Source organism: Bidens hawaiensis, unplaced genomic scaffold (assembly GCF_021521415.1).
Source record: "Bidens hawaiensis isolate Kalapana, Puna unplaced genomic scaffold, B.hawaiensis_p1.1 tig00003781_1, whole genome shotgun sequence".
Taxonomy (NCBI): Eukaryota; Viridiplantae; Streptophyta; class Magnoliopsida; order Asterales; family Asteraceae; genus Bidens; species Bidens hawaiensis.
In genome coordinates, this window is record NW_027491218.1 from 541,279 (window position 1) to 613,367 (window position 72,089).

The 72,089-nt window shown below is 36.4% G+C and overlaps 2 protein-coding genes and 1 long non-coding RNA gene across 3 annotated transcripts; 2 read left to right on the forward strand and 1 right to left on the reverse strand.

Moving 5' to 3' along the window:
• The first annotated feature begins 19,964 nt into the window (after positions 1-19,964).
• LOC143624429 (disease resistance protein RPV1-like) lies at positions 19,965-22,234 on the forward strand. Its single transcript, XM_077095089.1, has 2 exons — positions 19,965-20,476; positions 21,496-22,234. The coding sequence occupies exons 1-2, from the start codon at positions 19,965-19,967 to the stop codon at positions 22,232-22,234; spliced, it is 1,251 nt and encodes a 416-aa protein (XP_076951204.1).
• Positions 22,235-24,960: 2,726 nt separating this feature from the next.
• Positions 24,961-25,452, forward strand: LOC143624396 (uncharacterized). The gene is made up of 3 exons (XR_013152105.1): positions 24,961-25,126; positions 25,232-25,272; positions 25,355-25,452. It is a non-coding gene; the product is annotated as an uncharacterized LOC143624396 (long non-coding RNA).
• A 1,025-nt stretch (positions 25,453-26,477) lies between these two features.
• On the reverse strand, positions 26,478-30,075 carry LOC143624397 (uncharacterized). The gene is made up of 8 exons (XM_077095067.1): positions 29,633-30,075; positions 29,363-29,447; positions 28,509-28,634; positions 27,401-27,559; positions 27,206-27,324; positions 26,921-27,112; positions 26,732-26,822; positions 26,478-26,629 (listed from the first exon to the last, which is right to left on the reverse strand). The coding sequence occupies exons 1-8, from the start codon at positions 29,794-29,796 to the stop codon at positions 26,555-26,557; spliced, it is 1,011 nt and encodes a 336-aa protein (XP_076951182.1). The 5' UTR covers positions 29,797-30,075; the 3' UTR covers positions 26,478-26,554.
• Positions 30,076-72,089: the final 42,014 nt, after the last annotated feature.

Consider the following 72,089-nt stretch of genomic DNA (forward strand, 5'->3'; position numbering starts at 1 on the left):
AAATAATACGAAATGTATGACGAAGAATCTTTAAAATTGAACAATTACTTTTGCAGGAAGCGTGAAAAGTGTTTCAACATTTAATCCATCAATCTATCACTGATATTTATGTGTAATCGATTCTTTGACCATATTGTAAGACGAATATTAGGTATAAAAAGAATCTCTCAACCATATAAATTGTGTGATCTCATAGGGTTTTTTTACCCACTTATTTCTTTGAACGAGATAAATCTAACAATGAAGTTTGTGTATATTTTACTCACTTATTTCTCCCCCTTCATCCATTCCAAATGTTGTTAAAAATATTACTAGCTTAAATTTATTTTTCCAACAACATTGATAAATTTCGTTGATGAAAGAGCAATGTTAAAATAAGAAGACATGATTTCCTAAAAAGTGTAGGAAGAGATATTAACCATAGAATTTATAATAACATATAAGCGGTATGATGGTCTTAATTGAAATTCTTTAATTTTGGAATTAAAATATGTATTAATGTTCACTTATATTTTTATTCCTCATTTAATTACAATATCAAAACTGATTACATTTGATCTCATTTTTTTTTGTTATAAATCGATACACAACCTGTAACACTATAATCTTTATCAATACATACCAATTATCAATCCATTCTAACAAATCAACAGACATGAATTTATCGTAATTAAGATTACTATGGTTTTCCCCCCATGGTGTTGTGTTATTCAGTTAATATTAAAATAATATAACACTAAACTTGCACAATAACTTGATTACTTTTAAGGTTTTCCTACAGATAAGTTTGCATTGAACATGTCTCTCCCAATTCTTGTTTTCCTTTTGTTTTTGCAATGAAGATAGGTCTTGAAAAAGTTAGTGAATTCTCAGAGTTTTCAGGTTCTGTTTCCCACATCCATCATTTATCAAGCGTGTATTATGGGCAATTCTCGGGCTTTTTCAAACTATATAAATCAACACAAATTGTTACTAACATCAAACACACTAAGTTAAAACACAATATATGAGAAAATAACACACCATTCGAATGATTAGTGTGTTTCTGTTACAACACACCATTCACTTGATTATTGTTCTGTTACACCCGCTAGACCAAATAACTTTAACAACCACTTAATGTGTTTCTGTTACTACTCACAGACAAAATACCTTAAAGCAATCTACCAATATAGTTAAACACACAACAAAACAAAAAAAAAACACAAAATAGTAAATACGCCTTGATCCTTCATCAGCAGGCTGAAAGCATTTGTAGGGGACTTATTCTCCATTATCTATATTAAAAGAAATAAGTATTTTCCAAATTAAACAAACTATCCGAAGCTTTATCAAATCACAAAGTCTTTAACACCATCAACCCGCTAATCACAAAGTCTTTATCAATAACCCACTATCGTTATCAAAAAACACTCTAGAACATTGACGAGGTGTTCGGAATTGAAACACACCCACCTTCTACTGCTTCGATTTCTTGTTTATGGTCGCCAATAATTGAGACACTTTTGGGGGATTGAAAATTTTTTACGTGTGTTTTCAATTATGACGACGACAGAGTTAATAGATTCTCACTTATTTGGCGTGTGATTTAGGTTAATAATTAAAAGATTTTAGGTAGTTGAGCATATTTTGGAAGTTCAAGAGAAAATTGCATAAAAATAGGAGCTTCCAAGATTATCACGTTGACAATCTGCATGTTACCAAATATTGTATGACAAAAATACCCTTTAACACATCACTTTTAGCCTTTAAAATAAAACACTCCTCTAATTCCTCCCACATTCAATCTTAGCCATTGATTACCAAGATCCTACCACTCAGATTTCTTCCTACACTTTTTAGGCACACTCATCTTTTTACAATAACCCCTCCCGTTAATGAAATACATAATTTTGAAGAAAGTTTTGTGGAATCCGATTAATCTTTCACCACCGTTTTTGTGGAATTTGGTCATTTTTTCGCAACCAAACAGGTATAGGTTTTTTATTCATGTTTGTATTACGTTATCCCGTTATCAACAAAAATGAATCTTATTTTAGGTGTTTATGTGTTTCGATGAGTTGAAGCAATGGGCGTACAACACCGGACTTAACAATGGCTACGTGACAGTGACACAAAGGTCTAAGACAAATGTTGCTGGCGACAAGAACCATGTGTTTCTTAGATGTGATCGTGGTGGTGTATACAAGGGGAAGGCAACTGCCAGACTCGCTGGTACCAAGAAAAACAACTGTCCATTTCAGTTGATTGCAAAGTACCACAAAGAGGAGGATGGTTGGAAACTAAAAGTTGTGTGTGGTACACATAATCATCCGGCTGCTATATATATGGAAGGTCATGAATTTGCAAAGAGGTTGAACCCTGCGCAAAAAGTTTTGGTTAAGGGTATGACAAACCAGAACGTGGATCCCCAAAACCTTATATCAATAATAAGAAAGCAGGACCCTCGTCGTGCGTCTACGGTAAAAAACGTATACAACGAACAATAAAGGACTTTTTTTGGTTTCTGGGACAGATGCTATAGGTGGAGGAGCGGGATATAATAATTGCAGAGCTGTTTGCGGCTCAAAATCAGGGGTTGGGGAGCGGTCAGGTATATCATGAGGCAGTATTTAATTATATTTTAATACTAACGGTTGAAAATAAACCTTTTTTATGTACAGGCTCATGGGTCAAATGCCGATCAGGAGTAGTCGCTTGTGCAAGGGCATATGCATGGACATGGACAGGTATATGATCAAATATAAATTGTTAAAATTTAGATGCAAACCAAATAAAACCAAACTAAGTTACTATTTAAGGTTTACTTTAAATGTTATAAATCTAATTTATAATATTGTTCAAGTTGTTGTTCAAAACTTTCTTACATTTAAATAAAAAAGGTTATTTATCTGTTTTACATTTAAATATGTATGTGATATAATATTGTTCAAAGGTTATTTGTCGGGTTTCGGGTTTTCCCATCGGCTTCAAGTTTCAATGTCATTCCTACTTACATTTCCATCCTAACATTTACGTACTTGTTCAGGGGCCACGTGTCGATGAGGGGCAGTCACATGGCAATGCCAGGACGGTGAATCAGGATATGCGATTAATTAATTTGGAGCAGCGTATGACAAGGATGGAGAGGATGATAGAGTGGTTGGTTAGAGACAAGAAAGGTCCGACTGATGATGTGCCATTACGTGATACCCCGACTCCGCCAAAGGATTCGCGGCCGTAGGAGGAGTCGGGCTTTCATGATGTTGGTGATGACACTAGTGATGACGGTAGTGATGATGTAGGTGATGATGATGCTAGTGGTGTTGGTGTTGGTGATGATGATGATGATGATGATGATTTTGGTTATGAAGATAGTTTTGGTGATGGTAGTGACGAGGATCATGATTTATGATGATGCCTAGTATGATAAATGCACAATTTAGCTATTATGGTTTATATTTTAAAGTTGACGCACGTAAACGTTATCTTTTTTTGTTGTATGTGTGGATTATAGTAATTTGGATGTATATAGTAATATTTTCCTTTTCCAACTATGTTGGGGTTTGATGAATGTCAATGTTTATATTTTTATGTATTTGTTATACAACTATGTAAGTTTAGTACTTAGAAATGTTCATGGTTTCGTCTTTTTTAGGTCAAACCCAAAACCGACACAAAGTCTTCACAAATCCTAAAAAATGGGTGTAGTTAAAGTTTACTGATGCATATAAAAAGTTTTCGATATTATAAACATTAAACAACAACGTTGTCAACCAGTTAACGTACCCTAATATATACTTTGACGATAAATAATATTATTTGACGTTTTTCTTAAAGAATCTGTTACAATAAATGTACTAGACTTTTATATCTTTATTATTGTGTTTGTTTTAGACGGTTGTTATAAGGAAAACTTATTTTGTTACACATTCAAATACGAACTATATACATTTTAGATGATTCGTATTTAAGCTATACGAAATGTATCTTTTTTATACGAAGCATTTATTAATTTACTTAAAAGTTGTTCATATGAATCGTATGTTTTTCATATTATTCGTATTGTTTATACAAAAGCCATATGAACCGTATAACATTACATATGAAGCGTATGACGTCTGAAAAAGTATTTCAGCATACGGGTCGTATGCTGAGGATACGAAACGTATACTGAATGGTGTGTAAATACAGCCTAGTTAATACACTAGATGGCATGTGAATAAAATTTGTCTTGCAAAAATGTTTGTGGGATAAGGTACCCACAATTTCGAATAGGCCATAGAAAACAACTCCATTTGATAAAAGACTTAAAGCGAATTTTTTGATATCGGTTTGGTTTCTCTGGTGTTTCTGGAATGACAAAACATTTATAAATCGATCAAAGTCGTTAGTGAGAGTCATGAAAGAAATCAAGGCGGATACGTTTATTTTGATTAAAAACAAGACAAACAACATTCGTTGAATGAAAATCAAGGTGTAGTTTTAATTTCTTATTGTAATGTATTATGTATTATATTTACCATGATTCGCTTCTTGCTAGTAGTTTTTTAATATTTACCTATCACATGAAAGTTCGAGGATTTTAGTATGGATGAGTAAGTGATTGTGTAAGGATTTATGATTTTTTTTACTGAAAGATTTAAAAAGATGTTCAGTCTTTTGATATCACCTAAATGTTAGATACATAAAATAATTCTTATATTAAAGTCCACAAATATTTGTGTATGGTTTAGACTTGATCAGGAATGTTGTAAGCACTAAATAATTGCTAAATTAGCAAGAAGTCTAAACGATTAAGAAACTCTGAACCAGAAGTGTTGAATTAATGTTGAGTACGCCGATGTGATGGTGATTGATGGTAGAGGAGGTGGTGCGTGAGTGATAGACTGAGACATCTGAACACATGTGAAAGAAAGAGTGGTAAAATATTCATTCAATATCGTTTTGAAAGAAGTAAGAAGTTTGTTGACCAATTCAAACATATATTTTGGTGAACCAAACACACTTAATGCTGACTGTTTTAGAGATATTAAAAAGCCACCAAACAATCGCTAAAAGATCAAAATCAAAATTACCTTTACATCTAAGATTTATTATACAAAAAACGTCGTATCCTTTTGTAAACTTTTCTAATTTTTAAAAGCAAAATGAGTATATACTTAATTAATAATTCTTCTTTTAGACTTGGAAAATTATGAAAATTCTTATTTTAAAACCAATAGAACATGTTTTCTTAAAGTTATAAGCGTAAATGTGTTTCTTATGTTCACATTTTCTTCAAGGATTACTTAATAGAATAGTAACTAAATTTTAAAACTGTTTCAATCAGGTCATTCTTAAAAAGTTTTGTTTCAATTAGGTCATCAAATTTTCTTTTCTGTTCTAATCCAATATAATTTCTCTGGATAGCAGGTTTTGTGGGTTTTTTTTATTTCTAAACAATTTGATATTGCAAAAAAAAAAAAAAAAAAAAAAAAGCTGGAGAAAAGAAAAATGAAATATAGAAAAAAAATGATTTTTTTGCAATTTTTTAGATTTTATTTTTTTACTTTTTTTTGTAATTTTTCGCAATTAAACTTTTTTTTTTCTCATTTTTACTAATTTTGTAAATTTTTTCTAAATAGTTTTTAAAAATTGAGAAAAATATTTTTTAAATTGCAAAACAAACAACAAAAACTAGAGAAAAGAAAAATAAAATATTGCAAAAAAAAAATCTGATTTTTTTTTTTTTGAAATTTTTCAGATTTTATTTTTTTACTTTTTTTTGTAATTTTTCACAATTTTTCATATATATTCTTTTTTTGCAATTTAAAATTATTTTTATCAATTATTTAAAAAATATTTTGTAATATCAAACTAATTAGAAATAAAAAAAACTACAAAACCTGTTATCCAGGTAAAATATCTAAGATTAGAACAAAAAAGAAAACTTTAGTGACCTGATTGGAACAAAACTTTTTATGAGTGACTTGATTGGAACAATTTCAAATATTAGTTAATATTCTATAGAGTAATCCTTTTTCTACAAGTAAACAATGTGGAAACCATGTATTTTATTTTGATAACATAAAAGTAAATGTCATTTTCGTTCTTGTGGTTTGACAAATAATGTGAATTTAGTCTAAAAGGTTTATTTTTTTCATATGGACCATCCAAGTTTCCCAATTATTTCCAATTACATCCAAATCATTAACTCCGTTAAATTTAATAGTTAAGTCAGGTGTACACATGTATTTTCGCTCTTTCTTTATTATAATACTTATTTCAGTGAACTGCGGTTTTCGTCCTTGTGGTTTAGCCAAATCTACGGTTTTAGTCAAATAGGTTCAAGTTTGCAATTTTCGTCATTGTAGTTTCATTTAACTTTCAATTAAACATGGATTTTTTTTAACCTCGTTAAGTCTGGTCGTTTACTCGTCTACATGCCCCTCACGTGACGACTAGTTTATTCGTTTTTCTCCCCAAATAAACCTTAGTCCTAAATTGCAAACCCCTTCACGTTAGGGGCTAAGGTGTATTTGAGGAAAAAGGAAAAAAAAAAGAAGGAACAAAATTGCCCCTCACGTAAATGGCACACTAATGGGTTTAACGACCAGACTTAACGCGATTAGTGAATTCGGGTTTAATTACAAGTGAAATGAAACAATAGGGAAGAAAATTGCAAATTTGAAACTACTAGACTAAACCGTAGATTTGGACAAACCACATGGATGAAAACCGCAGTTCACTAAATTAAGTATTATTATAAAGAAAGAGTAAAAAGACATGTCTACCCCTGACTAACGATTAAATTTAACAGGATTAGTGATTTAGATGTAACTGATAAGAACTGTAAAACGTGGATAATTCATATGCAAAAAGTAAAGCTTTTAGACTAAATTCACATTATCTACCAAACCACAATAACAAAAATGGCACTTTACTTTAGTATAAAAGTAATACAAACTTACTATATATTATGTAAGAGCATTTTACATGTATATTTTGATATTTGTATTGTATAATCATACCAGATTACCAGCTATGAATTCAAAAATGTCATATTTGACTTTAAAAATTCTAACTTTTGTTTTTATTATTTGATTCATTTCCTGTATTACTGGGTTCTAAAACTATTAATTAACATAGCACAATAACATAAGGACACAATACATCATGCTAGTTTTTTTTTCTTTTGCCATTTTTTCCAAACGGTACTTTATACTAGCGTGTTCAACAATATATTCAGCTAGAAGAATAGAGAAGCTAAGATATATTGAAGTATGTATTAAATACACTTTCCTTATCACGACTTTTCGCTCTCACATAACCATTTGTCAAGGTATAATAGGTTGAATAGTAGTTACATTGTCCGAGATGGGCACACATGTACACGGTAGCACCGGTATTTATTGTTTTTAATGCTAGGAAAAATGTAGAATGACTAGCAGAGACCTAGATCCTTTGATTTCATTGAATGAAATATATTGAAAATTAATCGTTCAAACTTAAGAGGCTGGAAGTTGAAGAGTCAAAGTGAAAGATTAATTTAAAAATAACCTATTAACCGTTCAAACTTAAGAGGCTACCTTTTAATGTTTCATAACCTTTTAATAGTTAAAAGGTAGCATTAAATATAAATGGTTAAGAGAAAACTTTTAAAAAATAGTATTTTAATCATTCATACAGATACATCATAACCATTACTCTTAATTATTCATTACTTTTAATTGTATTGATGATAGGATATTAAGAGACATTGAGGGACATCATTGTCAAAATGAGTTATATTTTAAAATATTAGTTTTGATATTTAATTTGTAAATTAAAATTTTGTATTACGTTTTTAATAAATATTAGTAGTAAGTTTGATTACAAAAATATTTGGGACCATATCAAATAATCATATCAAGTTTTCGTAAGTGGGCAGATATCAGAATATTCTGAGGTCATTTGGATAAATAATTAGTCATTGAGTATATTCCTCATTTTTTTAAATTATCATATTAGATTCCATTCATTTTTTTTAATATTCATGCATCTCCTATTTGGCTATTTGTGCCTTGGACTGTCCGCTCTGGCCTCGCCACCACCGCCGCGAGCCACGTTGGCCACAAACACCACAACGCACCGGCACGACCACCCCTGAGACCTAGCGGTCGCAAGCTGGGGCGAGTCTGGTAGCGTGGGGTGAAGCCAGGGGAATGCTGCTGCTCTTTTTTTTGTGTGTGTGCGCGTGTTAAATTGGTGAAGAAGAAGAAGAAGAAAAGAGAGAGAATGAGACTTTTATTTATTTAACCTAATTTATAATGTGTTTGTTAGGAAATGTATTAGATTTCGGCCAATTTCATTTTTTTCCATTTTAATTTGGACAAATTTTATTATAATTTACAATGTTTGGGTTGTTATTTTACAAAACTTGAGCTTTTTTTATATAGTCTATAATTTATATAAGTTTGGGTGTTTTTTTCTAGTACTAGTATATAATTTTTATCTCTTAGTATACAAATATATCTTTTAATTTATATTCTTGTTTTAAATTTCCAAAAAAAAAAGTTTTAAAATCAGATAATACGCTGAAGCCACCACTCGCCTGGACCATAATAGGCTCAGGCGGCTTTAGCAGTGGTTTTAACGAGTGTTCAGTCAGCACTGCATGACACAATATTATTGGATTAATTCAGAGCTAAACCTCAGCGACAACACACAGTCTTATATAATTAGTTGTATTGTTTTGAACTAAGACACTTGTTTCCATCATTATTTTAAAACAAAATACACCCACAATCTATCTCAAATGGTATGATATTGATTCTTTCTAAATAGTAATGATGAGCTTAAATACTTACCCATGTAAAATTAGATAAATTGAAGTAGTAATAAAATTGCTTTTAAAAAATAATAGAAAAAGCAAAGCAAAACAAAAATAAAATTTAAAACAAAATACAATAAATTAATAATTACATTTATTTTAAGTAACTCGCATAAATATTTCGATGCAGAGTTGTTTATTTTTCAAAACAAAATATGATGAAATAATAAATTTATTTATTTTAAGTAACCTGCATAAATATTTCAACGCAAAATCTCTCATTTGTGGCCTAGTAGTAGAAATGTTTGTGTTCTTTATTGCAGACTTAAGTTTTATCTTCATTTACGTTACTTAGGGTGGATATTGAGAATGAAGAATTTGAGATAAGCCTTGCGAGGTTGTCAGTTCGGATCCCGGGCCCATCTGGGTTTCGGTCCACTATGTGTTACGCTATGCTCTTGTGGCGGCACAACGATTGTCAAGTGACAGACAGAGGTATGGTTTCTCGGGGGGAATGCCTAAGCAAAACTCTGAAGTCAGCGTAAGCCCGGTTAAGACAACATAGTCACAAGACTCTCCAAATTAAAGATTGCGGTGACCTAAAACACAAACAGATAGTCACCATTCTAAAAAAATATTTCAATGCGGAGCTGTTTATTTCTTTGCTAGTTTGAGGCCCGTGTATTACACGAGTAATTGTTGAAAATTTTAAATTTTGACAATCAAGTGAAATACAGTTAACAAATTGATCATATATTGTTAATACAATTACAATTAAAATTACAGAAATTACATAACTAAAATTACACAAATATGTTACAAATAGGTAAAACTTCTTTATACACTACATTTGTGATTGTATTAGCCGGTATACATTTATTAAAAATCAAAATCTTTAGTCCATATCTGCTTGTAACTCTTAATAAAGTAACATATAGGCCTACTTATAACTCTTGATATAGCCATATATAGTTGTCCGTGTGACAAAAAAAGGTTCTCCAAATACATACCAACTCTAGATAAATGATAATATATATCCATGATACTAATAAAAAAATATTCATACACATAAAATATCATAGTTTTTAATCAATTAATATTATGTCATTTGAGAACATCTGCTCATGTTTATAAAAAAAACATGATTGTCCCAAAAACCATATACATGAACTTTGATGATATAATCATTCTTAGAATCTTTACAATTTGAAATTGATTGATCATGATAAATTTGTTGTCATTAATATTATGTGTGACAAATTTTTAATTAACTTTATATTTTACAATTAAAAATTGTATAATCAAGCAACATAAAAACCGAAAATTTAAATGTAACAAAATGATTAGTTTATTTCATATGAATGTAATTGTCAGGAAAATGGAAAATACATACTAACATTAAAACTATGTTCAAATAATAGTGATTATTCTGAGTTAGAAGAATATTAGAAGATTCAAAGTTGCATAAAGTGAATGTAGTGATTCTTATTTATAATTGTTGAAAGTAGGGTTGTCACTTTTACCCGTAACATGAAACCCAACCCAAGAAAACCCGTACCTGAACCCAAACTACCCGACCCGAGAAACTCGAACCCAAGAAAATACTAACCCGAAGCTGAACCGAAGTAATTCGGGTTGGTTCTTGGGTCCGAATTCTAGGTTTCGAGTCAACCCGGAAACTTTTAGTTTTAAAATCATATGTATTTTTATGTATTAAAGACTAAGCCTTAGCCGCTGACATTATTAGGATTTAGTCCAAGTCGATTGTTCTCATTCCACATATTATGAATCGAATGTTTATTGTTTTTAATTTTGAATATAAACCATAATAAACACTTCAAAATTCACTAACAGTCTCTTGTCAATCCGTATGGAGAATACTTATTATATGTAGTAATGGATTTAGTTGGAACAAATTTATAATTTTAATGTTATATATTGAAATGACTTGTAGTAATGAATATAGTTGGAACAAATCTATAATTTATTTAACTATATTTGATTAATATCCCTGTATTTATTTTTTATTTTTTTCTTCCAATTATCATATTTTTATTAGTATGACGTGTTACTTAGGGTGGTAATGGTGGGGTTGGGGGTTCTGGTACTTCGAATTGGTCGATAAACCGTCGTTAACCTTCACCACCCCCACCCTCCCACGAAGAATCTCCATAAGAAATCGGGCATGTGAAGTAGAATAGGGGATTATTTTACGAAGTAAACATTTCTTTTATTATTTATACTTCTAATTTTTATTTCTTTTCTTCGTAATCTCCATACACACCTAATAAATCTTCATAATCCCAATAGAGTTTTATAAATATAAGAACCTACATTAATTGATTTCATTCTCCATAATATCTATAAGGTAACAACCACTCATTGATTGATTTAAAATGAGTTGAAATGTAATATTGACATGTTTATATAATTTACAATCCTAAAAGTATATAAACACATCATAATTTTTTTCTTTGTTAGGCCAACTTTTTATTGAGTTGACTTTTATGCTTATATATTTAATTTTCATTATTTTTTTTGAATAACTAAAGTTTGTTTCCACCTATTTTACCTTATGTCTCAAATAAGAGTAGAGTTCATTATCTTTTTGGTTGTAAGCCACACACCTTTAAATTTTATTATTAACAAACCGTTACGGGTTTTCCAGAAACTCGTTATTGCTATGTTTGGTACTGATTTGATACGATCTCATCCCTTGTATAGATAGACGACATACTACATCTTACTCTAATTTAATGTTTTTGTTAAAAGTATCTAACATATAAAAAGAAATAAATACTTGGTCTTTTGAAGTATATGCTCAAACATTGAATACGTCCCTTGGGTGAATGAATGGTCATTTGTCTTTCAACAAGAAAACATCAAATAAGTTTGTAACAAAAGAATATTCAAACACAAGGTATAATCAACTTTCAATAGTCAGCATAGTATTATTATCTGGTTAATTAGGTTTATCGATATTTTGTCATATTACCCGAGAATCAAGAAACCCGTCCTTATTGATAATAAACTTTGTTTTATCTTACACAGACAAAACCTTTAAACACATTGGGTTGGATTTGAGAGAGTGCGGGAAGTCTTAGGTTTAATGCGTACAGACAATAAGAACTAAAAAGAAATTTGTCGTTCAAAAAGATTCTTATCGTGAGAGTTAAACCTTGTGTTTATGCTTTGACCGACGGAAATAAAAACTTTTACATATTTTTGTTTAGAGAAAGTGTTTGGTGTGTATAATATTATTAAACGTGTGAGGTTATGGCCTTCGATCACTGTAGCTAGACGTGCTAAACGGTCACATAAATATTTGCTTACCTGACACTCACGTCAACCATAGAGGGTGAATTAATGAGCTATCATCATTTAATTCTCATGTTGAAACCATGGATAGATCAAGATGTCATGTCCTCAAAATACTATTTTTTTATCGGCTAACTCATGCGTCTTGTAATCTTATATCCATTATAAATTAGGTCGGTATGTAATATGCTCTAAACTCTGTTGGTAAATCAAGAACGTACAATCATACCCACAATAGGATGGATAAGAGATGAAGAACAAGTTCTGAACTAAACTTTCTAATTGATGAATCGATCTGTTATGTTTACAATAGGACTGATGGGTTCTAACCCTAATAACTGTAAATTAAACAGTTTCTAACTTTCATATATAAATACTAGACCCTTCTACTTTATCAAATACATAAACATACTAAACATACTTTCTACTAATGACACATGAACCCTTTTATTTAGTTTAACTTTCAATAAACTCTAAATAGTCTGCCATTAGAGTTAAAGGGCGTAGCAATTAACTTGACGTTGTCTTTATGAAAAGTTATGCCGGTTCAAATTGTTTAGGCATTGTGCCGTTTTCTTTTAAATGACGCGACAATATGTATATGCATATGTATATGTATATGTAATGACGCAAAAGTGTGAAATGCATGCATCAACTCAAATAATCAGGTGCAATTTGTTTGGTCCTTGTTTTCAAATCTGTGCATTTCAGTTTGTCTGTTTGTATATGTTGAACGACTACCATTATGTACATATCTTAATACCGCTAGGTTACAAGCCCTTTGGTGTATACTAAATCATCTAAAGATTTCATTGTTGCATAATCTGGGGGTTAGATATTTCGGATCTCAACCACCTGGGCTAGCTCAAGTGGCCAGCCAAATGATGGGTAAGAACTTGATGCCGGTTGGCCTCTCAAGTTCGAATCTTGATGGCGACACGAGTTTTCTATTAGAGTGTCCCTTCCCAGAGAGCTTGCTCTTGTGGGCGGACAACTCCTGTCAAGTGGCAGGGGCTCGAAATTTTCTCGTGGAACGCCTAGCCAAACTCGGATGCCAAGCGTGGGCCCAGTTAAGACAACATAGTCTTGGCACGAGTGGGGCGGTTGGGGCTCTCTCTGAGAGCTGTGGCTAATTATTCAACCACTATGAAAGTCACCGTTCAAAAAAAAAAAGATATTTCGGATCTCGAGACCCATTTGTTCAATGCCATAAGAGCTAACCCTACATGTGATCAACACAACCAGAAAAGTGATGCAAAGTCTGATAATCAAAATCACAAACTGTTTAAACAATCAATTCATAATGTAAAACAAGATAAAAGACATTCAATCAAGTTCATATTCATTCAAAACATAGAATCTGATCAAAGTTAGTTTACACAAAACCCTAGCGTAAAGTGATACAATGGTTTTAGCCTGACATCGGCATCACGAAGGATTTGCTTATCTGATGAGAGGATGAAAGCATGCGATGAACGGACAAATCGGAGGCTTCGAGATGGTGCAAAATCGTCCTAGGGCTTGTACTTGGTTTCTGGAATGAATGATAGTTCGAAATAGGGGCTCAAAACTGATTATATCAAAGTTAGATTAATTTTTCCGTCAGGAGGGATGTTAGCGCGACACTAACATCTAGGGGTGAGCCTTTAGCGCCGCGCTAAGAACTCATTTATATGATTTTTAAATATGATCTTAGAGTATCTCTAAGATCACCACAGGACCCCTTAGCGCCGCGCTAAGGGTGTCTGACACATCCTCTTTATTTTCTTCTTTTATTTTGCATAGGAAAGCGTGTCAATCATTGATATGGGCTAAATTATATATAAATTCAATATGTATTTCTTACACTTTTGAGTTGGTTTTTATTGAATATATTTCTATATGGTTCATTTTAAGATTTTAATGGTTCCGAGAAACAACGAGGTAGAATAGAATACTTTTGCTAAACTTGAGATCAATGAATAATAATAATAATAATCTATTTAAGGCCATATAATTGTGAACAGGGAATGATTAATTTAGTCCTAATCAATCTGGCAGTTCACGTTTTCAAGACTTGCTAATTCTCATGGAATTCAAAGTTGGTGTTTTGGGACTTGGGTCGACGATTAAAATGAAAGACAATAAACAAGTTATGGTTTTGCAATCCATAAAAATATATTAACCAGCCCACTAAAACTTACGGCCCAAGTAAAATGGAATTAAAAGGAGGGCAAATAGAGAAGACTCAGGAGGGGAGCCGTCACATAATATTATTATTAGTCGAATTCAGGAGGCTACCCGGTGTAGGAGGGAGGCGCAAGAAAGAGAGGAAGAGAGAGAAGCAAGCATCTAGGTTCGAGCAGAGAGTGTCTGGGTTCAACACCTACTCAACCAAACATCATTATTATTGGTTTGAATTTATTATTATCTTTATGAATTCATTATTTGAGCCAATTCTTTAATATTAATTTAGTATTAGTTTTTAGTAAAACCCTCAAATAATAATAAATAAATAGTCGTGTCTGTAGTTGAGTCTAGTCTAGTTAATTTACGTAATTTAAAGAGTCTCGTGGGTTCGATATCCGGACTTACTTAGCTGTACTAGAGTCGACTGGTTCACTTGCCGGTTAGTAGTTTTAGTTAAGTTAAGAGTCTAGAATTATTACTTAGTGTCTAGATTAGCATAATTTTAGTTAATAACATTATAACTACTTTTAGCACATCAATCATCATGAGTCTTCTACATCTTCGTTCCAAGCCTGTAATTCATCTCGATAAACGTCCTTAACGTCAAGTATCCTAAAACACATAAACATGCGTGAAGTACCAAAGTTCACATAATATTTAAACTAAAAGTAAACAAATAATATAATAATATACATGACTTTTACCCGACCATCAAGTTTTCGGGCCCGAATGGATCGGGTCGATCATTGGGTCAGATAAACAAAATGCAATATCACTATCATAACAAAAATTTATCGTTAACATTCAATAAAGTGCAATGTCATGTTATATAAAAAGATATTACATATCATAATTGTTCCCTATGCGTTTTCATGTTTTGAAAACGATACCTTCAATCGCGACTTTCATAAGGACCTCATTTTTAATATAACAAATATAAACATTATTCATATGGTAAGTCCGTGCCATGGTTCTCGGTACAATAATGAGGGAATGGTAGTTAAAGGTCCTGCCCTCATCTGGTAAGTCCTTTCAAATAAATAGATAAATAAATAATTATGTGTAAGGATTTATATCAACGAGGTATATGTTTCTAATCAATGCAACATTTTGTGTTTAGTAGTCTTTAGAGCTGGCTAATGTGGATGTTGAAGATGACAAAGTGGTATTTGCTCCATGGACAGAAACCAATTTCAGAATAGGTGATGCTCCGTGGTGGTCTTAGAAACTACATTTATCGACTATAGCATGTTTTTGTTTTACGATTGGCTAGTGGCGGATCCAGAAAATTTTCTCATAGGGGTTGGAAATTTTTTGAGTCAATACTCATTTATATATATAAAAAATTTCGTTTCTAGTTCGGCTGTACGGGTTGGTTAAGTCGATTTATAACTTTTTTGGTCCAGTTCATTCATTCCGGTCGGTTCGTATCATATATAAAATATAATTCCTACTTAGATAAATGTATATAAAAGTTATATTTTTCTGTTTGATATACAGCCATTTGACCGATTTTAAGTTGTTAACTCCAGACACTGCTAAATATTCGTTTTAAGGTTCTTGTATGAAGGTAAGTTATGAAAAGTACATATAAATCTAAGACAGAATTACAAATTTTGTCCTTTAAAAAAAGCCAAAAATCGGTTCGTGTCCTTTTCTAAGTTTCCTTGCAGGCGGTGTACTTTAAACTTTTTTTTCCTTCAAGTTTTGTCCTTTACGCTAACTGGGTTAGAAAAACTCAGTTAAATGCCCTCACGTGAGACGCATGTGAGGGCATTTTTGTCTTTTCGTCTACTGGTAGTTATTTATAATTAAAAAATAAATTAATATATTATAATAATAATATATCATCAAATCCAGTATCCATCTTCTTCTTCACCATAATAACCCCCAGACCTAATTCTTCTTCAATTCTTTCTCCTGCTTCCGTCTTTAACATCCAGCCGCCGGTCAAATCCATCACCGCCGCCGTCCGACGCCGGAGATCACCGCCGGAAAACGACATGTCAGTCACTAAAAATGATCTTCCCGTCTTCTTTCTCTCTCTCTACTCTCTCCCTCCCTCTCACTACACCAACACCACCACTACCTAAGCCACCGACCCATCCTTTTCCAAAACTCCGGCCACCATGAACACAAAACCCACAGCTACCGCCACACACCAACCAACACTTGTAACTGCCACCACAAGACCATACTTTCTTAAATCGGCCACCGCCAGCCACCGTCACAAATTCCGGCCACCAGAAACAACCACACCACCATACCTGCAACCAGTCACCTACATCACCACCGCCGGAGAACCCATAAACCCAGATTCCGGTCAAACTCGCCGGAGAAGACACAAACCCAGATCCATCTCCACTCCCACCGGAAACCACCATGGTCAACCACCCTCTTCGATTGCAATCAAGTCCAGGGGTTTTTATATAGAGAGAACCGAATTATTCTATGCACTTGATTTTCTATATAAAAATCTACAAATGGTTTCACAATCAATTATTGACCATACTACAGGTCTACAACACAGGTTCACCGCCAAGATTGAAACCTGATCACATAATTGAATCTTTCCCATTTGCCCCAATCGAGCCCAAATTTACAACCACCACCAAACGAGCACTAATTTTGCAATCGATTCCTCAAATGCAACGGTGGAAAACCAATTTACAGATCTGGTTCTTTAACCGTAAATTTTTGACTTTAACCAACTTACCTTCGGCTACAAACATATTGAGCTAAGTCAACGTCTTCTTAAGATTCGCCGAAAGATTCTTGTTTTTCTCTTAAGCAGCATCTGAATTTGATTGGGAGTGGATGGCAGTGGTGGTGGGGGTGATGTCATATAGCAGGGGAGACAAGGAAGAAGATAGTGGTGGTGAGGGTTTGACCGGAATCTGGGTTTATGGGTTCTCCGGCGGTGGTGATGTAGGTGACTGGTTGCAGGTACAGGTGAAAAGACAAAAATGCCCTCACATGCGTCTCACGTGAGGGCATTTAACTGAGTTTTTCTAACCCAGTTAGCGTAAAGGACAAAACTTGAAGGAAAAAAAAGTTTAAAGTACACCGCCTGCAAGGAAACTTAGAAAAGGACACGAACCGGTTTTTGGCTTTTTTTAAAGGACAAAATTTGTAATTCTGTCTAAATCTAATAAATAGAATAGATGTTAATAAAATTAAAAAAAAAAACAAAAGAATTTATGTCCCTAGGTTAAATCGATCAGTATAATAAAGAATTTATATAGTTGGAGTTCCTTTTTTATTATTTAGTTTTGCACAATAAAGATCAAAATATATAATAAATTAAATGAAACTTTGTTAACTTCTTGACTGGGCCAAAACAAATTTTAAAAAGCTCACGTAACTCAAAATCAATTAGGGCACTGCAGGTCGTGTGTGTTTCACTCTCTACTTCCTTCCAAGTAACATAATGAAACCACCGTTGCACCAGCTGGTGAAAAATATTCTGGCTATTCTACCGTTTTTCTTCTACTTTTCTTTCATAACCCATCAGTTTTAAAATTTCATAGGGGTCGGTGACTAAATTTTACAGCGGTCGGTTCGAATTATAACACTATAACAGTGCTAATTATTATTTTTTCACAGGGGTCGGCCGACCCCATATGATATGGGTAGGTCCGCCCCTACTATTGGCGTTTTAGGTTGTGTTTTTAAGATTTAAAGTAGTTTTAGACTTTTAGAGACTGATCTACACATATATTTGGCATGACAATCAACACGATAGATCATAGATATGTGGCATTTTTATAAAACTTTAAACCACAAGAAGATCATAGATGATTCAAAAAACCGTACATATTTATGGATATAAAAAACCATAGCCCAAAACCTTAAGCAAACATGTTCCAAACAACGAGTCCAACACAACTGTTTACGCCTTTATGGTCAACAATTTTTAATTTACACCAACCTAAATAAAATAACAATAATATAAAAAACATAAAAATAACCGAAACCATATCAAAATGAAAGGAATATTAAACAACTTAGTGAAAACTTAACACCACTCGACATACGACGAAATAATAATAATAATAATAATAATAATAATAATAATAATAATTACTGGGTAATGTATCGATGATAGATCAACAAAAAAGTAAAAATAAAACTTATAAATTATAAGTCCGACAAACCTATAATCCTAAACCATATTTGTCTATATAACTATTGAAAAAAAAGAAATAACAAACAAACAAGAAAACAAATATTAAACGTGTTAAAAAGTATTACTTACTACGTAATTCTTAGATGATAACAACATATTTAATCTCCAACCCAACTATAAATCCATGTAAGTCCAAAACAAGCCCGCGACAACAAGCTTAAACAAATATACCCACAAACTAAACTATAAACCCATGTACATCCAAAACAAGCCCGCAACAACAAACTCATACAAACAATCCACAAATTGAACTCAAACTCCAACTATACTCATCTCAATCAAAGATCTCAGCTATAAACTTCAACTCTAACCAACTATATGTGAACATATTGATCTCAACTGAAACAACCCAAATAATGTTACTTATACATAATTACCGTAAAAAATGAATATATACATATTAAATAAAAACAAAAATTGGTTGAAAAATAAACATTTGATTAGAAAATAATAATTTCAAAACGATTAAAAATAAAAAACCTAAAAACCTCACATGACACACGGGCTAAAAACTAGTATATTTATATTTATATTAAGTAATAAAACGTTTAGGGTTGTAAGAGATCCATCCACCGGCTAATACCAACCGGATTTTCACGACTCTGTCACAAACATGAAAACTTAACTGATACCGATCAAGTTCACTTCATATTCCTGCCACACCATGCAGGACAGCAGGAGACTAGCCACTAGTTGTTATTTAATAAAGATTATTACCAACTGTGTTTTCATTAAAAATAAAAAACACGTCAATTACCTAACCCGTAGGCCCCATATCAAAAATAGACGTTGACTTATAAACCTTTACAAATTGAGGAATTACCACTAAGGCCAAGTGTAGTGGGGCTATAACTTGAGCGAGAAGGGGCGTGAAGGGGCGCGAACACCGCCCCCTCTGGGCGAAAAGGGGCGCGGGCGAGAAGAAGAAAATATTATTATTATATTAGTATGTGTGTTATATATATCAATGTTGTTGAAACCGGACCGGACCGGACGGTCGAACCGGTCGTCCGACCGGGATTCGGTCCATCGACCGGTCCGGTTCACATAGTTTGCTCGGCTGACAGGGAACCGGCCGGTCCGAACCGGTTCAGCCGGTTGAACCGGAAAACCGGACCGGTTGAACCGGTTTTTAAGAAAAAAAACCATTTTTTAAGCTTGATCCGTCATTTTTGACCAAACTTGTTCGGCCGGTCCGACCGGTTCGACCGGTTGAACCGGTGAACCCGTAGGCCATCCGGTTCGGTGTCCGGTCCAGTTATGAAAACATTGATATATACACACACACATATATATATATATATATATATATATATATATATATATATATATATATATTACTATTGTAGCCCCTACACCATTACACCCCAAAAACAAATTTTCACCCATTGCTGACTAAGCGCCACACGGCGCAAAACTCCCCAATTTGTAGCCCCTCCACTACGCATAGCGTAATAGGAATCTTCTTCATCATCTCACTCAGATCATTCATAGGTTTCAATAAGAGTCATAATAATGGTTGTTCTCACCGAGCTTTTACCAGGATCCACGTACAAATATGAGGTGTTTTTAAGTTTTAGAGGTGCTGACACTCGCTACGGTTTCACGGATCACCTCTACGACACTCTTTTGAATTCGGGTATCGTCACGTTTTTGGACGATGAAGAGATTGAAACCGGAGAACAATTGAAACCAGAACTGGAGGGTGCCATTAGATCATCTAGAGCTTCTGTTATCGTCTTGTCCGAGAATTACGTGTCTTCCACATGGTGCCTAGATGAACTGGCATTAATCCTTGAGCAAAGGAGAAACTTTAAACAACTTGTTATCCCAATCTTCTACAATGTCGAGCCCACGGATGTCAGGAAGCAACAAAACAGCTTCGGGGAAGCAATGGCGAAGCATAAACAGCGGATGGAGACCGAAACAAATGCAGAGAAAATAAATATGTGGGCTCAAAAGATAGAGCTATGGAAAGGGGCACTCACTGAAGTTGCTGGTTTAAAAGGGATGGATGCCAAAAACAAGTAAATGCACAACTATATCTCACTTGATTTTATTTTAAAAACTTTTGTAGATGTAAGAGCATTCGCATTCAAATCACCAAAGTTTTGGGTGATTAGATGAGAGGGAAAATAAAATGATTTTTTTTCTGATTTGAAAAGTTACTGTTCATCTCCTATAATTTTTTTAATATCTGTTGAACATGGTTGTGAGTGAAAGAGAGAGAAAAAGTAATGATAAAGATATAAAAAGTATTATTTAATTGGATTTATAGATGGTGGATATAATGCGAATGCTCTAAGCATCATTTAGCATTAGACATAACTAGACGGGTGTCCACGCCATGCAGCGGGAAACCCAGATATTGGTAATCATTTAATAAGTTTATGGGTATTCATTGTTCAATTTGAAGTCGTAAATCGTTAAAACCGGTCGGCAATTTGATTTCACGGTTGATTATTTTTTTTACTTTTGGCCGGTCGTTTTCAATTTTCGAAGATTGTGTTTTGGTTTTCAACGACAAAAAACAAAAAAACCGTTACTAACGGTTTGACTCACTGTTTAATTTAAAACCATCAAAACCAAACGGCAAACACCCCTACATATAATTTTTTTTTAACTGAAAAGAACTATAACAATATCATACTCAAATTAAAGATAAAAATATGCTTATTTTTATGGTGTAATTGTATATATATATATAAGTTTAGTTTGAAAAAGTTTGTAACTGTTCTTTAAATTTACAAATGTTGATTATATTTGAGGGGGTAATATTGTAACTATAATAAATAAAATTGAATATTACGTGAGTTTTAATATGACAATGACTTTTTTTTTGCCCCCATTCAAGATTGTACCATGTGCCATATTGCTTGTCAATCCCTTAACATGAAGTGTCTTAGTTTGTTCATATATGGTATATTATATATAGTATAGATTATTTTAAAAATGATATGTGTGGTTTATTGGTTTAAATCTTGAATTGTCATACCTTTGGATCAGGTTGTCTAGTTTCATAGTTCTGGTTGACATTAATTTTCAGGAAAGAGACCAAGTTAATTGAAGAAGTTGCTACTAACATCTATAGTGGATTAGGTGCACCCTTAAGTAATACATTGCCACCCCTTATTGGGATGGACTACGAGATTAGATTAATTAGCTCATGGTTAACAGATGGATCCAGCCATACGGCCAACATTCTTACACTTGTAGGCATAGGCGGGATTGGGAAGACATTCTTGGCAGAATATGTTTTCCGGTTACACTCTCGTAGATTCCTCAAAAGCAGCTTTATTAAAGATATCAATAGAGGAAGTGAAGAAAATTTTAATGGATTGCTTGATTTTCAAAAGAAACTCCACAGAGACGTTGCAAAGAAAACCCCGCCACGAAATGATGTCTCTGTGTACACATCTATGATTGAAACTGCACTAAAAACACAGAAGGTGTTTATAGTGCTTGATGATATTGGTAGTGTGGAGCAGTTGGATGCTTTACTTGGAAACAAAATGCTACACGAAAAAAGCAAAATCATTATTACAACAAGGGATGCATCTCTATCAGAAAGGTGTGCCTTATTTGACCAGGCAGTTCAACCCAATCATCAAGAGGTTTCACTTAATGGCTTATCGGAGTTTAAATCACTAGAGCTGTTATGCGTTAACGCATTCAAAAGTAATAGTCCCAAAGAAGGTTTTAGGAAGGTTTCAGAAAAGCTTGTGAAGTATTGTGAAGGACATCCATTGGCTCTTCAAGTTTTGTGCAAGTCACTACATAATTGAGATTGCATACTGGGAAGACACAATAAAAGAGCTAAAGGAAGAACCTCATTCCCACGTAAAAAAACGCATTGAAGATGAGCATTGACTCTTTGCCATCGAAAAACAATAAGGAGTTGTTTAAGCATATTGCTTGTTTTTTTGTGGGAACAGATAGAGATGTGACAGAAACAATATTGAATGCCTGTAATAAAAAAACAAGATCCGGGATCACGGATCTCATTGATAGGTGCCTTCTTTGTATTGGGTGGAACAACGAGTTGATGATGCATCAATTGGTTCAACAGATGGGAAGAGAGTTAGTACGTCAAGAATCACCTGAGAAACCATGGAAGCGTAGTCGATTATGGTGTCACGAAGAGTCATTCAAAGTGTTGAACCAAAAAAAAGTAAGACAAAATGTGTATTTTTAAGTAGTTATGCGTGCTCTAAGCTATTTCATATATCGTTCGTATATAATCTTTATACTTTTGTTTCTATTTTCTTTCTTCGTAGGGTAAGGGAAATCTCCTAGGCTTTTCCCTTGACATGAGAATGCTTGACAAAAAGAAGTTACATGGATCATGTGAGCTGAAAACAAAGTCATTCTGTCATACACTCATATGGATAAGCTGATGCTACTACAACTCAATTATGTTCAACTAAAAGGGTGTTTTGAGAATATTCCACAAGAATTAAGATGGTTGTGTAATGTGTATGCATGGGTCCCCTTTAAAGTCTATACCATTAGACTTACCAATGGAGAATCTGGTTGCTCTGGACTTATCTTATAGCAATATTGAAGTTTTTGACATTTCTAGTGGCAACCCACAACCACCTGCGAAGAGGCAGAAGGTAAAATTTTGGATATTAGACTATGAGATTGGTAATAATCGATAGCCCACTTGATTAACCTATTCAATCCTAATATTAGTACTTAACCTGAATGAAATCCTGCAGTCTCGAGTTATCTCAATGATTTCATATGAATGACTACACTTAAATCACCGCATACACAAGACAACTCTTGTTATTCTTTCATATTTAGTGAATGATTTTTTTTACTTATTTTAATTTGTGCATTTTAGCAGTTGGTTGAATCATGCTCAATACACACACACTTGCTTGGATCATTGAAGATGATCTGAGTTTCTGCGAGCAACTTCAAAGTATTGGTGGATTTTTGGAACTCCTTGCACTCGAGAGGTTAATAGTTAAAAATTGCATAAATTTGATTGAGGTGTGTGAATCAGTTGAGCAATGCGTTGAACTTGTCCACATTGATCTGAGTTATTGCTACAAGCTTAGAATGTTTCTGATGCAGGAGCATCTCGTAATTTAAAATCTGATTTATATTATCTTTTATTATTTTATGTTTATCTAGTTTCCATGTTTATCTCTTTTTCTTTTAGTAAATAGGGTTATGATTGTTTAGTTTTATTAGTTTTTGATTAAGTTTGATATTATAAGAACATTGTTCTTTGAACCTTTGGTTCGTTTATTCGTCTTTGTTAATCATGAGTGTCTTGAGCCATTGAATGCTTCCGAAACTGCATCAGTTTCCAACATCCATAGGCAAGTTAAAGAAGGTTAAAACACTTTTGTTAGATGGTTGTAGTTCTAGTGAATCTAGAATCAATACTATACAAAATGATTTGAAGCTCACCGAGCTTTCTTACCGAGCTCATTAAGAGTTTTGTCACTTGCAAATAATAACTTGTCTAGCGAATCCTTTCCTAGGGACTTTAGTTGCTTATCCATGTTAGAAGAATTGTGTTTAAACAGTAATCCAATCGTTTCATTACCTAATTGTGTGAGAAGCCTCCCTAGGCTTCAGAAACTTAGTATGAATCGCTGTGAAAAGGTAAAATCAATTGAGCATCTTCCACGTACGTTGAGGGAATTGTCAATCATTTCTTACAAATCTCATACGAGACCGCTAAGGAAAATTAAATTTGATCCAGAAATGTCCCCAATCACCTTATATGGAACTACAAACTTAATATCAGATTCTTCACTTGAAATTGATGGTATTGTGAAAATCCAAGCTATGACAGACGTTGAGGAAAAAGTTTTACATAGTTTGGGCTGGACAAATTTAGACTTTATTAACGAAAGGCTCTTGAGAACTTACATCTATGGATCGGGATCAACTAATTGTAAACCCCAGGTTTGTTCTAGTTAATTGCCTCTGGTTATGTGGAACACATACATATATGTGTGTGTTACGAATTTTTGATGACTATTTAATGTGGTGTTTATTTCGTAGATGTATTATGAATTTGGAATATTCAGCATTTTTTACTTGGGGGATGAGATTCCAAATTGGATTAGCTGTAGAAGCCAGGGTCGATCAATATCATTTATCATCCCGTCATCTCCTAGCAAGCTCCGAGGATTGAATTTATGCTTTACTTTTGAGACGTTTCCAAAACATGATTTTTGTGACGTGCCAATGATCAAAATCAGTAATATTAAGAAAAACCACACCTGGATTTATGATCATTTTATTGAAGAAGTCAGCATCGGTGAAAAGTGTTGTTTAAGTTATTTAAGCCATTGGATGTTTGGGCCGAATGAGATGAAAGCCGGTGACCACATTACTATTACTCTAGCACACAGATATAGTGACATGCAAGTTACAAAAGAGTGTGGGATTGGTCTTGTGTTTGATGAAAGAAGAAGAAGAAGAAGAAGAAGAAGAAGAAGAAGAAGAAGAAGAAGAAGAAGAAGAAGAAGAAGAAGAAGAAGTGTTGGGTTATTACAAGTCATGGAATCACATCATCGGTGGAGATCTCTCCGCTTTTCAAACAACAACAGGAGAATACATCCTAGATAACAACCAATTTAATCGGCGTTCCGATGGACCTCATGGATTTTATCCTTCTTTCATTGAATTAGGAACCAATTTTAAAGGTAGTTATTGTCATCTTTCTAGTAAAATTTAGTCTGGTAATATGTGAATAATATTTAATTAATGTATAATACTATAATGTTTTCTCTGCCTTTTATTTTCACCAGAAGAGAGACTGAGGTTTAAAGCCTTCTCAGAAAAGACTGAGGTATATTTCATTGTCTAATTACTTGATTAAAACCAACATATTACACTACAGAATATTTGTTCATCAAAGTTGTTGGTCACAGGACATGACGTGATAAAAAGAGTTACAGCCTAGGGTTATACGCAGGGAAATTGCAACTTCTCAAGTCCTTAATACATGAATCTTCAAAGAGTTTTCCCTGCTTGTTGTCTTTGAAACAATTTTAATTTAATGTTATTTGTATAATTGGATCACATAAAGCAAGATTATCAAGAACCTTAAGGGTGGTAAAGTCAGTCCAGACGGTCGAACTGGGATTGGCCCATCATTTAATCATTATCGTTGTTGTTGTTGTTGTTGTTGTTGTATCTTTATGCTGTGATATATTAGATTTGATTTAATGGCTTATAAATATTATATTTTTTAAAATTTTGTTCACTAAACTATTTTGTTGAACAAACTAAGTTAACTTGAATGCATCATTGCCCGAAGAACTCGATTCAGTAACTTTATCTTCATATATTAAAGCAGAAACAACCTGGCTGTTCGATAGCTTCAGAGTGTTGAAAATGATAGAAAAAGGATTTGTTGGAGTCGAGAGGAACCGAGTGTTGGAAATCGATGGAGTACAATCGTACTTTGTTGTCTTGATATTGTTTTGATTGATTTATTTGGGAATTGGTACAATGTTGATGAATTTGGGAACATAGTAACTGAAGTTGTTATAAATGTTTTTAAATTGGTCCCGTATTATACTGTTGTTACGTTTTTAATGTTAAGGGTATTTTGGTTACTTTATGCAAATTAAACAGAATAGTTGGCGTTCGTCCAGGATAGTTAACGCTCATCCACTTATATACTAATATACCCAAACTGACCTATGCATACCCATGAAAGATATGGTAAAACCAAACATAGCTAAGAGAAAAAAAAATAATAGATGGTTTATATAGTTTGTCAAATTTAATGTTTGATGCGAACATTTATCTTCAACCAAAGCAACTCTTATATATAAATTTTGGTAAGTGGACTTATTCAGTAATTTAGAACAACAATAGCAGAAATCAGTGATTTAATAAATTCTCAAAAGCAAGAGGATGAGCAGAGAATTACACAACTTATAAGTTGAGAATGAAGGGCAATAATAAAACCTATGACCACCACCAACAATTAGTGACTTATCTAACATTTTGTATACACTACTATAACAATGTCGAAAACATGATTCAAATATATATTACTATAACAACACTTTCTTTTTTTTTAATCTTTTATCATTTGTACCCTAGAAAAAAATAAAGTTTCAAGGTATATGTAGCGGTACACCAGGGATCGGCTCTAGCGTCTTTGCATCCGGTAATTCCTTCGATAAAAGCGCCTGCATTTTATGAGTTAAACAAGTCATAAACGAGTTGTAATAAATGGTTAACTGCTCGTTAGCGACTTAACTAAAGAACTATACATATGTGTGAATATACACCTTAAATGATTCTATGGTTCCATCAGACTTTACTAGACTAGCCAGAACACCTTTGCTATCAAGATCTCCATTTTTCATTGGTACCACATATCTATTAAAAGTAAACAAAAAGTGTAACAGTAAATATAACTATATATCAATTACCACATAATAATAAAAATATTACTTAAAACTTTAGTTTAAAATTACTTGGAATTTAGCAACTTTGCAAGCTGAACCGCGTCTTCTTGGCCCGACACCAATGTAAAACTCGGTAACAACTGCTTAATAACAGGTGTAATTACGATATCGGCCCTCTCATTTCCAACAATATCTTTGTCATACGCACAATGTGGCTCATAGTATAAACTTAACTGTCCTTGTGGTGAAGTCACAATATACCTAAATCATGAGAACATATTATTCTTGTTTTTGCGCTATCTTTTTGAAAATAGTTATAATAATAATAATAATAATAATAATAATAATATGTACCCGTTTTCGGGTCGTTGCCAAGGAGGACCAAGAACGGGCCCTGCAGTGGCCCGTATTTTGACATAAGACTCGTCATTCATTTGGATTTCCGTGTTTTGATCAGGCTCTAAGTATATGACCTTAAAAGAGGGATTAAAAAAGTCAACAAAAGTCAAAGTCAACTAAAAGTCAAAACTTGGTGTGCATTATACTTACATTGGTGAAAAGAGGATCCAAGAGTGGTTTTGCATTTGGAGTGGCTATTACTTTAACATTTGGTAATTTTTGAGAAAGTGGTGTTAATGTCTTTAAATGGCAGTGATCATCAAGACTTTGTGTAATTAATATGCAATCAATTTCAGGAAGATCGGTAAGCTGCAGATAATGATACAAACTGTTAGAATGCTACTTTCAGATGTCTAGCGGAATACAAGAATAAAAGTGAACATGGAGGTTAAAATAGTCATCCTGCTGGACTAACGGGCCGAAAAATATTGATGAAAATGATATAACTGGCCGGAAGTTATGACAACAGACATCGGGACCAAAGTTCCTTCGTCTGGAGGCATGATTTTATTAAATACATTTTATTTGTTAAAACATGTGAAGCGTGGATATGCCTGTAAATGAACCTAATGACATGAACCGCGAATATGGGAATGCTCATGTTTCTTTGTTTAACTGTAACCGAACAAATGATCGTACATGAACAATTAAACGAACGGAGTTTCTTGTTCGTTTGTTAAGAAAATGAACATGTTCGTGTTCGTTTATGTCCATTTGCCAACTGTATAAACGAAAGGTTCAAGAACGCAAATGAATATAAACGAATGAACTTAGTTGAACATAGATGAACGAATACGATTTAATGAACACTAACTAGAAGTAAACATAAACATCGTTTTGTTGGGCCTAGATAATTAATAATCTAGACTAAATTTTAACGGGCGATATTTTAATTTTATAAAACCAAACTAAACTGTAATGGACCTAAAAATATAAATGAATATATAGACAAACGTAAACAAAAGAATGTAAATGAACCAACATAAACGAAAGTTCACGAATAAATGAACAAATGAGACACGGCCTAATGTCCGTTTGTTTAACTAAATGAACAAAAACTATTGTTCACGTTCATTCGTTTAATAAGCATAAACAAACTTCCCTCCGAATGGTTCTCTGAACGCTCAGTTCGTTTACAGGACTAGTTGTGGATTTTCTTAATTCACACGTTTATTTAGTTTCACAAATTAAACTATAAAATGAACTATATACGCTTAATACCATAAACATAATAAAACATAACCATTAAGAAACTTACCTGGAAATTCTTCAAATATTTCTTGCTAGCATCATAAAGCAATGGTATTCCAAAATCCAAGTTACCCACCAAAATTGGATCAACCAAAAGCTTCACTCCACCAACTTCCCACAACCAACTATTGCCCTGAATCAAAACATTGGCTATAGGTTCGTTATTAGCCCAAAACCGACCCGACCCGCATGGCCAGCTTGTGTGTAGTGCAACCCAGACATTTGGCCGAGGCACGTAATTTTTGGGGGACAAAAATTTATATATATATATATATATATATATATATATATATATATATATATATATATATATATATATATATATATATATATTAATTTTTTTATAAAATAGGATTGGATCTTAATTATCTTATAATTATCGGGTTCAAAACTTTTTTTTAATCCATAATTCATTTAAGCTATTGGGCCCAAACTAAAAAAAACAAAAAAACGAAAAAAATTTACGGGCGTTTTTATTTCGTCTCAGCCGACCTGACTCATGTTCACCCTGAACAAGTTTTCAAAGAAAGTGAACAAAGATTATGGGTGTAAACTAACCGAGCCCGTGCTTGTCTAGGCTCGGCTCGTTTATGATTTATTAATTATTTTACTTATACCTATACTTATTTTTACGTGTACATTTTAATTAAACTTTTAATATAATATTTTAAATAAAAGTTATATTAATATTAGGTTCGCGAGCCAGCTCGGGACCATTTATTAAACAAGTTTATTTTTAGGCTTGCGAGCTCGATTCGAGCTTTTAACAAGCCGTGCTCGAGTAGCTCACGAGTTGCTTGGCTCATTTGCATCCCTAAGTAACAAACATCCATCAAGATGAATAGTTCAACAAAACCAAACCTCTAAGTAAGTTAGCTTGAATGCATCAGTACCCGATGAACTCGACTCAGCAACTTTCTCTTCAGAAATCAAAGCCGAAACAACCCTATATTCTCACAAAGATTAAACTTACTCAACTACTCAATTTAATCTTCTTTTTTTTTTTGGCAATATAACATTATTATATATGAAAATAGCAAAGTGGTTACATCGAAACAGAAGTCAAGCAGGCAACAACCTGCGCACTTAATCTTTTTGAATTAAAGTACTAAACTTCAAAATCAAAGTTACCTGTTATTCGATAACTTCGGAGTGCTAAACACGATATCCGATGGATTCCTTCGAGTCGAGAGAAACCGAGTGGTGCCAACCGATGGTGTAAAATATTGTCTTGATGTTGTTTTGATAAAATTTTGTGGGAATTGAGGAAGATTGATACAGTGGACAGCCATCATAATCTTAAGTGTTATTTTGGTATGATACTATGATTGGATTAAGGATGAAGTTTAGGAATTACAGTGTCTTTGTTGGTGATTAGACGTGGGTTGTTAAGATCCACCAATGGAATCTGGGTGTGAACTGGTTCGTGAGTTATGATACATATGATTGTGTGGTTTTGAGTTGTTGTTCCAAACATGGTAACTGAATTTGTTTTTCTGTCGGGGTTAGTTACATTAACAACCCTTGTGGTTTGGTTAAGTTATGGTTTGGTTCTTAAAGTTTGAGAAATTACAGGGTTAAACAACAGTACGCCGCACATCATGGGCATGGCGGGCGTGAAGGGATTGGGTGTGAGGCCAACCTATTTTCTAACCAATCACCACCCGTGACCCGTCTCACGGTTCTTTATTTATAAAAGATTAAAAAATAACAGTGTTTTTAGTTAAAGATTAGGCGTTTGAGGGAAAAGTTAGCGAGACCCCACATGCCTACATGGAAGCCTACATGAGAATCACTTTTTAGTTGAACCACTATACATAGTCTAGTAATTTGCAAAAATGTAACATGTTTTATCTTATGAGTAGATGAGAGATAAAACTATAATGATAAATGTATAAAATAAATATTATTTAATTAAAAATGTAGTATTTTTTAATGTACTTATAGAAATGGATGACGGGTTGAGAATGCTCTTAAACTCAAAAATAGAGTTTTGATACTGAAGGGGCGTATGATACACTGAAAGCATGTCAAACGAGTCAGTTAAAACATCCATGAACGTATGATACACTGAAAGCTAGTTCAATACGCCGAAGATACTTTGTTCTACACCGAAGAATATGCCAAAGGTGCAAGGCTAACTCAGGCTACACTCAACCCAACGCAGTCTATGTCGGGGTCGTTTTTAGCTTTGAGATTTTGATGTCTTCTAGTTGAAACTTGCACATCTTTTTATTTTATACTAGCTACCAATACTTACTTGTGGTGTTGTAATGCCTTTAGTAAAGCTCCCTGGTAGTAGGGCGGTGGTTAGTGACTAAGTTCCCAAGACATTTTAAGGACAACATATCTCGAAGTTGGATCTATATTTTATAGAAGTTTATAATTTATGTGTGTGTATGACGATGACATTTTTTAATGATGATACCAGGTTTACGAATCTTATATAGAAAAGAAAATTTGAGACAAAATTTACGCAATTAAATAAGTTAGCTAGCCTTTTAAAATTACGGGCGTCATAATTGAAATACCTAAAGAGAAATAACCGGTATGTTTGATAGAGGGACGGATACATGTGGAGTGCAGGAGGCAAGACACCCCCTCACTCAAATAATCCCAGTTAGCTGGTGTTTGGGTGAATTTTTTTAACTTGCTTATTTAATTTTTAATAAGTAAAAGCATTTTTGAAAAGCTTTTTTTGAAGCTTTACCGAACACCTTTTGCTTTTCAAAATCAGATAAACAAAATTTAAAAGCTCACCCAAACACTCTCTTAACGTAAATAGTTTGTTTTTCTCTTCTATTTTTTTTTTCTCTTAAAATGGATCAAGCCACAACTATTCTTTTTTTTAGGCATCATCGGTAAAAAAAGAATTTTAAATGGATCAATAACTTGATGATTCAGACCCCTAACTGAAATGAATCATTAGACCCCAATTGAAAATGGATTAGGTCCTCTAGAAGATTAATTACACTATACTTTGTGTTTTCCTTATTATACTTTCAAAATCTTTGAAGGTGAGTAATAAAAATCTATAAAATATGGTAAGAGAATCACTTTGACATGTTTTAACGGACTCGTTGGAACCCAATATGCTTTGGGTTGTTTTAACCTTCCCACTTGAAACCGAGTAAACCCATTTGTTGCCCTACTGCGGAAAACTTCTGGATCTGTCACTATCGACAAGACCAATGGCGAAGGTTGCTTAGCCGCCCGGCCCCCCTGTTTTTTACGTATTAGTGTAAATTTACTTTTTTTCGTCCGAAATTTTTTATACGTAGTGTCAAATTAGCCGTTTTCGGCCGAAACTTTTTATACGTAGTGTAAAATTTAGCCGTTTTCATTCGAAATTTTTCTTTATTCGTAGTGTGAAATATAGCCGTTTTCGGCCGGAAATTTTTATATGTATTGTAAAATTTAGCCGTTTTTGCCCGAAATTTTTTATGCGTATTGTAACATTAGCCATTTTCGGTTGAAATTTTTTATACGTAGTGTAAATTTAGCCGTTTTCAGCTGAAAATTTGAGCCCAGCCCCCTTCGTCTGTGAAATTTTATATATTTTGAGTTCGGCCACCCCAGTGTCTTAGTCCAAACTTCGCCACTAAACAAGACCACATTTGGTTTGTTGGATCATGTTTGGTTTGTTAGATCTCTTTTCTCTAAATATTGCTTTCATTAATGTTCCAAGAAACCAGCCATTTAAGGTACGTACATACAAACAAAAATTGCCACCAGAGTCCTATTGATCTTGAAGTATACTATCACATATGTTAAGTCAAATTTATTAGTAACATATATTTAGTTTCATATATTGTCAATTCATTCTTGATTTACTTTGATTTAGTCTCCTAAAATAGTGCCTAGGTTGTTAGGCAACTATTCTATTTATTGGGTGTAATCTCTTCATTTGAAGACAAGGAATATTGATTACTTTCATGGTAATCAGAGCCTAGGTTAAACCACCAAAAATTTTCCACCACCGCCGCCATGGCTGGAGAAGATGGAGATGACTCGTCATCTTCCGGTAGCAAAACCAACACCCAAAACAAACCATCCATTCACCCAACCTACAGCGTCACCAATATCCAATCAAAAATCCATACACTAGATGGCAAAACCACCACCTATTCATCATGGGGTGAAACTTTTTAAACTCCACCTTAAAGCCTACAAACTTCTTCACCATATCGATGGCACACCACCTCCCGCCATCACCGATCCCACATATGCCGAATGATCGGAGCTAGATGCACTCATCCTTCAATGGATTTTCAGTACCATATCTGATGACATCCTTGATCGTGTCCTTGAAAACGATATCCCGGCACGAGAAGCCTGGACCCAAATCGAAGATGTCTTCTTAAGCAACAAGAAGACTCGTGCGGCGGCTCTTCTCCACGAGTTTACTCACACCACTCTCAAAGACTGCGCCTCAATGGATGCTTACTGTCAGAAGCTTAAAGACATCAACCGACAACTTGCGGACGTCGGCAAACCAGTTGACGAATCCTCTCTCATTATTCAACTGGTTAAGGGTCTTCCCAAAGAACTCGACACCATTGGTGCGATAATAATTCGGGAACACCATCGTGGAATGAAGCCCGCACCATCATTGACTTGGAGATGCGTAGACTATCGGCCAGAAACGAGCTCTCTGCTAGCACTCATGGTGACTCCGTTTTATATACTGCCCACGGTCAAAGCAAACCGGACCCGACACAATCTAATTCGGGTTCCAGAAAAACCTACCCAGGGAGCAATTATCGCGGAAATAATTATGACCCGAACTTCAACTATCGAATGAGTAGAGGAGGTCAAGGCAACCGGAGGCGCGGGGGCAGAAACAACAACACCAATGGTCGAGGCTCTTCTGTGCACCCTCCACACCAAAACGCTTTTAAGCCAAACTATATAACCTATCGACCCACTCCACCATATCCTAACCAACAATCCAATCTTCAATCCACCTTTCCCTATAACCAACCCATCCAGTCCCATACCAACACCCACGGTTCTGCCCCGCCCACTCCTTACCCGTCCACCCCTTACCTACCAGCCTCTCCTACCTAGTTTAGCCAAAACACATCCCACTACCAACAACACCCGTCCCAAGCCCACTTTGCCGGTTCACCACAACATGCCCCTGTGCCGGCATTTAATGGCCTTAGCCCAAGTGACATTGGTGCGGCTCTAAGCAACATGCACTTGAACTCTTGAGACCCATACTGGTATATGGACACCGGTGCCTCCTCTCATCTCAAATCTGATTCGGGTAAAATTTCTTCTCCCTTGTCTGTTTCTTCTAATCCTATCTTTGTTGGTAATGGCCAACGCTTATTAATCAATGGCTCCGGCAACGGCTGTTATACCTTACCGAATAAAACCTACCAACTAAACCAAATCATTTACTCACCCCAAGTTATTTAAGACCTTTTATCTCTTCGCAAGTTTACTATTGACAATCAAGTTTCTGTTAAATTTGACCATTTTGGTTTTACTTTGAAGGACCTCAAGGATGGACGCCACCTTTCCCGGCACAATAGCACCGGTGACCTCTATCCGTTCAACCCCGGCATTTGCTTTGCTGTCTTCCTCAAGTTCCACCCCCCTGGCATGATTGGCGTGAACATCCCGGCGCGAACGTGCTAGATTATCTTAGTCGTTTTCTTATTATTAATTGTAATAAGACTATAAAGTCATTTTTTTGCTCCTCTTGTCATATTTCGAATAGTAAATTGTAACACCGCGTCTTTTACCCTCTTTAATTTAAGCTTAAATGTACTAACTTAGAAAGTATAGGGACCAAAAATGCAAATTATGAAAATTTGCTCCCATCGCGGCACGTGACGGGGTAACAATCAACCCATCGCGTAGCGCGATGGGCTTGGTGAGTCACCGGACACGTGTCCAACACCGTGTCAACAAGTGGCGCAATGTGACAGGCCACGTGTCACCACCGCATAAGGCAGCGTAAAAAGTGCGGCGCCGCGGTACGCGACGGGTCCTAAGAACACCAACGCGTATCGCGACGGGGTCCAATTTCGCCTATAAAAAGGGAGGAGACGGGTTTGAACCCCATTCATCCCATCACACCTCCATATACACACACATAACCTAGAAAGGCGTGCCCCATTGCCGTGTAGTTTACGTGCCAATTTCTCAAAGTTCGTGCGAAGAACGAAGTCATAATCATGTAGCAAACACTTAAGCGAGTAAATCAAGATCCTGCCTTTTATTATCAATCAATCTAAGCATCCAATCTGAGGTAGGAGTTACGTTTAAGTTATTTGACTTATTGCTTAGACTATCAATCGAGGCTATGGCCTTTAACCTTGATCGTATTTTACAAATCATTCACAATCATGTTTTCATAAACGTTACTTCATGATGAAGTAATGTTAAACGAAAGATATATTTTGACGGGCATGTAGTAACTGGAAGGGGGATATCACGAGTAGTAAGTTTCTTGCCTAAGGAAAAGTAATTCGTATAAATCCCAATCAACCGAGGGACCCGTTTACTTACCTGGAGAAACTTACTAACGTGATAGAACCTATTAAGCCAAATCATGCTATATCAAACGTCACATAAAACTAAGTGTTTTCATTCACAATCAAAGATAAATGATTTCAAGGTTAAGCTTACAATCATAGCTTAATCCTCATTCAAATCATTCATACAAACCTATTCATGTCTAGGTTAAGTATCATTCTCAATCAATCAATCAATCAATCATTCAAGGTTTACAACACCGACGGTACAGGTGAATACGTTAACCTTTTTAATCAGTCAAAACATGTTTATACTCAATGAGACGAACGGGTGTTTGTCTTAACGAGTCAATCAATGTCTACATGAGATAATGAAATCTCTAAAACATTATAATACAAAGTAGAGAATAATATCAACTCAGACCGAATACGCATGTGTATGGATCCAAACATAACTGTTAAAGCTCAATCAATCAATCAAAGGCAATGAAGCCGCGAGCTTAAACGGTCATGACCAGTTCTCAGTTTAGGGCCGTTTGGCTCGGGGAATACCGTTGTGTGTGTAGGGCAGTGGTGCATATACCGGAAGTATAAATGCTTCCGCTGAGATTGTCAAGAAAACTACATTTGTATTGTAATCGTCATTCAAAATGTTTTATTGAGTCATACGTGTTCACCAGCATATAGCTTACGTATTTTTCCAACCCATTGCAGGTAATTAAGCATAAGTAGCATTAGCAAGGATTGGAGTCTATATGAAGATAGAAGCGCGTACAAGATGGCTCCGTTTTTTATAACTAAAATCCTTGTAATATGAAACATATGTTTTGTAAACCGATACTCGGGTATTTAATTCCCGAGTAAGTTTTCAATGTAAATTAATTTTATATTCAAACCTAAAGTCTTCCGCTAAAATTAATCCATAAACTCTGATATATTTACAAAACAGGTACCAACTTGTGGTCACACGCCTAGGCCCTAAGTCGGGGTTTGACAAGTTGGTATCAGAGCTATCGGTTTCAGCGAATTAGGTATTAAAACATTAGTACCTAGGCTTTAACCATTATTATTATCATTATTATTATTCGTAGGGATAAGATAGGATTGGTAAACCTCTTATCCCTAATCTAACTAAAAGTGCAGATGTCTTATATTAACTACTTTGGTCGTAGACACCAAGTAGCCATTCGATCAAAACCGACAATTGATCGATGTCGAAAGGTCAATCAAAAAACATTTATAAATTACCTTTACTAGCAAGGGCAAGTAAGGTGTCGAATCCACAGGGAATCAGTGGAAAGTGCTAATCAAATTCATAATTTATAAAATATTAAACTAAGTGGACAAACGATGTCAAGCGGTTTAAAAGATTTGCTAAGCAAACACAATGTTACTTTGATTTGTAAACAGTTATGAGAAAATAACCAATCTCCAGGTTTCAGGTTGTGAAGCAAGTTGGACAAGTAATTAAACCTATTTGGAAATCTCTTTGTTTGAATTAATAAGCAAAAGACTAAATATTTGGCTCTGCTGATTGTCAAAACTTAATCCGAAAATTGGCACAGTTGAATAATAATCTAATTGATTACCAGTTTTAGGGTTTGATAAATGTAAGTGATTTTATGGTTAATGATAAACAGGTCAATGACTTAAAGAACTTAATCCTAAAAGTTGATGACCACAAATCAATAAACTGATAAAAACACAAAACATTCAATTACGAAAAACTGTTAAATGCATAAATAAATGTAAAGATTCAACTAACCAAATGATTAACCAAATACAAATCCAATATTAAGGTTCAAAATACCAAAGAGTCTAACCACAAACACAACCCTACACCCGGAGATGGTCATAAGAGCTTTAGCCTAGCATATGCATCTTGAAGATCTTGATTATTGATTGAGATGATGATAACATGGATGGTTGTGGTGATTGGTAGGTGTTAGGATGGTGTATGATAGCCTCCAAGACGTCCCAAAACTGATAATTATTCAATGGTTTCGACTTTAGGGTTTTTGGGCCTTAAATATGGAAAAAAAATCACCAAAATCCCTATTTTCGTCAGACCAGACCGTAAGCTACGGTCTGGCCACCATAAGCTACGGTCAGACCAATTTGCCTTACGGTCTGCCAGCATAAATCTTGTTTTCTTCATAGAATCTTCGTTTCAACTCCGTTTTCCTCCCCGTTTACGGCCACGTCTTCGTATTTCAATTCTCTATCTTCTCATGGATCATAACTTTCATTTCCACTCCATCATGAATGCTCTATATTAGCTTCTTTAAGCTCCGTTAAGCTCCGCACACCTGTAACCATAAAACCTATCAAAGTATTTGTGTTCGTTACATATAAACAAGTAAAACACACAATATAAAACACTTAAGGCGTGTACTTTTACCCACACATCACATCCCCACACTTATCATTTGCTTGCCCTCAAGCAAACTCTCATGCAACACATACACCTCGATCGACGGTTCATCAATTATCAGCATTAATACTAGTGAGGTATAAGGTCATACCCAATTCCCAAGAACTGACACTGTCAAGGTTGATAAACCACCAAATAATTTAATGATACCTTTTAAAACTATGAAACCGCCCAAACGAGTGTACTTTGTTTCCGGTTAAGGCACACATGTTCATACCCCTCATAATATAAGATCTCTCCTCTCAGTTTAATATCTGGACCAGCAAAAAATGTGCTAGTATCTCTCTGCCCTCAATACCAAGTATGAACACAATGTAATAAGCTTGGTAGCAAGTCATATCTCCACCCATTACCCACCGGTTGCATAGAGAAAAGAACTAAGGGTTTTGCTGTGGCTTAGGTTGGGGTGTGGAAGTGGATTTATTTAGTGACTTATGGTGGATGAAACCCAATTTATTGACACCAACAAACAAACGAACAAACAAACTCACTAACTATTATTTACAACCAATAACGACTTTAAACACAACTCTTTTTGAGTTTTTCTTTGATTTTGATTTTTTTTCGTTTTCTCTCTTTTGTTTTCAATTTTTTGTTTTAAACAAAAACTAACATCAATATACACAAACAAATGACCCGAGACATACGTACATTGTATACTATGCTCGACATACAACTTAAATACAACTCTTAACATACCAAGTTTCATCCACAAGGTTAAAACAAAAGGCCAAGGCAAACACGGATTATAATGTGGGTTTAAACAAACGAAAGGGAAAAGGCACAAACTTGGCTCCTAAGGGATAATGTAGGGAATGGAGTATTATTTTATTTTTTTAATATGTAAGGCCAATATAAAGTGGTTTTCTACAGTTTTACTTCTCCATACAGGTGGTGGTATTAAGATCTCGAAATGCATGAGACAACCAAGTTCTAGATATCATGGACATACCGGTTACTCTCGATAATGGCACTCAAATGACATGTGTATATACTATATATTATATGTGTATTATATATAAAGCAAATCTCACACACATACCGGAGGAATTAGGCTGCCGATATGAAACATGTGTACCTGTCCCCATGACTCGTTATCCCCATCTAAACGGTTCATTTTAATTGTCTAATTTTTGAAAAACATTTGCATGGGAAGACTTCCTAGAAGCTTAAAAATTGACCATGACCAAAGACCTCTACTTGGCATTAATACTAACAATTAACAAATTACAATTTCGGCTTTTGCGCACAATCAAGCTACTCTTAAGGCTAAAAATTTTTAATTTCTCCATATTTTTCCATCCCCACACTTGAGATTTACATTGCCCACAATGTAACTCAAATTTTCAAAAACAGATGCAAATACAGGATATTCATAACAATTGCAATTCAAGGGACAACCAATTACCCATCTCTGGATTTAAATAAAGTTGCATACCATTAACCGAAACACAAAGTGTTCAAACATAAGCATAGACACTAGCATCAACCACACGACCCGAAAGTTCATCACGCCACCCAACCACCCATAAACACAAATATTAAGCAGTCAACAGCAAATAAAAGATAGGGAGAGACACATGGACCTGATTCAAATTTCTTATGCCAAACGGGTTCTGCTGATGAGTACTTTTGCAACCTTGACCCACACTTCCTGAATTATGATATGACAATATCTACTCCACCGAATCTTGACAAAACCACCATCAGCTTCCCCACACTTAGGGCTTACTATGACCACAAAACACAAAAAAAAGTAACATGCAAAAAGAAAACCAAAAATAAAGAGAGAAAAACAAAACAAAAAGGTCGGGTTGCCTCCCAGTCAGCGCTAAGTTTTTGTTAAGGTCTTCAGCAAGACCGTTACCTGATTTGGCGGTTATGGTGGTCTAATGGAGTGCTTACCTTGCTCCACCTCATTCTTCTTACTTCTCCAACACAATGGTAGCTCTAATGCCTCCCACCTGGGCCCAAAACATGCCAACCTCCTTTGTTCATTCTCAAATCCGGGTGGTTTCTTTACCTTCTTCTTCTTTAGTGGTTTCTTCTTGTTTGGTCCATCGTATTTCTCATCGACCACCACTTCCATCACCATCTTAGTGTTGTTGTTGAACTTACTCCACTTTTAACATCTACTGCATTTAACTCTTCCTTCTCTCGTTCACGCTTAGACCTGTCAAAAACAACACTATTTTCCTTTTTGGTGTCATCCTCACACGTACGAGGAAGACACATGTTAGTAGCACATGACCTAGAATATTTATTTTCAAAAGTATAATCATATGAATTTGAAAATATACTTAAAATTAACTTACGGTTACCGAAGGTCATGCAAACTGTTCCGTCTCGGCAGTTAATTTGAGCATTTGATGTCGCCAAAAACGGTCTCCCCAATATCACCCGAGGTTCTTCTTCCTTCTCAGCTGGTGCATAATCAAGAACAAGAAAGTCTTCAGGATAGTAAAAATCACCAACCTTTACCGCAACACCAATCAGCTTCCCACGGGGTCGTATTCGAGTGAAATCAGCTAACACCAAGGTGGTATCAACTTCTTGTAAAGGTCCAAAATCAAACCAGTCATACACACTCCCCGGTAGAACACTCACACTCTCCATAATCAACAAGTGCCTTGGTGGTCTTGAACTCACTAATCTGAATATAGATGAGTGGTGCCCCCGTTTCAAATTCTTCAACCGTGTCATTCTCCACACTATCTTCGATTGTGATGGCACTGACGTGTGCATTTTTGGAGTTTGACGAACTACTACTTTGATGGCTCGGATTCTTCAAGGTGTCACTTGGTAATTTGGATGGATTTCTCTTTAGGCTCGCCATTTCTTCAGCCAGTTGACTCACTTGTTTATCTCTTGCAACATTTGCCTTCTCTTGGAGTTCCATCCTCTGATTCATTTGCTTCAATAACTCCATCACATCCTTAATCGACTCCTCTTTGTTACCAGATGAATTCCCTTGCCCCCGCTGAGAACTCTTTTGATACCCATTATTGTAACCCCCCGAGTCTCTTTGATTGTACCCACTCTGACCGCTTTCCGAACTATTGCCATACTGTTTCTGGTTTGACTGATAACCTGTCTTCTGAAAACTACCTTGAAAGTTCGGGTTCTGTTGCGTGTTCGGATTTCCATAACTAAAATTTGGATGATTCCTGAGGCCCGGATGATAAGTATTTGAGTTCATATTATTGTATTTCCTTTCACCCTGTACATAGTTGACCTCTTCTTCTCCAATTTCTTCATCTTGCACAACCCCACAACTCGCAACTTCGTGTCCTAATTCCCCACAACCTTCACATACCGGATATGTTTTTCCTGAATTCCCGGCTCCTTGTACACCTGCAACCAACAACCTATCCATCTTCTTTTCCAATCTATCCATTCTATCTTCTGACCCATGACTTTCAAACGCTTTTACCACTGACCTTTTTGACATCCTGTTCGATTGTGCTTGTCTCTTTGAATTACTCGCATGTCTCTCCAAATGCCCCCAATCCTCGTTTTCATCATTTGCAAGAAAAGATCCATTCGTGGTGGCTTGGAGGTCACGGACATCATCATTTGAGAGACTATCATGGAATGCCTTTATCAATTCCCATAAGGCAATCCCATGATGTGGACAAGTCCTCAACAATCGTTTAAACCTTTGGAATGATTCATAGAAGGTTTCACCGGTGATTTGCTGAAAGTTTCGAATGTTGTTGCGGGCCTCTGTGGTTCTCTGGGGGTATAATACTCATCTAAAAACTGTTGTGCCAAATCTCCCCAAGTGAAAATACTAGCTGATAGCAACGATAGAAACCACTGCTTTGCCGCGTCTTTCAAACTGAACTGGAAAACTACCATCTTCACCTCTTCCGCAGTAAAACCTTGACTCGAGATGAGTGCGCATACCGAGTTGAAATCACTCAAGTGTAAGTATGGTTCTTCTGTAGCTGATGTAACACAATGTGTACACCTTTTAGAATCAAATTATCCTCTTATTTTGGTAAAACTCCATGCAAGTTCGTTGTATTCGGTACTTATTTGAGTTATTTATGAATTTGCAGGTCTGGGCGCCCGCCCGACGAAGAAACGATGAAAAGATGGTGTTTTTCGGACAAAAATCAAGAATCTGCCAAAAGTGCATAACCATGCTAAGAAAGCGCATGAACATGCAGAGAGCAGGTGCATGACCATGCTAAGGAAGTGTATGACCATGCTGAGCAACTGCACCATCATGCACTTTATGGGTATGATGGTGCACCTTTATCGGAACCCGTGCACGTCTGATACCGTGCCAAGGTGCATGACCATGCACTTTATGTGCATGATGGTGCACCTTTATTGGAACCCGTGCACATCTACTGTCGTGCCAAAGTGCATGACCATGCACTTTATGTGCATGATGGTGCACCTTTATTAGAACCCTTGCACATCTACTGTCGTGCCAAAAGTGAAACTGCACTATCATGCACTTTTTGTGCACCACCGTGCACTCCTGAGGGCACGAGCCCATGCACTATCCGATGCCGAGAACAAGACACATCGACTTTGAAAGTGCACTAGCCAGTGCCGCAAATGCACGACCATGCACTTTTTGTGCATGATCGTGCCCTTTTTTGGAACTCGCAACTCTGAGCCGCCGAAAGTGAAAGTTTGACTTACCCAAAATAGTGCACGACCGTGCACTTTTTGTGCATGACCATGCACTTTAACCAGAAGCTTATAAACACTTGTTTTCACTTTATTTTGGTATGTGGAGTCTTGGGGATTCTCTCCCAACCAAGTGCAGCAATTTTTGGGGATTCTTGGAGGCTTCCACCAACACAAGATTCATCATTCCATCCTTCAATCCTCGCTTGATCTTAGTTTGCATTCCTTTGTTCTTGAACATGTTTTGTAAGCTTATTTCTAGTTTGATTGTAGTTGTATTAAGCCTTATGGGCTAATTACTTTTGCTATCTAGACAATGTTGAAACTCTTATTAATGTGATATATTATCTATGCATGATGTTGGTAAAATGGTTTTCTTTCAAGAATATGGTTGAATTTATAAGTTGATATTGATGGTGTTTATGCTTGTTATGTTACATAACCTTGTTAGTTTTGCAAATGTTTAGGCATTCATGTTGGAAAACTATGTTCTAGATGTTTGTTTGTAAACTTTGAATGTTCATGAAATCTTTGTTTACATTACTAAGTTAGGAATGACTAGTAAAAATTAACTTGGTTATATAATTATTAATGAGTATGAAACCCTACACTTAATATTGGAAAATTGATTAGTGTTGTTATGATTATTGACTTGGTGATGACTTGCTAGTTAAAGTTTCATAAGTTTATATTAATTTCATGAATTTGGCTACTTTAGTGTAATATTAGGTGGTTAGAATGTTGTTCATGCTAGCTTTCCTTTGATTATGAGACTTTGTTGTTTTGACAAACAAGTTAGTCTATGTTTATCTCTTGATTGAAGACCCATCATGATGATTATTTGCTAGTATTAGGTTGCTTTATTGAAATCTAGTATTTATGTTTAGATTCATGATGTCTTGCCATATCATTGCTATTTTGTCATGTTAGTAGAGTGGATTCTTGTCTAGGTAGTTTGTTGGATTGATTGTTTTTCTTGTATTTTTACTTGCTTTGTTTTCATTGTATGCTAGTTTAATTAGTTAAATATCCAAATCAAGATTTATTTGTTCGGTTGATCATTTACGAAGATTTAGTACTAGAAAGTTGCCATGTCCATGGATTGATACTCGGTTCTTACCGACACTTTATTACAAACGATAGGTACACTTGCCTTTTGTGTGTGGTTTAGTTGTAGGTGAAAACCTATTTTAAAACCCGATTTGTGTGGAACTTTTACTTAAATTTTTATATATATATATTCACACACGTCAGTAGCCTTTCCATGAAATGTCCGTAATCCCGTTAAACTGTTCTGCCTTACCGAAAAAGTTCTTCCCCGCCTGACTGGAATGATGATTGGTAGAGGATTCGTAGCCACTTGTGGAATGAAGTGACTTTGAACGCCTCTGACTGGCGGTGGAACAAACGCCCTTGGGACTCCATCATCAAAATCATAATACGGCTGTTCATGGTGTTGTTGCTGTCTTGGTGCTCGATCTCTCTGATTTTCTGGATGATTCTGCCTAATTTCTTGATCATCACGGGGATCTTGTTGCCGATATCGACCCCGCTGTTCATCTCTACGCTCCTCTTCCTCCTCAGAATCGTAACCAAAATCGTTCCCTATGTGCCAATTTTCCACTCGTGCACGAGCACGATCAATCTCGGGTCTTTCCTCTCTCAAATCATTCTGTCTTTGACGATTCACGGGAGCTGATCTGATTGACAAGTTGTCATCCATGTTTCTGGGATTACGATTAACATCTCTTCGGTTGAACAGATTACGGTTTCTGTCACGGTTAACGTTCTGGTTTTGTGTGATTGGTTGTTCTTGGTCATGTGGTTGGTAAGCATTTGGATCTCTTCTACTTCGGTTACTCATGGTTTCTTCTTTTGGTGCTATGAATTCGGGTATTTGGTTTAGTGTGGTTTTCTGAGCTGCTCAGTTTCGTCTTGTTGTTTTCTCGATTTCGGGATCAAATTGGAGCGGCTCTTTCTCACGGGAATATCTTGTCTGCATCAACTTGTGAAGTTACCTGCAAAGACACAAACACTAACACCCCGCGTAAAATCAACGAAGAAAAATTAAAACAAATACTAAAACCTACGCTAAACTAGCACTTTGCGCGTTGATTCCCCGACAACGGCGCCATTTTGATCGATGTCGAAAGGTCAATCAAAAAACATTTATAAATTACCTTTACTAGCAAGGGCAAGTAAGGTGTCGAATCCACAGGAAATCAGTGGAAAGTGCTAATCAAATTCATAATTTATAAACTATTAAACTAAGTGGACAAACGATGTCAAGCGGTTTAAAAGATTTGCTAAGCAAACACAATGTTACTTTGATTTGTAAACAGTTATGAGAAAATAACCAATCTCCAGGTTTCAGGTTGTGAAGCAAGTTGGACAAGTAATTAAACCTATTTGGAAATCTCTTTGTTTGAATTAATAAGCAAAAGACTAAATATTTGGCTCTGCTGATTGTCAAAACTTAATCCGAACAATTGGCACAATTGAATAATAATCTAATTGATTACCCGTTTTAGGGTTTGATAAATGTAAGTGATTTAATGGTTAATGATAAACAGGTCAATGACTCAAAGAACTTAATCCTAAAAGTTGATGACCACAAATCAATAAACTGATAAAAACACAAAACATTCAATTACGAAAAACTGTTAAATGCATAAACAAATGTAAAGATTCAACTAACCGAATGATTAAACAAATCCAAATCCAATATTAAGGTTCAAAATACCAAAGAGTCTAACCACAAACACAACCTACACCCGGAGATGGTCAAAAGAGCTTTAGCCTAGCATATGCATCTTGAAGATCTTGATTCTTGATTGAGATGATGATAACATGGATGCTTGTGGTGATTGGTAGGTGTTTGGATGGTGTATGATAGCCTCCAAGACGTCCCAAAACTGATAATTATTCAATGGTTTCGACTTTAGGGTTTTTGGGCCTTAAATATGGAAGAAAAATCACCAAAATTCCTTTTTTCGTCAGACCAGACCGTAAGCTACGGTCTGGCCACCGTAAGCTACGGTCAGACCAATCTGCCTTACGGTCTGCCAGCATAAATCTTGTTTTCTTCATAGAATCTTCGTTTCAACTCCGTTTTCCTCCCCGTTTGCGGCCACGTCTTCGTATTTCAATTCTCTATCTTCTCATGGATCATCAATTTCATTTCCACTCCATCATGAATGCTCTAAATTATCTTCTTTAAGCTCCGCACACCTGTAACCATAAAACCAATCAAAGTATTTGTGTTCGTTACATATAAACAAGTAAAACACACAATATAAAACACTTAAGGCGTGTACTTTTACCCACACATCAACAATCAACTACGAACCATCCGATATGGAGAGTAGCAATAGTTATTATACTAGCTTTTTCAATCACAATCAACCAATCGTTCCAAACTTACCCTATGGGAGCCAACCCGTGTATCTCCCAGGGAGTCAACAAATGCCAATAGAAATTTATGACGACACCACCGACAACATTCCCCAGTATTATCCACTCGAAGTTCCGACCTACCATCCTTCCGAGGAACAGGAAGTACAGAGTAAGATGAAACACGAAATTGAATCGGAATCATCTAGCTGGATGAATTGTCACTCGGATCAAAGGAGATGGCAATTTGGATCACCACCATTGAACTATCAATACGAGACCCCACCAGCAACTATAGAAACCAGTCACAGACCAAAAATGAGGGTTACAATGCCTCATGGAAAGATAACTTTTCAAGCACCAACCAAGAACCCTTATGAATTCGACGAGGATCTTGAAGAAGAGGAGGATCCTGAAGAAGAGGAAAACGAGAATCCCGATTTTCCTCCATATTTAGGACTGAGACCATCAATCTCCCAACAAGCAAAGGAGATTCAGAAAGAAGCAAATCTCATCGAGGAGTTTTACACCAACAATATCCCCGATGAAGAAATGCATGCATACTTTGCTAAATATATATTTAATTTTATTACAACTTAGGTTTTCATAAATATATATTTTATAGAAAGGAAGACAAAAATTAACAAACAAATAAATAAATAAAACCGTGTATATAACTTTAGTGAATAAATAATATAAGTTGTAAGAGAAAATTCAAATTATATATTTAAATTGAAAAAGGAAAAATAAATACACTGATCAATTTTAATATGTGGAAGTCAAAGTCCTTCCCCACCCGGGTTCATTCCTGTCTAGTGGAGGCACAAGTTTAACTTCATTTGTGGCATTTTTGATGGATTGTAACAACGAATGATTTGAGCTAAGTCTTGTGTGTTTGTCAATTCAAATCACGAACCCATCTGAGTTTTTGTCTCACCGTGTCTTACGCCAGAGAGTTTTGCTATTGTGGCGGCACAACGACTTCTAAGTGGCAGATGTCGATATGATTTCCCGGGGTAATGTCCAAGCTAAAGCAAACGTGGGTCCAATTAAGACAACATAAACTTGCCAGAATGAAACAACATACTCTTTAATTTGATAAGTGCGATGACTTAAACACAAGAAACAGTCGTTGTTCGATCCAGAAGAAAAGAGAAATAAGTCCCTCCCCACCCCAAACGTGTTTGGTGAAAATTACAAGCAACCCCTAGCGACTTATCAAATTTTGTATGCACTTCCAAAAATGATCTAGAAATAGTTGTTTTCCTAACCACATGTAGATATAAAAATCTCACCTTGTGGGATATCCCCACCAAGAACTTTTGAGTGTCCATCTGCTTTTATATGTTCACATAACATGTGAATCTCAACGTGGTGTTAATAGAATTATAGTGTGTATATATTGGGAATTCATATATTAATTTTTAGCAGAGTTGGATAATTACAATTTACAAGTCAAGCAAAAAACTAGTTGTAACTATATATATTTTTAAAACATTAACAATCTATATAATTTTTATGAGACACACTTATATACTTAAAACAAGTTTATAAATGAATAATCTCATCACATTATATTATCTACAAAAAGAATGGATCAATACTATTACTACATATTCAAACATGAATCTTAATTCCTCCATAGCTAACATTAACATTATTCTTCCTTGGCTTATTATGTCTTCTTGATCTTCTTCTTGACTTGCCGGCAGGGGCGGATCTACAGTGATATCGGGTGGTTCCTCGGAACCACCCGAGTTTTGAAATAATAGTGTAATTATATATAAAATAATAAAGGAACCACCCTATAAATTAGAAAGGAACCATCATATAACCATTTGAAGTGTTTGTCTGTCTGTCTGGTAACACGCCGGTTTTGTAACCCGGAGGTCGCGGGATCAAATCTCGTTTTTTTAATTTTTTTTTCTTTTTTTTACTAACTTACCTAACATAAGTTAGGGTTTTAAATAAACACAAACACATAACCAGCACAAACAACACAGCGCCTCTCCACCCCTTACCTGATTTCAGCCCCTGACTCGGTCACTCCCGCACTCCGGCAGCCTCACTCAGTCACTCCCGCACTCCGGCACCGTCACTCCGACCATCGCCGTCGGCCATCCCCGTCCTCTGTCAGCCGTCTCCTTACAGTCCTTACTCGAATCCTCTTAATCTCCCACTTTGAAGGTAATTTTACATTTATAATTCATTGTTAAATGTTAATTGTTCTTGACTTCTTGTTAAATGTTAATTGTTCTTAATTGTTAAGTGTTAACTACTTAATTGTTTAAGTTATTTGTTAAATTTAGTTTTAGTTTGTTAGATTATTGGTTTTAATTTGTTACTTTCTTAGTTTGTAATTGTTGATTTGTAGGTATGTTGAATGTGAAGATATATTATCAAAGTGAACCATCGAACCTTGGATCATAAGCATTTTATTTTTAATTCGTAAAGACTACTGTATAGATATTATGTGTTTTTTAATTTCTAATGACGGTGTCTCTTTTATTAATTTATCGTATATTTATTATGTAATGAACTTTTCCCGAACCATCGAACCGACCGGAACCTCAAACTGACCCGGAATTTTTTATACCCGACACGGTGAAATTGAAACATCTAAAAGTAGTGCACCACCCGAAAAAAATTTCTGGATCCGCCACTGCTTGCCGGCGGCTTCTGCCGCCATCACCCGAGGTATAAATACCCCGGTCCCACCACCACCCTTACTCGCCCACAACCTCTCCATCCAACTAGGCACTTCCACACCCCTCCCACTATCCGACCAACTAAAGTAACCACCACACGAACCACCATAAACCACCGGTCTCTTAACCTCGGACCTACCCTTTATCTCTCTTCTAGTATATGTGTCATCCTCATCATCCATGATCATTAATATCTGCCTTGTGAGCTCGGCATGAATGGCGGTATCCTCAGGGTCTTGCAAATACTCCATGTTGTCCATATTAGTAAGATTAAGCTTGAAAACTTGATTAATATTTGATGAGAGTGTGATGAATATTGATGAATATGTTTTCATGTGGCTATAAGTATTTATAACAATGTGAAGTTGAACAAATCTTTAATAATGACAAGGTCAATGAACGTAGACACAATTGAGGCTGGTTCCAAATGGAGGTGAGGTAATATCCTAGAATATGTCTGGATTCTGGATAAAAATACATGAGAGGTCAAAGAGGACAAGTGTAGAGTGAGATAACAACGTTTGTAAGTTGTGAACTTATCCACACTGTCCACACACCACATACGAGATTAGGTGGACGTCTGCAAGGCACATACAAACAAATTATAGTTGCCACCATAACAGTGACGGGTTCTGGAATTTTTTTAAGGAATGTAGTACTTTTAAATGCTTCAATTTCAAAGAATTAGATATAAAAAATTTCGGGTGTTTGATGTTCGGGTTGGCTCGGGCAAAGTTTATTGCATAATAAAACCCTATTAATTTATTGGCCGGGTTAGTAAAAAAAAAGTTCAAAAAATTTGGTTGGATACCGGAGTCGAACCGGTGACCTTCAAGTTACAAAACCACCAAATTACCAGCTAGACCAACGCTCGTGATGTAAACATGGTGGTTCCTTACTAATTTATAAGGTGGTTCCTCTAATATTTTCTACATATAAATACACTATAATTTCGAAACTCGCGTGGTTCCGGGGAACCACCCATTTTGTATATAGATCCGCCCCTGCACCATAGTCCTAGTGACTCATCAATTTTTTGTTCTATAGATTAACTAGGATAGTACCCGTGTTACACACAAATGAAACATATATATAAAATTATATAAATTTAATGAAATGCAAATGACATATTTATATATAAAATTATATAAATTCTATGCCTCTTTACTTCTCAATTTACATTGTCACATCAGCGCCATATCATGCCATACTCAACACCACTCTCCTTCACAATATCAAGGAAATGGTTCCCAATTTGCTTCCTCCTCTTTTCAATTAAAATAATAATAATTATTATTAAATTAAAATAATTATTATAATCCAATTAAAGCATAAATCTATCAAATTTACTCATTTCCAATCAAGCTGCATAATGTCGTTTCCAATCCAAGCTGTGCACTATCCTTTCCAATCCAAAATTTGAAATTGTACTCAAAATCCAAGCTGCCAATATTCCCAAATCACAAATCTGCGAACCCTGAAATCAACAAAAAAAACTATCGATTCCGTCACAACAAGAGCTGAAACCGGTCGAACTCTCAATCCCGGGTACCGAAACAAAGATCGTAAACTGTGTTTGCTTCAGATCCATAGTAATCAGGCCATTGTTGGTGAGTTTGTTGATTAATCTGGTTTGCTATTGTTAATTTTGGTCAAATGGGTTAAAAATAATGGGACTGTGGAGGATTGAGCGGTGAAATAGTCGGCAAAATTTCCATCAAATTTTCACTGCTGGCGGCACCAAAACAACGGGGGTGGTGTTTGCCGGCGGTGCCGATGGCCAGCTAGGCAGTTCAAGCGGTAAATCAGCACCCACACCGTTTAGCCTAATAATTAGATATAGTACTTAAGCTAGTTACATGTATAAAGCTAGTTACATGTATAAATGTCCATTTAACAATTTATTGTGTTAAAAATGAAAGAAACACACTAATGAGTTATAACTTATTATGTATAGGCAAAATACATATATGTAACTTATTAGGAACTCCAGATATCAATTTAGGTTATACGAGTTTCCAAATGCTATAAATACGTAACAAAAATATAAGTATCGATGTGAGGCAACAATTTTCGATTTATCAAGACTTACGAATACGTTAGCATAGTCAGTATGATATAACTTTAGTATCAATGACCAATAACATGATTAAAACATAGACATACAACATTTCATTGATTATAAATGTTTAAAATCTCATTGAAAACTAAAACGGGTCGGGTTCAAGTTTGAAAATTAACAAATGCTACAAAGAAAAAAAATAAATAATATAAGTTGTAGCGGAAAAACCAAGTTATATATTTAAATTGAAAAAGGAAAAATAAATACACCGATCAGTTTTAATATGTTGAAGTCAAGTGACTCAAGTCCCTCCCCACCCGGGTGGGTTCGATACAGTCTAGTAGAGATTCAAGTTTGATCTCTATTTATGGCATTTTTTGGTGGATTATGATATTGAAGGATTTGATGTAGGCCTTGTGAGTTTGTCAATTCAAATCCCGAGCCCACCCGGGTTTTCATATGACTGTGTATTAAGCCAGAAAGTTATGCTCTTTTGATGACACAACGACTATCAAATGGCAGGCGGCGGTATGGTTTCCCAAAAGAATGCCCAAGGCAAACTCTGAAAATCAGCATGGGTCCAGCTAAAATAACATAGTCTTGTCAAAATAAGATAGCGGACTCTTTAATTTGATGAGTGTGATGACTTAAACACAAAAAAATGACCATTATAAAAATAAAAAGAGAAAGAAGTCCGTCCCCATCCAAACGTCTTTGGTAAAAATTACAAGCAGCCCCTAGCGACTTATCTAATTTTGTATGCACTTTCAAAAATAATTTAGAAAGAGTTGTTTTTCTAACCACATGTAGATATAAAAATCTCACTTCTGGGATATCTCCACCAATAACTTTTGAGTGTTCATATGTTCTAATGACATAACATGTGAATATCAACGTGGTGTTTATAGAATTATAATGTGTATATATAGGGAATTCATATATTTACCTTTAGTCGAGTTGGATAATTACAATTTACAAGTCAAGCCAAAAACTAGTTGTTGTAACTATATTTATTTTTTAAAACACTAACAATCTATTTAATTTGTATGATCCACACTTATATACTTAAAACAAGTTTATAAATGAATAATCTCTCATCACATTATATTATCTACAAAAGAATGGATCAATACTTATTACTACATATTCAAACATGAATCTTTATTCCTCCATAGTTAACATTAACATTATTCTTCCTTGGCTTATTATTATGTCTTCTTGATCTTCTTCTCGACTTGCCGGCGGCTGCTGCCGCAACCACCCGAGGTATAAAAACCCCGGTCCCACCACCACCGTTACTCGCCCACAACCTCTCCATCCAGCCAGGCACTTCCACACCCTTCCCACTCTCTGACCAACTAAAATAATAACCACCCAAACCACCATAAACCACTGGTCTCTTAACCTCGGGCCTACCCTTTATCTCTCTCCTTGCATATGTTTCTTCCTCATCATCCATGATCATTAATATTTGCCTTGTGAGCTCGGCGTGAAATGCGGTATCTTCACCGTCTAGCAAGTACTCCATGCTGTCCATATTAGTAGGATTAAGCTTAAAAACTTGATTAATATTTGATGAGAGTGTGATGAATTAATATTGATGAATATGTTTTCATGTGGTTCTAACTATTTATAACAATGTGAAGTTGAACAAATCTTTAATAATGACAAGGTCAACGAACGTAGACATAATTGAGGCTGGTTCCAAATGGAGGTGAGGTAATATCCTAGAATATGTCCGGATTCTGGACAAAAATAAATGAGGGGTCAAAGAGGACAAGTGTAGAGTGAGAACAACGTTTGTAAGTTGTGAACTTATCCACACGGTCCACACACCACATACGAGATTAGGTGGACGTCTGCAAGGCACATACAAACCAATTATAGTTGCCATCATAGCGGTGACGGATTCATGAATTTTTTTTAAGTGATGCCGTATTTTTAAATGCTTCAATTTTAAAGAGTCGGGTATAAAAAATTTCGTGTGTTTGATGTTCGGGTTGGTTCGGGCAAAGTTTATTTACATAATAAAACCCTTATTTATTGGCCGAGTTAGTAAAAAAAAGTTCAAAAAAATTGGTTGGATACCAGAGTCGAACCTGTGACCTTCAAGTTACAAAACCACCAAATTACCAGCTAGACCCACGCTCATGATGTAAACATTGTTGTTCCTTACCAATTTATAAAGTGGTCCCTCTAATATTTTCTACATATAAATACACTATAATTTCGAAACTCGCGTGGTTCCGGGCAACCACCCATTTTGTATATAGATCCGCCCCTGCCCCATAGTCCTAGTGACTCATCAATCTTTTGTTCTATAGATTAACTAGGATAGTACCCGTGTTACACACAAATGAAACACATATATAAAATCATATAAATTTAATGAAAGGCAAATGTCGTATTTATATATAAATAATAATTAGATATAGTCCTTAGGCTAGTTACATGTATAAATGTCCATTTAACAATTTATTGTGTTAAAAATGAAAGAAACACACTTATGAGTTATAACTTATTATGTATATGCAAAATACATATATGTAACTTATTATTGACTCCAAATATCAATTTAGGTTATACGAGTTTCCAAATGCTATAAATACGTAACAAAATATAAGTAACGATGTGAGGCAACAATTTTCGATTCATCAAGACTTACGAATACGTTAGTATAGTCAGTATCATATAACTTTAGTATCATTGACTAATAACATTATTAAAACATACACATGCAACATTTTATTGATTATAAATGTTTAAAATCTCATAGAAAACTAAAACGGGTCGGGTTTCAGGTTTGAAAATTAACAAATGTTACAATGAAAAAAAATAAATAATATTAGTTGTAGGAGAAAAACCAAGTTATATATTTAAACTACGTTATGTACCCGTGTTTTACAAGGTTTGGACAACTTAAATTTTGAAAGAGATAACTTTTGATAAATAAAGTTGAATAATACATTAAGTAGGTACAAAGTTAAATTATAACTACTATTCACAAACTTAAATATAAATCATAAATCTTTAAATACTTCTTTCGATACAAAATTAGATAATACACTAAAAATATGGTAGCAATTAAAGTAAATTAGTATTATGAGAACATAAACAAGACAATCAATACGAACCAACCATCAATAGAAGAAAACGTTCGATTAGTTGAAGAATGTACAATAAAAGAGAATCGATAAGGTCTTGATCGACAAAATTTGGATATAAAGAAATATATTACGGTTACAGGTGAAAAGAAGGCGGGTCAGGTTCAATTAAAGATCCACGTGTTTTTCACAATGAACCCGTTAAATAATGAAAATGTTCAGTTTATAAAAATGTTTTATAAATAAACCTAACGTTTTTAAAAAAAATATAAAATACGTTTTGTAAAAGCAATTAGAGAAATTATTAAACAAAAAATATATGAAAAGAACTTTAAAAAGTATTTATAATTAATAAGAGAGAGAGGCGGGAAGAAAGAATAAGAATGCATAAGGAAATGACATGTGACATGAGAAAACTGTTATTTATTATATAATATAGATTGAAAAAGGAAAAATAAATACACTGATCAGTTTTAATATGTTGAAGTCAAGTGACTCAAGTCCCTCCCCACCCGGGTGGGTTCGATACAGTCCAGTGGAGATTTAAGTTTGATCTCTATTTATGGCATTTTTTTGGTTTCTTATGAAAGTGAAGGATTTGATGTAGGCCTGTGAGTTTGTCAATTCGAATCCCAAGCGCACCCGGGTTTTCATATCACTGTGTGTTAAGCCAGAAAGTTATGCACTTGTGGCGACACAACGACTATCAAATGGCAGCCGGCGGTATGGTTTCCCAAGAGAATGCCCATGGCAAACTCTAAAAATCAGCGTGGGTCCAGCTAAAACAACATAGTCTTGTCAGTAAGATAGCAGACTCTTTAATTTGATGAGTGTGATGACTTAAACACAAAAAAGTCAACGTTCTAAAAGAAAAGAGAAAAAAATCCGTCCCCACCCAAACGTGTTTGCTAAAAGTTACAAGCAGCCCCTAGCGACTTATCTAATTTTGTATGCACTTTCAAAAATAATTTAGAAATAGTTGTTTTCCTAACCACATGTAGATATAAAAATCTCACTTGTGGGATATCCCCACCAATAACTTTTGAGTGTTAATATGTTCTAATGACATAACATGTGAATATCAACGTGGTGTTTATAGAATTATAATGTGTATATATAGGGAATTCATATATTTACCTTTAGTCGAGTTGGATAATTACAATTTACAAGTCAAGCCAAAAACTAGTTGTTGTAACTATATTTATTTTTTAAAACACTAACAATCTATTTAATTTGTATGATACACACTTATATACTTAAAACAAGTTTATAAATGAATAATCTCTCATCACATTATATTATCTACAAAAGAATGGGTCAATACTTATTACTGCATATTCAAACATGAATCTTAATTCCTCCATAGTTAACATTAACATTATTCTTCCTTGGCTTATTATTATGTCTTCTTGATCTTCTTCTCAACTTGCCAGCGGCTGCAGCTGCCACCACTCGAGGTATAAACACCCCGGTCCCACCACCACCGTTACTCGCCCACAACCTCTCCATCCAACCAGGCACTTCCACACCCCTCTCACTCTCCGACCAACTAAAATAACCACCACCCGAACCACCATAAACCACCGGTCTCTTAACCTCGGACCTACCCTTTATCTCTCTTCTAGTATATATGTCATCCTCATCATCCATGATCATTAATATCTGCCTTGTGAGCTCGGCGTGAAAGGCGGTATCCTCACCGTCTAGCGAGTACTCCATGTTGTCCATATTAGTAGGATTAAGCTTGAAAACTTGATTAATATTTGATGAGAGTGTGATGAATATTGATGAATATGTTTTCATGTGGCTATAAGTATTTATAACAATGTGAAGTTGAACAAATCTTTAATAATGACAAGGTCAATGAACGTAGACACAATTGAGGCTGGTTCCAAATGGAGGTGAGGTAATATCCTAGAATATGTCTGGATTCTGGACAAAAATAAATGAGGGGTCAAGGAGGACAAGTGTAGAGTGAGATAACAACGTTTGTAAGTTGTGAACTTATCCACACGGTCCACACACCAGATACGTTATTAGGTGGACGACTGCAAGGCACATACAAACAAATTATAGTTGCCACCATAGTCCTATATAATATATTGTAGTGACTCATCATTTTTTTTTCTATAGATTAAAGTATTCTTAATAGATTTAGTATACATTTCATACCTTGTTATTAACATTTATAGTTGACATATGTATCTTGTAAAAGGAGTTTGATATATTGAAACGTGAATGAGATAGAGAGGCAAGGAGCTAATTATCAAAATACTACTCCATCCGTCCCGGTCAAAGTGTCTTAATTTGAAAAACTTAAAGTTTAAGGTAGATTAAATTATTGTTTTCTTTGCTTACCAAATGATAATAATGCCCTTGAACTTGGGTAAACTTGGAAATTGTTTATTAATGTTAGTTGTGTGTGTTTAAGGGTAAATTGGAAATTGGTTAATAAATTTTGAAAGTAAACACTTGTAATGGGACAAATAAAAAAGGAAATGTGAACACTTTTAATGGGACGGAGAAAGTATATTTTAATATAGTATCATACCACCTCTAAACTAAAACCCAATCCTCCCCCCTCTACCATCCCATACACGGCGTCTGGTTTTTTCCGTCACCGATCCTCCCCGTTCCGCTACTTCCTCCTCTTTATTCATTCTCAAATTCTCTTCTCATATACAATGGAAAACAAAGTTCACCCCAACAACACAGCCTCCTCTGTCGAACTGCTCAATAAACTTCACCATCTACTTTTGCAGTCGGGCCAGATTTATTACAATCTTTGAAATGTTAGGATGCTATCACTTTTTATAAATTGCATAAGACTATTTGTCAATCTTATGTTCTCGGAAAAAACATAAAATTACTATGTATGTCTTCTAATACTTGCAATTGCACTTCTCAACCTTTTATTATTCATAGTGATGTTTGGACCTCACCTATTGTTAGCGCGGGTGGTCATCAAAATTGCATTCTATTTTTATATGACTTAACAATTTTTTTGTGGACATAAACTTTGGCCAAAAAGTCACAGGCGTGCTCTATTTTTAACACATTTGCTAAACAAATCCATACACAATTTGAAAAGAAAGTTACGAATTTTCAAAGCGATAACGATATAGAATATGTAAACTCCTCTTATAAACAATTATGTGACGATAATGGCATGATCTTTCGATTATCATGCCCCCACACCTCTTCCGAAAATGAAAAGGCGAACGCAAAATCCGCTCAATTAATATTAATGTTCAAACCTACTAACCTATGCTTCTCTCCCTTCAATCTATTGGCATCGAGCCCTAGACATGGCCGCGTATCTCCACAACATTCTTCCAAGCAAACTACAAAACTTCAAAACACGGAAAAAACATAAAGTTACCATGTATGTCTTCTAATACTTGAAATTGCACTTCTCAACCTTTTATTATTCATAGTGATGTTTGGACCTCACCTATTGAAAGCGCGGGTGGTCATCAAAATTGCATTCTATTTTTTATATGACTTAACGAATTTTTTGTGGACATATACTCTGGCCAAAAAGTCATAGGTATGCTCTATTTTTAACACATTTGCTAAACAAATCCACACACAATTTGAAAAGAAAGTTACGAATTTTCAAAGCAATAACGAAATAGAATATATAAACTCCTCTTACAAACAATTATGAGACGATAATGGCATGATCTTTCGATTATCATGCCCCCCACACCTCTTCCGAAAATGAAAAGGCGAACGCAAAACCCGCTCAATTAATAATACTGTTCAAACCCTACTCACCCATGCTTCTCTCCCTTCAATCTATTGGCATCGCGCCCTAGACATGGCCGCGTATCTCCACAACATTCTTCTAAGCAAACTACAAAACTTCAAAACACGGAAAAAACATAAAGTTACCACGTATGTCTTCTAATACTTGCAATTGCACTTCTCAACCTTTTATTATTCATAGTGATGTTTGGACCTCACCTATTGTTAGCGCGGGTGGTCATCGAAATTGCATTCTATTTTTATATGACTTAACGAACTTTTTGTGGACATATACTCTGGCCAAAAAGTCACAGGTGTGCTCTATTTTTAACACATTTGCTAAACAAATCCACACACAATTTGAAAAGAAAGTTACGAATTTTCAAAGCGATAACGATATAGAATATGTAAACTCCTCTTATAAACAATTGTGTGACGATAATGGCATGATCTTTTGATTATCATGCCCCCACACCTCTTCCGAAAATGAAAAGACGAACGCAAAATCCGCTCAATTAATAATATTGTTCAAACCCTACTCACGCCCTGCTTGCGGTGCGCGCATATAATGTATATATGTGTGAACCCACGGGTGGGCAAAAGTGAAATTGCACTAATTTTGACGTTATTTTACTAATCTCGTGAAAATAACGTTAAAAGTGACGGAAGGTTAATCAGGCATCATGTGGTGGCGTTGATAGCCGAAAGACAAGGGTACATGCACCAATCAGCCGGTGTCCCGATGATTGAGTGTTATGTGCCTTATATCCAAGGCTTGATGCAAAACTACTATCGAGCCGGGGGTCTCACCGGAAGCAGCCTCTCTATCCCTATGGGGTAGAGGTAAGGCTGTATACATCTTACCCTCCTCAGACCCTACCATAGCTTTGTTATTGGCGGGATATACTGAGTACGATGATGATGATGATGATGTTCAAACCCTACTCACCCATGCTTCTCTCCCTTCAATCTATTGGCATCGCGCCCTAGAGGCCGCGTATCTCCACAACATTCTTCCAAGCAAACTACAAAACTTCAAAACACCCACTGAAATTTTTTACCATCATCACCCCGTTTAAGAACATCACCATATTTTCGGATCCTTATGCTACCCCCTACTCCCCTCCACTCTCCAACACAAGCTTGCCAACTGCTCAAATCCTTGTGTATTTCTCAGCTACCCGACTAATCATCGTAGGTACAAATGCGTCGGATCTAAAAACTTGTCAAATAACCATATCCCGACATGTTTTTTTTTACGAAACCATATTCCTATTCTCTTATAAAAAATCTACACCTACCACCTCAACTCCAAATTACGATTTTTTATATGCCCATCCAGATCCTCACTTATGGCAACTTGTGGACCCACAACCTACAAACCAAACACCCACAACCCCCATTTTTCAACCTCGATCCCCACTGTCACAACCCCGACAACCAAATATCCAACCCACTCACTAAAAACCCCTCTCCATTTCTACCCAGGCCTTCCAACCCACTCACCTACGACCTAATCAACCTTTTCTCTAGCCTGCCTTCACCATTGACCTCCCGATGCCATTCCATCTCCTCTCTAGACCAACCTGTTTCGTCACATTTACTACCACATTCACAAACAAATCAGCTTCCTTCACCAAGTTTTTCCCCATTCCAAAAAATCATGCACTTTGCCTTGTCCATTCCAGAGTGGCATAACGAGTATCACACCCTTATTAAAAACGACACTTAGGAGCTAGTCTCTCGCTACCCGCAAATGAATATAATTCGTAGCATTTGATTGTTAAGGATAAATTAATGATTATGGTTCATTTGAGTGATACAAGGCCTGTTTAGTTTGTGACAGTCGCTCTCAATAAGTTGGTATCGATTGTGGAGAAACTTTTAGTCCAGTTGTCAAACCGGATACGATTCAAACTATCTTATCAATTGAAGTATCGTGGTCATGGACTGTACACCAGTTGGATGTAACAACTGATGGTAGCTATAATGAAACGGAATATATGTATCGACCGATGGGCTTTCGTGATAAAAACTACCCAACCACGTGTTTCACTTGATAAAATCATTGTACGGACTGAAACAAGTTCCTAGGGCGTGGTATCGATGGTTCACAAATTATGGTTTATAGTTGGGTTTTCGAAAAAGTGGGTGTGACAACTCATTATTTATTCTGCATAAAGGTAATGATTTTGCATATCTTCTTCTGTACGTAGATGATTTTCTTCTTACCACATCCTCGGATGCTCTACGTAAAGATTTTCTTTTACATTTGGCCACCGAGTTTTCCATGAAAGATCTTGGTTAGCTTAGTTATTGTCTCGGTATTTCGGTTACGAGAACATGCGACACTATATTCTTAAATTAAAGTTCATATGCTCAAGACATCATAAAACGAACTGAAATGCAGTCATGAAAACCCATTGCTACCTCGGTTGACACAAACGGTAAATTAGGCTCCACCTCCGACACACCCTTTGAAGATCCAACTTTTTGCCGAAGTATAACCGAGGCGCTACAATATATACTGTTGCTACAACAATTATAAGACCAATGATAGTGAATGTACTGGTTAGGCTAACAAGCTTCAAGGGTTCCGGTTGACCTAACGCAGGTCGTGGTGTCCCTCTACGTTTGCAAAACATAGAGAGATTCACTAGTTTGTTGTTATTTGTTATAGTTCACCGAAGATCCAAGACCGAGATGTTTGGAACCGGTTTTTGGATGAAGTTCTTGGTGAAATTATGATGTTCTTGAAGTAAGAAAGAAACAAGCAAAGTGCAGGTTTCTCAAGGAAGAAGAGAAGATTAGAGAATATATGTTAACTCTCCAATCTGGTGTGTTTGTTATGGCTGACCTGTATTCCTTTTATAGGGAGAGAAATGAAAGCCTTTTGTCTAGTGGATAAACTAGTTAACCTCCAGTTTGCTAGAGGGTTGACCTTTTATGGGCGGGAAGCTTTTGACCGTTGGTTAACGATTATAATAATATTACTTTTTCTGAGCATGTCCCTTGTTCAGAGGGAACAGTGATGTGAACAGTGATTTGACGTGGTACTGTTTCACGTGCTTATTGTTCACGTACTTATTTACCTAAATTGGGCGGGAAACGAACCTTTTAACCTTCTAACCTTTTTTGCGTTAATGTGTGAAAGCCATTTTATCAATCCTTGGGCTACCCCCGTCATCATCCCCCTAAGTCAGAGGTGTTTGAGAAGTAGGCTCAAAGGCTTCTGACTTTTGCATACATTTTGTTATTGCTTAAAGTCTTCGAGGCTTTGAAATCTTTTGGTTATTTTTTGAATTTCTGATGGGATAGTTGATGTGATGGTTACTGCAGGTTGCGGTTCCCAATAACTGCTCCTATCAAATAGCAATAACTATTCATTTGTTTAGTGTTTTCCTTTAAACTTCCACAATATTCTCTAAACACATTCATCAAGTTCCTTTCGATTTTCACCAGGTTAGTTCCAATCCGTCCTTTTTCTTTCGAAATTATGGGTGCTCGTAAGGATCTATCGGTCAGTTATTCCCGATTAACCCAAGAGGAAGTCGAATCATTTTGTCTTGAATGGGGTATAGGTTTAGAGTTTAAACCGGTTGCTCCGCCGGCCGATTCTTCAATCGACCGTTGTCCGGCGAGTTCGATTGCCCTTTATTGCCGGCATTTTGAGTTTTCGAACCTCCGTCATCCGTTTTCGATTTTTGTTTTGAATGAGTTGGAATATTATCGTGTTTCTTTTGGTCAGATTCACCCCTTAGGGCTTTCTAGGGTTTTACATTTTGAGGTTTTATGTAGGGCGTTAGGGTATGACCCGTCGTTGTTAAGTTTTTGCCGTTTCTTCCAGTTAGCGAAGAACGGCAATTGGTACACTTTTGAACATACTCAAGGTGATATATGTTTAGTCTCTTCAACGGTTACGACCCTTGGTTCTTGGAAGGATCGTTTTTTCTTTGTTTCCGATTCCATTCTTCCTTTCAAATCTGTTTGGAGACAAGCCGAGGCCGTTTTGAATGAACCAGAGCCGGCTGAATTGGAGTTGAATGATGTGTTTTTGAAATCGATTAGGAAGTGTCCATCGCGTCTTCGTCCTCTCCCCGAACATCTTCTCGTCTTGTTAGGTATTAGCAAGTTGTGGGATAAGCCTAATCGGGATCCCGTGCTCATGAGAGATGATAAGGGTATGCGTTTGTTTATCTTGCACTTGCTTGATTTCCTTAATATGCATGTTGATAGATTTCCTTTGTTTTTATAGTTATGTCGGCTTTGGATTTTTTGAAGAGTGATGATACTTCAGATGTTGGGTTTACGGATGTTACGACTACTGCTGGGGAAGATGTTGTGGTTCGAGGGAAAGAGGGTAGGTTCGAAGGTTCTGGGTATGTGGGAGTTCCGAACGTTAAGGGCTTTACCAAGGCTGCTGCTCCTAAGGCTTATACTCGCCGTTCCACACGGCGTTTGTTGAAGTCTTTTGGTCCATCATCTTCGCATGAACCAGTGGATATTAGTGATGATGTTCAGGTTGCTGAGGATCAAGGTCCGAGTGTGAAGGTAGAGAAGGAGCACGGTTTGGTTGTTTCCAAGAAGACGAAATCATCTAGTAAAAAGGTTGCGATGGCTACGGTTCAAGGGTTGAGTGGGGATGAGGTTTATGTCCCTGAGTGGAATGTTAAGGTTGGGGATAACTTTAAAGATCCAGAAGTCTGTGCTGATGTCTTGGCTAACTTTGCTCCTCCTGGGGTTCGTAATACCATTTCTGATATGGAAGGTGATGCCATGCTTTCAAGGTTAATCCTTAGTTCCTTCAACCTTTCTGCCCTTTTGGCTGAGGGCGTTACTCGTTTTCGAAAGGGAATGCAAGAGTATGAGGAGTTCTCCAAGAAGAAGGAAAAAATGAAGGCTTATATGACAGTCATGAAGAAGGAGGTTGATGGTTTTTCAAAGAAGGAGAAGGGTTATGTGAAGAAGATCGATGAGCTATCCCGTGGCCACGAGGTTGAGATTGTCGGGTTGAAGAAAGCGATGGAAGCTCATAGAGCTAAGATGGAAGCTGATAGGGAAGCCTTTGAGGTTCAGATGAAAGCCTTTGACATGGAGAAAGAAGGCTTGAAGGCTTCAGTCACCCAGGCTACTAACGACAACCGGTGGCTAATTGAGCATGGATTTCATCAGGTTGTGACTTACCTGCTTCATTCTACTGAATTTAACTCGGTACTGGGCGGTGTTTACACGAAGCTACTGAAGTATGGGAAAAATTTGGGCTTTGTTGCTGGCTTCAAACATCACGAAGCTGGTCAACCTATGGAGCAATAGCCTATTTTTAACCGTGAAGCTTACAAGCTCTTCTCAGATTCAGTTCGTGTGATGGAAAGGCTTACTTACCCTTATGTGGGTGAAGTTTCATCTTTCTTCGGTAAACCTCTTTCCGTTTTGCAGGGCTTGAAACCAGACGGCCTTGATGAGAAAGTTTGCTCTGAAGTGCTTGAGTCTTTGTCTAAGAAGCGCTCCCGTTCTGGTGATAGCGAAGAAACTTTATCCGGGGATAGTGACAGGTCTCATGTGGCTAGCCTCGAAGGTTCAGCCGTTGTTGGTGGTGGCCCAAAAGTGAAGAAACCCAAGAAAGGTAAGGTTGGTGAGGCTAGTACTTCGAAGCCTGTTTCTGATGCTTAAAACAATTGATTCATAGCTTTCTTAACACTCTTAAACAATGTGATGTACTTTGAACAATTTAGGTTTGGCATGAAACCCTTATGGTTTCTGCTTTATGGTTGTTCTTGGCCTTGTTGGCCGTTTGAACACTTTGTGATTTCCTTGTTTAGCCTGAATGGCATATTATGGATGATGCTAGTTATGGCCTTAAAAGGCCCTTTTATGAATCGTAATGTTCGATGTTTCATATTTTTGTTGCTTGTCTTGTTTGTTTGATGTGTTTTTTTAACTAATTTTCCTTAAGAAGTTTGAGTGCTGCAGTCACTTTTGCTTCTGTAACATCCTAAATATTATAATGTTAAATAAAGAAAGTTACGTTTAGTGATTTCGCGTTATTAATTAATTAATATCGAGTAAAGAACGGATCATGGACTTAGATTAATTAAGGTGGGTTAAATGGGAATGGGCCTTAGGTCCATGGGCTTTAAGGGATATAAATATCCCCTAAACCAACCTAAAACCCTAAACCCTCATTTCTTTCCATCCTAATCTCTACACACTCAAAAACACACACATCCTCCACATCACACGGCCGCGAGAGAGAGAACGGGATCCGAGACCAAAATCAAGCCAACCATTATTAGATCTTCGATATACGAGCTAGATACGAGATAACCACGCAAATCGAACACATAAAGGTAAGATTTCGATCTTAAAGTTCATGTTTTTATAGACGGTTTGCCATGAAACTTGAAACGATAATAGATCGGATCTAAACGAAGGGTAAAGTAGCGAACTTGATGCTAGGACGAACCTAATAAACCCTTAAACATGTACGGTTCGTTTAAGATAAACCATAGATCTTGTATTGAACGTTTCTGGAATTAAAGGTCCAAACTTTACGTGTTTTCGGGTCAAATCTTAACCAAAAACGACCATAGGAATGACCGCGGGTTAGTCAAATACCATACCCATGGATTTCTCGGTAAAACGATGATGATTTTGGGGATTAAGGATGAACAGCGGCGGCTGCTGCACAACTTCACCTACAAGCGAACTTCGCCTGCAAGCAAGTTCGCTTGCAAGCAAGTTCGCCTAACTGATAACTTCGCTGATTAACTAAGTTCGCTGGCCAACTTCGCTTGTTGACAAGTTCGCCTATGATTAACTTCGCTGGACCCCAAGTTCGCCCCTGACAACTTCGCCTGGCATATGTTCGCCTAGGGTTAACTTCGCCGAACACTAATTTTGCTTAACACTAAGTTCGCTTACAGTAAGTTCGCTTAATGTTAAGTTCTCTTATTGTTAAGTTCGCTTAATGATAAGTTCGCTGGAGTTAGTGAATTAGAAAATAAATTAAAAACCTAATGAAAAATGTGTTAAGACAGTTAATGGACCCCAGCCAGGGGCTCTGCCCCTTGGACCCTGCTAGGGGCTGCCGCCCCTAGACCCCGCTGCTAGGGGCGCTGCCCCCGGACCCCCATTCGTTGTGGGTAGTAGCTAAGACTAGAAAGATGATATGAGTAGTGGTAGTTAATTGATACATGTAAATATTATACAGTTAGCCGTGCACAGCTCAAGAAGTGAATAACGATTAACGGAGAGCGTAACAGGATTCAGGTGAGTTTCTAGCCCCATTTATGTGTTATGTTTTCGGGGCTGTGTGCATACTCAATATGTTTGTTAATACGCTTATCCTAAGAGTTAAGTGTATGCCTTATGTGAATAATGTGAAATGTATGAATGAATGCTTGATGGTACATGAACGATCTTCGGATATTGCACGTATTGTCAGGTTGTAACTCTATGTATAAGGTAAGTATGATATGTATGTTTATGTGTATGAACGTGATAAAGTTAATAAAAGAAGGAAAGGATGATTGTATGGTTGTACGGTTACGAAAAGGGTACCGAGCCCTAATAATACTCGAGGTATGATGTATGGTTGTATGGTAACGAAGAAGGAATCGAACCCTACTAATATTCGAGAACTAGGGAACCGAACCCTACTAATATTCGAGGAAAGAGGGTACCGAGCCCTAATAATACTCGAGGAAGGAGGGTACCGAGCCCTAATAATATTCGAGGAAGGAGGGTACCGAGCCCTAATAATATTCGAGGAAGGAGGGTACCGAGCCCTAATAATACTCGAGGAATGTAGGGCGTAATGCTCTTTATAACGTAAGATATGAAAGCAAGTTAGTACAAGAGAAAGTATGAATGAAAGAATATAAGTTTGTGTGTATTGTATAATGTATGATTAACTAGAACTCACTCAGCGTAGCTGACTTTTAGTATGCACGCAGGTGAGTAGGATGAGGCAGCTCGCTTGAGGAGACACGTGGCATTGAATAAGAGGCTGGCATCAGAAGGCTCAAGACGTGATATGTTTTAATTACTTTGTTTTTTGAAAGACAAGTTGTTGTTTAAGACAAGTTTTGGATTGTTACGAAATGTTTTATGAAAGTTTTTAATGTTCCGCGAATGTTTTAATTAACTCTGATATTTAGAACTGCGTTTATGAGTAAATCCAACACCAAAGTAGGACTACCGGTAACGGGGCCTTACAGCTTCAAGGCTTCATTACATAGAAAGCACATGTTTTCTATCCTTTATATCATTACTTAGTGTATATTGGTTTCGTAAAATTTTTTCAAAGCTTAAGGAACGAATTGATGTAGGCTGTTCAGACCCGTCTATGAGACAAGTTTTGTTTGAAAAAATTTTCTAAGTCTCATGGAGTTGGATTGATATAGTAACTCACCCCTTATATAGGTTCATTTAACCCTTGAACCTATTGAGCGATGTGGCCTGGGAGCTCATCCCCTTACATGGCCCTTTCCATGGAGTTTCTTGCTAGGTTCTCAACCTGATTATAGGATAGTAAAGACAAGTTATGATAAAGACTTTATCATTCATTTTAAGAGGTTGTTGTTTACAAAAAGGAGAATTATACATCTATTGAAATACATTTTAAGACTTTGACTAGGCATGGAACCTTTTAAGGGTTTTGTCGTTCCAGTGTCTTGGAAGCTTTTTGCCTTCTGCGTCGGCCAGCTTGTAGGATCCACCCTTGTGAGCTTCAAGGATTGTGTATGGTCCTTCCCACTGTGGGCCGAGTTTTCCTTGATTTTCTTTCTTGCTGGCCTCGTTGTTTCGGAGTACAAGATCTCCGGGCCTGAAACGTTCATGTTTCACTCTTGCATTGTAACAAGCTTCCATTTTTTGCTTGTACTTAGCCTCTTGTACTGCAGCTTGATCACGAATTTCTTCAAGGAGTTGCAAATTCAACATGGTCTCATTGTTGTTTGATTCGAGATCCATCTTGAGTGTTCGTTGAGTCACAACTCCGACTTCTGCTGGGATTATAGCTTCTGATCCGAACACTAGGCTGTAGGGTGTTCGTTTGTGGTTTTTTCAGTCGTTCTTATTGCCCATATAACATTTGGGAGTTCTTCAAGCCAATTGTTGCCGTGTCTTCCCAGCCTTGCTTTGATTCCTTCCACAATGGTTATGTTTGTTCTTTCAACTTGGCCATTGGATTGTGGGTATGCAACTGAGCTGAACACTTGGGTGATTCTGAATTCCTTGAACCATATGCTAAAAGGATTCTCAGCAAATTGTTTCCCATTATCCATGACCAACACTCCTGGCAGCCCATAGCGACAAATGATGCTTTCCCATACAAAGTCGATGATTTGTTTGCCCGTTATTTTTGCAAGTGGTTTGACTTCAGGCTACTTGGTGAAATATTCAACGGCTACTAAAAAAATTTTTACCCCACCCTTGGGTAGTGGGAATGGACCAACAATGTCCATTCCCCATTTGTAGAATGGCCAAGCCAAGGAGATGGGGACTAGATCATGTTTGGGGCTTTTGGGAACATGTGCATGAATTTGACAAGCTTCACATTTCTTGTGTTGTTCTGTTGCATCTCGGTGCATCGTGGGCCAGAAGTATCCGAGGTTCATCAATTTTGCAACCATCGTTCTTGGCTCAAAATGAGCTCCACATATTCCCTCGTGAACCTCTTTGATCAGATATTGACTTTGTTCAGGGCCCACACATCTTAGTAGTGGTGCAAGGTAAGCCTTTTTATAAAGGGTTTCTCCTTGCAACACACACTGTCGGGACTTGATTCGAACCCTTCCAGCCTATGTCTGGTCCAGAGGTAACTCACCATTTTTGAGGAACTTTTCTATGGGATCATCCAATTGGGACCTTCTTCAGTGATTACATCTTGAACTTCCAATTCTTGAATTGAAGGAGTTTTCAACACTTCTACCAATACTTTCTTGGTGAGGTGTGCAAATGTGAGGGATGCTAGTTTTCTCAGGGCATCGGCTCTTTTGTTTTGTGATCTTGGGACTTGCTTGATAGTGCACTCCTGAAACGTGTTCATCAACCCTTTTGCCTTTTCACGGTACTTCTTCATGTTGGGTGTTCTTTTGCTATATAGCTATCATTGACTTGACTTGAAACGAGCAACGAGTCTGTGAAGACTTGTAGCTTTTGGATATTCATCTCTTTGAAAATTTTCAGATCAACTATCAAGGCTTCGTATTCAGCTTCATTGTTGGTGGTCTGAAATTCAAGTCGGAGAGCATATGTGAATTCTAACCCTTCGGGGTTGATTAAAATGAGCCCAGCTTCTGACCCTTCAATGCTGGAAGCTCCATCGGTAAAAATCTTCCAGGCTTCAGGGTTAGAAGGTTCATTGGCAGTTGTACGTATTTCAGGAATGACTTGCTTCGGGATTTCTACAATGAAATCCGCCAAGACTTGGGCTTTGACAGCTTTTCTTGGGATATAGGTGATATTATGTTCACCTAGTTCCATAGCCCATTTGGCCAATCGGCCTGAATTTTCTGGTTTTTCAAGCACACTCTTGATGGGTTGGTCAGTGAGCACTTGTATAGGGTGGGCTTGAAAGTACCTTCGAAGCCTTCTGGCAGTTTGAATTAAGGCCAGAGCAAGTTTTTCAAAAGGAGGATATTTGATCTCTGCCAGTTTTAACGTTTTACTAAAGAAATAAACGGGTACCTGAACTTTGTTTTGTTCGATGGTTAGGACCGCGCTTAGTGCTTCTTCGGCTACTGAGAGATAGACAGAGATCAGTTCTCCCGTTTCGGGGGCTGCAATAGCTGGAAGTGAAGCCAAATGTTGCTTCATTTGGTTGAAGGCTTCTTCCGCTTCTTCCGTCCACCTGAAATCTTTTTTATTGGTGCAACCCTTTAGTGTTTTGAAGAAGGGTAGAGATTTCTCAGCGAGCTTGGAGGTAAAAAGCTTCAACCCCGCAAGCCTTCCCTTTAGGCTTTCCACTTCTTTTTTGCTTTGTGGAGATTTAGTTTCAAGAACAGCCCGAACTTTGTTGGGATTGGCTTTTATGCTTTGTTTCCCCATAATGTGTCCCAAAAACTTGCCTTCTTTGAGTTTCATGTTGATCTTCCTCAGGTTTTGGAAGGTTTCCTGTATGTCATCAAGCATTTGGTGCTCTGTTTTGCTTTTGATTACCAGATCATCGACATAGGCTTCTAAGTTTCTTCTAATTTGGTTGGCAAATGCTTTGTCAATCAAACGTTGATAGATTGCTCCGGCATTTCGTAGGCTAAAAGGCATCTTTTGATAACAAAAAATACCCTTGTCCGTACGGAATGCCGTTTTTTCTTCATCTTCCACTGTCATGAGAATTTGATGATAACCCTTGTAAGCGTCGAGAAAACACTTAAAGGGATAGTCGGTTAAAGAGTCAACCTTGAGGTCCATCTCGGGTAAGGGATAGCAATCCCTTAGACATGCTTTGTTCAAGTATTGGTGCACATCCTCCAAGACTTATCAAGCTTTCGAACCATGACTGGATTGGCCACCCAAGATTGATATTTGACCTCACGAAGGATCCCAGCTTGTACAAGCTTTTCAACCTCTTGGCATGCTGCCAAACTTCGTTCAGGAGCTAGGCTCCGTTTCTTTTGGACAACAGGCTTGACATCGGGAGGTATTTTTAGCTCATGCTCTGCAATGCTTCTAGGGATGCCTGTCATGTCTTCCGGGCACCAAGAAAAGACATCGCTATAGTTTACCAACAGCTTTTCAAGGTGTGAGAGAGTTTCTTTGGAAAGGCTTGTGTTTACCCATACTTTTTGTTCAGGGTACTTAGGCTTCTTGTTCGTCATCTTCGTTTTTTGAACTTTCCCCTTCAACCGTGTGAACCTCTTGGGTAGGTTGAAGGGTTGCAATTCCCCTATCGGTGGGAAATTTACGGCACCTTGACCAACCGAGACAACCATGTTGAATGCACATTGTCCTGGCCTTCCTACGATTACATCATAATTGGAAGGTATGCTGATAACCGCAAAGGTGAGTGGTTTGGTTTTCTTCATCTTGCCTTCACTAAAATAGACATCAAGGGTTAGTTGGCCCAAAGGCTTCAAGGGTATGTCAGCGATACCTTTTATAGATGACTCGGAGGGTTGAAGCCTTGAACGTTCTTCCTCACTTAGTTGGTTGAAGAACCTTTCATACATGCTCTCTGTGGCCGACCCTGTGTCAATGTAGGCATTGATTGTGTTGAGTGTTTCCACATTTGCTTCTGCCACCAAAGGATTTGAGAGTAAGTTACCTTGAGGTGGTGGAAAGCAGACGCATTGAAGCTCCCAAGCCTCCAAACGTTGTCGTTTGTGGGGAACACTTTGGTCTATATTCACCATATTCACTTCTTTGTTTTTTCTTTCGGCCATCTTGTCCTTGACCCCGTTTACCAAATGGGCCAATTCTCCATACTTAACAGCTTCCTCAATTCTTCTCTTGAGTTGAAAGCAATCGTTAGTGTGGTGACCTTTTTCTTCGTGGAACTCACAGAACTGGGTGGAGCTTTCGTTTTTCTTGCTTTTGAGCAAGGGTCGAGGAGGTTGGAAGTTGTGTTTCACTTCTTCGGTGGCAAGGATCTCCTGTGGGGTTTTGGTAAGAGCTGTGAAATTCACAGTCTTTTCCTTGCTTATAAGGTTCCGACCTTCAGGCCTTTGTTGATATGAGCTTCTTGGATGTCTATCATAGGGACTGAAGTTCCCTCTCTTTCGGTTGGGGCTGTTGCCTCGCCAACTAGGAGCTCTTTTTCATTGTTCTTGGGAATCAACGGCCTCTTCTCCTCGAATATAAGCTTCAGCTCATTCGAGTGCTTCTTTAAGGGTTTTAGGCATGCACTTGTTAAAGTCTCTTATGAGGTATTTGGAGGTGATGGCGTTCATGAAGCCTGCCACCCTCATTTTTTCGTCGGCCCCCACATATGTCAACCCTTCTTTCTTATACCTTTCAATGAAATCTCGAAGGCTTTCATCATCTTTTTGTTTTATCTGAAAAATGACCGTGGCATCCTTGACGTACCTCCTTTATTGTGAAAAGTTGGCCAAGAATCCTTTGCTCAGATCATCGAAGCTTCGAACGCTTTGGACAGGAAGGTCGTTAAACCATATCCTGATTGATCCAACGAGTGTTTGCATGAACATCAAACAACATTAAGAGTGGGACCAATTTTCAATTCTGGCAGCAACGGTAAAGACTTGGAGGTGGTCCCCGGGATCCTCGGTCCCATCATATGTTTTTATATGGGGTGGCATCTTGATTTTTTTTAGAGTCATAATCGGCGATTTGTTGAGAGAAACAGGATAGGTTACCGGGCTTGTAAGGTTTTTCAAGGTCTTCCTCTACCCTTGTAGCGAGATTATGACTCGTTGTTCCTTGGTGAGTACTCAGCGCTTGGTTGATGAGCTGGGTCCAAGGAAAGTGTGTTATCATTTGAGTCATCATCTGAGGCATGAGGTTAAAGCCTTGACGGCTTTCAGAAGTTGTTGCTATTTGGTTTGTTCCCATGGGGGTGCTCGTTGCTGCACTCCGAGCCAAGGGCAAGACCGTCATGGCCTGCTCCCTTGTAATGGCTGTAGGGGGAACACTTGAAGCTGGTGACTGCCATATTTGGTCGAGAGTAGTCTCGTGCCCAAGGGGTTGTGAAGTAAACAAGGGGAAGGCCGTTGGGCTTGGCCTCCCGTAGGTATACAGAGCTGGGTTAAAAGGTTGGCAGGTTACACTTGGACCAGCTTCTAAATGAGAAGCAGCCAGTTGTGAGCTGGTTAAAGGGGAAGGTGGACGTCCGAGTGACAGTGAGGGCTCTGGATAGTCATACTCCAGCCTTATTCTTATCTCCTTTTCTCTTTCTTGGATCACGTGTTGGTTAAGAAGATGTCTTAGTCGCAAAAAAATGTCTCCATACCCTTTCCGGTGTCAGGTCGACTTGCTCCGGGATATTTGAGGTTCCTATGTGAGGAGAAGGAACTCTGGATAGTGAAGGGGTTGGAGTTCGGAAAGGTGAAAACTAGTGGAACAAAGGTTCCGTCGGAGTACTTCCCGGAGTACATAAAGGCGTGGTTGCGGCCGGAATTTGTTGGCCGGCGCTCTGTGTCGCCGTCCTTGATACTTGGTCAACTTCTTCGAGAGAGTCACCTTCCGACATGATGATTTTGATGAAAATGGAACTACACTACTGTTCTTTAAGATAAAGTAAGCGGCGTAGCCCCACGGTGGGCGCCAACTTGTTGCTACAACAATTATAAGACCAATGATAGTGAATGGACTGGTTAGGCTAACAGGCTTCTGTTGAGTTTTAACAAGATTATCAAAGTGATAAAATCCCTATTTTACCAAAAACGCAGCGGATATAAAAGTTTTAAATCTTGTTAATATGATATGTATAAAACCAATTTTAAACATGCAAAACCCAAACCCGGATCCAAATACGAATTACACACTATCAAATACATGCATGTCACTATAAGTCCATGCATGTTACTACTACCTTTCAATATGACAAAACCGGGTGAAAGAGATGATGATTGAAAGGTAAGAACTTGAATATGGAAGCTCCTTAAGCTAGCATGCCCCAAGCTTCAACAACACACCACTTCTAGCTAGGATTTGCACTTGAAATTTTCTTCTTCTTTTCTTATGTTGGATGAAAATACCCAAGAGAGGAAGAGAGAAAAGTTTACTTGGAAATTATGTGTGTTATGAAAGAATGAAAGAGAAAGACTTGGTTTTATTTAAAGGCATCTTTCTCTCCACCAATAATAACCATTGCATGTCTCCACTCACCTTGCATGTCTCCACTCAAACATATAATAATATTACATTTGAAAGAGTTATTATCTTTTTCTTTTATAAAACTTTAAACATATATATATATATCCATACATATATACTTTTATAAGTTTATAACTTATAACTTATAAAGCCTATTATATGTTAAGAGACATGCTTGGTTATTATTATTCACATATTGTTATTTAACCAACTTAAAT

Coding starts and splice junctions, on each gene's coding strand:
- LOC143624429 (XM_077095089.1), top strand. CDS start 19,965: ATGGTTGTTCTCACCGAGCTTTTACCAGGATCCACGTACAAATATGAG. Junction 20,477..21,495: donor GGGATGGATGCCAAAAACAA/GTAAATGCACAA, acceptor ATTAATTTTCAG/GAAAGAGACCAAGTTAATTG.
- LOC143624397 (XM_077095067.1), bottom strand. CDS start 29,796: ATGATGGCTGTCCACTGTATCAATCTTCCTCAATTCCCACAAAATTTT. Junction 29,448..29,632: donor CCGAAGTTATCGAATAACAG/GTAACTTTGATT, acceptor GTGAGAATATAG/GGTTGTTTCGGCTTTGATTT. Junction 28,635..29,362: donor TCAAGCTAACTTACTTAGAG/GTTTGGTTTTGT, acceptor GTTTTGATTCAG/GGCAATAGTTGGTTGTGGGA.